The sequence below is a fragment of the Lacerta agilis genome, chromosome 1, assembly GCF_009819535.1.
Source record: "Lacerta agilis isolate rLacAgi1 chromosome 1, rLacAgi1.pri, whole genome shotgun sequence".
NCBI classification, from domain to species: Eukaryota; Metazoa; Chordata; class Lepidosauria; order Squamata; family Lacertidae; genus Lacerta; species Lacerta agilis.
The window spans coordinates 6025213-6097301 of record NC_046312.1 but is presented as its reverse complement, the minus strand read 5'-3'; the positions used below and the strand labels follow the sequence as shown (position 1 = coordinate 6097301).

Sequence of the window (72089 nt, the reverse complement as noted above, 5' to 3'; positions counted from 1 at the left end):
CCTGAAAGCAGAGATGAGCCACTGGCGGAGGAAGAGGGGGGAGGGGGAGCGCACCACCCTGGCAGCGTAATCCCAGTGGGGTACCATCACGGCTGCCCCTGCGCCTGTGCTGGGCATCCCGCCCCTGCGGGTGGTGCACCATGCCCCCGGTGCTGGAGCATGAAGCTCTGCCACTGAGGTGAGCACCGCACCCCATAGTCAAATTCGACTGGACTTATCTGTCCAGAGGTCCTTTACCTTTACCTTTACCTTATATAGCAATAATAATAATAATAATAATAATAATAATAATAATAATAATAGTTGTTGTTGTTGTTGTTGTTGTTGTTGTTGTTGTTATGGCCTACAGCACATAAAAAGTTGTAAAACATTAGACAATTGAAATCAATTTGCTTGCAAAAATTCTCCTTTGACAGCTATGAAGTTGACTATTGACCAGATACTCTGCAGAATATAAAAAAATTCCTTCCAGTAGCACCTTAGAGACCAAATAAGTTTGTTATTGGTGTGAGCTTTCGTGTGCATGCACACTTCTTCAGATACTTCTTCAGAGGTCATTTTTGAGTATTTTAGCTTTTGTATGTATTTAAAACAGCGTTGTATATTTTTCTTGATTTTATTGTTTTATCTTTTGCAAACTGCTTTGAGGTGTTATTCATTTTTTTTACAATCAAGCAGAGTATAAATTTTGTGAAATAAATAAATAAAATAAAATTTGAACCTGACTTTAGTACAGTATTCCATTTCCGCAGTTGATATTTGGCACGTGACACGCAGTGGGCGAGATCCAAAGTTAGTCCTGTGCAGAGCAGACCCATTAAAATCAATGGGCTTTCGTTACTTGCATCCATTGATGCTGATGGGTCTACTCTGAGTAGGACGTAGTTGGATCTCACCCAATGATTTCATATGTGACTGCATGCGCTAGTAGACTGACAGCGATATTTTATTTATTTATCAGTTGCTACCTCATGTGATTCCGTGCCTTGTGCCTGCCCAGCTCGAAATATCTGAGGTAAAAAAATATAAAATAGTAATCTGAGGTAAAAAAAAAAAAAATCAATTACCTGAGGTAAAAAAAAACAAAAACCAACATCTGAATGTGAGTTTCAAAATTTCACATTGCAATTGTGACCTGAGAAACTTGGGGGTGGGAGGTGGGGGTGGAATTCAAGTGTTTGTGTGAATTTCAAAGATTTATGAATATTCATTTCAGCCCCGGCTTCCATTACAAATGACATTTCCTCGTTCAGACATTGCCCCGGGTTAGCGGCACCATAAACAGCATTCCGATAAAGATAAAGAATTGTCTTTTTAAAAACACATTTGCACACGCAGAGAGAAAGAAACGGCTGTTGTGGGCAGTTCTTTGTTTTCCTCACCCGTTTTCCAAAATGTGACCGAGTCGCAAAAGTGTTTGCGCATTTTGCAAGCGACGCGACGAGGCTGCAAAACAATTGGTGGCTGTGGAATAAATACCTTTTTTTACAGTCTATCAAGGTCAACCTTTTTGCTTGATGTACTTAACTAACCATGTAAAATATTACATCAGCAAGCCTACGGGGCACTTAGAGATAGATCCCCATTTGCATAATGTCCTCTGTTCCCTCCTCTGTGGTCCTTAAGGGTGTTTAGAATAACGGGCTTGCAAGAACATACTTAATCCAATCTCATTTTAGCTTTTTGCTCTTTTAAGATTTCAAAAATTAATAAATCCCCCAGATATTCCAAATTACCATGCGCTTTTTATAAGCATAACTTTGTAACTTTAACCCATTTATGAACATACCCTCCAGGCATATGTACTAATGAATAAGAAATAACATTAGAAGTTTAAAAAAGATGGGCTCTCTTTATGAAGTAATGTAGGAAAATCCTGTTAGCTGGATCAAGTACAAAAGTGTGATTTCTTAAAAATAGAAAATCCTTCGCGAAATTACTTGTAATTACAATAACCAAAGGATAAAAAGTAAGAATAGTTGGAGTATTGTCATTATTTCACACACTTTGTGGGGTATTTTTGTGCGCGGAGGATGAAACACGTCACTGGAAAAAAAAAAAACCTGAGGTAAAAGTAATCTCTCAAGCAGAGCTGGCCCACAGTATTTCAGCGCCTGAGGTAGAAAATCCAAATGGCAACTTCTCTTCCAATAATTAACATGGAGCCCAAGCCACTTCCCTTAATGCCACCCTGAATCTGCCACTTAAGATGGCTCTCAAGTCTACAGGATTCCTCACAGCTCGCCTTTCTTGTTTAAATTTCTTACAGAATCAGAGGGAATTAAAATGCCTTGGGCTTTGGGGGCACAATGTGTGCTTAGCATTTAAGGAAATGTGCGGCAAATAAAACACACATCAGGACCACTTAGGGATATAGGATATTCTGAGTTCTAGGCAAAGAATTGACCCCGTGGGCCAAATCCTGGCCACATTAATCCTCCCTCCCCCCCCCCCGAATAATATCCTAGCAAAGGAACACCAGTGTCACAAACTGCAGACATCCTGACTCCTTCTTCATGGTTTATTGTTCCAGGTCAGGGTTTCCCAAACTGGGGTTTGGACTACAACCCCCATCATCCCTGACCACTGGTCCTGCTAGCTAGGGATGATGGGAGTTGTAGTCCAACAACAGCTGGAGGCCCATGTTTGGGACTAATAATAATAATAATAATAATTTATTATTTATACCCCGTCCATCTGGCTGGGCTTCCCCAGCCACTCTGGGCAGCTTCCAACAGAATGTTAAAATACAATAATCTATTAAACATTAAAAGCTTCCCTAAACAGGGAAACCCTGTTGCTCCCAGACTGTGGAACTCCCTTCCACAAGACACCTGCCCCACACTTTCCTATCACTGGCAGGCATAGATTTTGTATTTAAACAGGCCTTTGGCCACTAGCTATTGTGGCTGGGTCTTCTGAGGATGGGTGTTCTACTATTTGGGGAAGGGTGCTTTTAAATGGTTTTGAGCGTTTTAAGTGCTGTTCGCGATAGGGTTGGTTATTTGGGGGGGGATTCATATTGGCATTGACTGTGTGTGTTTTAGTTGTACCAACAATTCCTCTCACGGAGCTACAACTCCCGGAGTTAAATGAGAAGAGGTGTTGATTGTTAAACCACTCCGGGAATTGTAGCGCTGCAAGGAGGATGGGGAGGGGTCTCCTAACAACTCTCTGCCCCCTGAGCAAACTAAAACTCCCATGGATATTTGGGGGGAACCATGACTGTTTAAAATGGTATCGTAATGCTTTGCATTTATAGTGCGGATGGCGCCTCATAGAATCCTAGAGTTGGAAGAGACCCCCAAGGGCCATCCAGTCCAACCCCCTGCCAAGCAGGAAACACCATCAAAGCATTCCTGACAGATGGCTGTCAAGCCTCCGCTTAAAGACCTCCAAAGAAGGAGACTCCACCACACTCCTTGGCAGCAAATCCCACTGTCCAACAGCTTTTACTGTCAGGAAGTTCTTCCTAATGTTTAGGTGGAATCTTCTTTCTTGTAGTTTGAATCCATTGCCCCGTGTCCGCTTCTCTGGAGCAGCAGAAAACAACCTTTCACCCTCCTCTATATGACATCCTTTTATATATTTGAACATGGCTATCATATCACCCCTTAACCTTCTCTTCTCCAGGCTAAACATACCCAGCTCCCTAAGCCGTTCCTCATAAGGCATCGTTTCCAGGCCTTTGACCATTTTGGTTGCCCTCTTCTGGACACGTTCCAGCTTGTCACTATCCTTCTTGAACTGTGGTGCCCAGAACTGGACACAGTAGGAGAAAAGTTAGTATGTTCCTTCTTAACCACTTTTGGGGCTCTTTGGGTGAATGGATGGATGGATTCTCCTACTGTTAGGCCAAGGAGGGCATTGACCACAAGGATTTAAAAGTCACAATTTGACCACATGGTGCTTTCAAGAGGAAACAGAGAGGGTTCCATGTAGACCAGGCCTGCCCTTGGAACAGACATAAACCGGAGGAACCAAGACCAAAGATGGAAACCATTCATCAGCAAGACCCACCACAGCCAAACAGGGGGAAAGAGTCAGAGGTTCCAGACTAGGGATGTGTTCTGTGTGAGGTCTCCATGAGGCCAGTCTCTTTAAGGCAGACCTCGCCAACCTGGTGCCCACCCCCAGTTGTTTTGGGGGTTTTTTGGACCATAATTCCTATAATCACCAGCCAGTGCAGCCATGTTGGCCAGGGTTGATATGAGTTGTAGTCCAAAATACCTGATGGACAACACCAGGTTGGTTAGGTCTGTATTAGTGGAATCTCCGCAGGTGTCATAGAGATGGGGAGCTTTAAGATAAGGGGGCTTTGGGGAGGCTTAGATGCCATGTTCTTGGGGAAATGGGTGCCCCCTCAAAAGAAGGGTGGGGCACATTAAATCTGCATCTTTTATACACACACAGAGAAAGTGTGTTCTTAGTGTGGCTAATCCAGAACGACGCAGAATGAATGGGGCCTGGAATGGGCCTTGCACCACACCCTCCTTTAGGTTTTTGGAATATGGGATTTGCTCTTGTGCTTTTCACAGATATGAAATTAGGCCGACAGAAGTCTGGGTTCTGGCTCTTGCTCTGCGCTGCTGAACTTGCAGGGAGAGCTGGGAGCCAAAAGTTTTTGGAACAAGTTGCCTCCCTGCAGATGCTGCCATTCATTTGTGTGAGAAACAAGACCACTTACATCTAATTACGGTTTCTGCTCAAATTAACAGGACAGGAATGACAGCCCCGGAGCGGGGGGTGGAGGAACAGTCTCGGGATGAACTGGGAGACTTTTGCCCAACATGGATTAGGACATTAAGTTGGCTTTGAAGGACACCAACTCTTAGACGGGGCCTACTTTTCAAAATTAACGGAACGCTTAATTTGTGCCAAAGTGAAGGGCTTATCCAATATCCTGCAAAGCACACTCCCAAAAATACCCCCCACCACTTCGAGAAATTCCCCCCCCCCCGCAAATCCTTCAGAATGCCATATATGGTTCCCACAGGATAGGGTCAAAAGCTATCTACCTAAGGCCATTTGAATTACCAGGTCGAATTTCCCTATTTTCACCAGAGAAATGTTGGAGGGTATGGGACTGGTGAGAGTAAGGGTACATGTTCTGAATGCATTCCCTGCACATAGAAAACTAGTATGTCAGTCAAAAGGCTTCAGTCTAGTTTTCTCCTTGAAGTGCTACATTACTATATGCAGTGAGTGATCTGTTTGCTGGTTCTTCAAAAACATGATTCTTCCACCTGTAGGTGAAATAAGTCCAGTCCAGGAAAGGCATTATCTTTGGATTTTACTGAAGATGGAAGCCACCCCTTGGTGTTGGTGTTTGGTGACCTAACACAAGATTTTTTCCCTATTTTATTCTGCAGCCTTTACTATTTTACATCATTTCTCCTCCTCCTGCTGGTCAGGGAGAGGGGCACTGGGGCCACACCCTCTGGGCAGCAGCACTTTCTGGCTTCTGAGACGACACCTGGAATTGCTCTCACAAGTCATAAGTACTTTAAAAACTGAGATTCTTAGGAAGCTAGATATAGTGACCAAGACCTCCATTGTACAGCTATTCTGTGCTTCCACTGTACACATACAACTCTGGTTCTGCTTGATAAATTAATCTTCTTTCTCCCTTCCCTTCCATATTTTTCTTCATTCCTTCCATACAAACATAAGAAAGACTGTTTTCAGAAGTGGCCAAGCAGTTGCATTCAGGTATACTACCCCTGAACATGAAGGTTCCATAAAGCTATCATACCTGGTAACCATTAGTCTTATCATGAACCTGTCTAGGGGGAAGTGTCCTAATTCAATGCGGTTGCAGGCAGGTTCAACCCTCGGCATCTCCAGGCAGAGCTGAGTGGGAATGTCCCCTGCCTGAAACTCTGGCAAGCTGCTGCCAGCCGTGCAGGCAATACTAGGCTAGGTGGACCAATGGTCTGACTCAGAATAAGGCAGCTTCCTATGTTCCTAATCCTTAAAAACACACACACACACAAAAACAGCTAAGCTAGTGGCCATCAGTACAGCCTGCTCCTCTTGTAAGCTTGTTTCCAAGCTCCAAGCTTTGAAGAGAATCTGGAAGATGCCATGTTTTCCTCTGCTGGGAAAACCTTGAACACTCAATCTGTGAAATGAAGACAGCTACCAGCCTTGTGTCCAGCCTTGGACACCATTCTGTTCCCCCAACAGAGACCTCTCTCTAGCCAGCCATTAAGGTTACTGAAACTCAGTTCCAAGGATAAATTCCTGGCGCCACTCTGGCTCGTGTCGACAGGATGAGTTTATCTGGAGGGAATTTGCCATGGAATGTGCTGCAAAACAGATTTCTTATTTGAAGTCCAGCCCAAGTGCAGCAGCAATGGCAAGGAAAAGCTACCCAAATTTTGGACATCCACCCTTCGCTTGTTACCTTTTCAACTCATAATAAGATAATGTTTTTCCTTCTGCTGCTGCTCAAGAATTTTTACTATTTTATTTTTTGCGGAGTAACAATAAAAGACCGGTTTCTGTTCACAGTGAGTTTGCAATATGATAATCATCATCTGAATTCAATGTAGCAGTAAGTGGGTTATGCAAGGGTCACTTTATACGGGAAATCCCCCTTGGAAATTCACACTGAATTCCCAGCTAGTTTGACTTTATTCAGTAATAAATTACTGGACAGAGTCCAAAGAGTATGCGAGAGAGCATTTCCATTAGGACACACGCTATACAGAAAAATGTGGGATGTAATCCACTGGGAGCAGTCAAGTACAACATTCCTTGTTTTCCTAGAGTGGACATGCAAGGGAATGTTTGGTCCAACCAGTCAAAACTTCCTGTTCCTCCTGGCCTGGAACATCCTTCCTTTGCATGTGATAGAACGTGGGTGTGACCTTAACCTGTCCAGGTAACAAAAGGACAAGTCACGCAGCGCACCTCTCTCTTTTTTCCATCTTCCTTTCGTCGTGTGAACTGCAGGACTGCAGCCACTGGGATTATTCCCCCATATGGGGTAAACCTGTTTGTATATGTTTGAAATTTTAAGCCTTAAACCTGCCTTCAGGCACCACACTGTGCTCTGCTTGATCGTGAGTAAACTTTCTTTTTGTTACTTATGAATAAGACTGTGGTTTCTTTATTCTTTTAGGAGGAGGAATTCAAGGGAACTTACCAGGAACGTACAATTCAATCTGAGACAGACTGAATTGTATAGTAGTGACAGGCTCACACGAGCCTGCAACCAGCTATCTGCTGCAAAGGGGAATGTAAACTCTGCTAAGTAAAAGAACTTGCTAACGCAAGTTAGGAAGGAAATTAATAAACAATATATCCTCCCCTGCCACCCTGAACATTCCCACAAAAAACATACGTCATCTTAGCTGCTCATCCTCCACCCAACCACCTTCTGCCACTCCAGCACCCCACCATCTCTCACCAACCATGAAAATTATTATTATTATTATTATTATTATTATTATTATTATTATTATTATTTGTACCCCACCCATCTGGCTGGATTTCCCCAGCCACTCTGGGCGGCTTCCAACAGAAATCAAATACAAAAATATCACACATTAAAAACTTCCCTAAAAAGGGCTGCCTTCAGGTATTTTCTGAATGTCAAGTAGTTGTTTATTTCCTTGACCTGTGATGGGAGGGCATTCCACAGGGCGGGCGCCACTACCGAGAAGGCCCTCTGCCTGGTTCCCTGTAGCTTTGCTTCTTGCAGTGAGGGAACCGCCAGAAGACCCTCGGCGCTGGATCTCAGTGTCCGGGCTGAATGATGGGGGTGGAGACGCTCCTTCAGGTATACAGGACTAAGGCCGTTTAGGGCTTTAAAGGTCGGCACCAACACTTTGAATTGTGCTCGGAAACGCACTGGGAGCCAATGTAGATCTCTCAGGACCGGTGTTATGTGGTCCCGGTGGCCACTCCCAGTCACCAGTCTAGCTGCCGCATTCTGGATTAATTGCAGTTTCTGGGTCACCTACAAAGGTAGCCCCACATAGAGCGCATTGCAGTAGTCCAAGCGGGAGATAACTAGAGCATGCACCACTCTGGTGAGACAGTCCGCAGGCAGGTAGGGTCTCAGCCTGCGTACCAGATGGAGCTGGTAGACAGCTGCCCTGGACACAGAATTAACCTGCGCCTCCATGGACAGCTATGAGTCCAAAATGACTCCCAGGCTGCGCACCTGGTCCTTCAGGGGCACAGTTACCCCATTCAAGACCAGGAAATCCTCCACACCTGCCCTCCTCCTGTCCCCCAAAAACAGTACTTCTGTCTTGTCAGGATTCAACCTCAATCTGTTAGCTGCCATCCATCCTCCAACTGCCTCCAGGCACTCACACAGGACCTTCACGGCCTTCACTGGTTCTGATTTGAACCCATTTTTTTTTTACTGTATGTCTCAGAACCTACTTTGTACCTTATCTGAAATTGTCTTTCCCTTTAACATTCAGCCACTAGGTTCCTCCTCAACTGGTTCATGCCCATTTTGCGGTCAGGTCACCTTCTTGCATACGTGACACCAGTGAGCCCGTGCAATAAATTTTCCCCTCTCCCCATGCGCCCCTGCACATCCCCTAAACTCGGTCTGCGGTTTCTGCCAACGGTTCAGAGCAGATTTAGGGGGCGGAGGTGGAGGAGAGGAGAGGGGAAATCCCATTGCACAAGCAAACCTCATTCCATGCATGCAACAACTTAGCTGAATCCCGCTCAGTACTTGTTAGTTGCTTGCTACTCAAATGTGCTACAACACATTTAAAATAAACACATTATTCCATAAAACCGGGGGTGGGGGGAGACGACAAGTCCTGTAACAACCACAGGAAACTTGGGCAGCACACTAGTAACAAAACAACACCATTGAAAGCCTTGGGAGGGGAGAAAAGTCTTTATCTGGTGCCCAAAATATGTCAGTGAAGGCACCAGGCAAACCTCGCTGGGGAGCACATTTGACAGATGGAGAACCACAACTGAAACAGGCCACTCCTTTGCAACCATCTTCCTCAAGTGCCTTTGTCTGGCTGGGGTGTGTCCTTGAAGTATGATAATATGTCTTGCTCGTGTGAAAAACAAGAACGAAGAGATCTTTTGGAGGAAGTGAAGGATCATCCAGCTGGAATGTGGCCTGCTAAACAGAGAGAAGAGCCCCATCCATTGTGACGGATTGGCCCTAAGATGGAGGAGGTATGACAGCACAGCGCCGAAAGAGTTAAGCCACCTTCATTTTTGTCGGACAGTTCATCCTTTGGGGGCGGGGCGATCCCCGGTTTAAAAGGAGGGAACGGCCGTTTTGGCAGTTGAGAAGAGGGAGGGTGTGTGTGGAGACAGGGAAGAAGAGGGGTGTGGGGCCAGGAGAGTGGTGGTTAGGCTAGGATAGGATGAAGATTAGTCAGTTATACTGAAAGAGTTTATACTTTAGATGTAACTAAGCTTATGAACTATTGAAATACGTGAAGCACTATGTTTAAAATAAATAAAGACTTGTTTTTTCTGTTGAGCCAAGAGAAAAGAGGCATTTATTTGGTCCAGCGATATATGGATGCTCATGAGGAGGTGAACTCAGGGAAAAGACAAAACTGACCTGCAGGGTGAGAGTTTGTGTCTTGGAGTTTCACTCAGGAGGAGCAAAGGGGTAGAAACCTCGGTAAGGCTACACAGTGGCTAAAAGGGTTTAGCTAACTGACGCAGGGGGGGGGGGGTGTCTAATGAGAGAGAGCCCCAGAACTGATAGAGCTGAGAGGTATTCTCAACCCAGGAGCCTAGAGCTATATATATATATATATATACATATATATATATATATATATATATATATATATATATATATATATATAAACAGGCCACGACAGCTGGACAAGAGAACTCCGTTACTAAGTTATCCCTATTTATAATAAAAGGGGATCATCCTCACAGACGGACCTCAAGGATCGAGGTGGGGTGTATGGAAAAAAGTGACCCTGAACACCTCAGAGGTAATACACTTGGTAACAGAGGGGTAGATGGCAGGGAGGTTCGTCGCACCATCACCCAGCCCACTTTGGGCACTGGCCCCAACCCCCCCCCCCACCGTCATGCAGCCCCCAGAAGGCTATGTGGGGCCTCTGGATGAAAAAGGTTTTCCCCACATTTGCCAGAGGGGTAGAGGAGGAGGGTTGAAGGGAGGGCGAACAGGAAGTGTGTGATCAAGCTCACTTGCATGTCTGTACGTTTGTCTCACAGCCCTCGGATCTGTCTCCCATCTTTCAGGGAGAAGAGCAAGGGTCTAGCAAATGCATCCGACTCAGTAATGGCTGCAGACGTTCCCTACAGGCATCTGGTTCAGCACTGTGAGAGCAGGATGCTGGACCAGGTGGGTGATTGGCTTGATCCAGGAGGACTCTTCTTATCACCTCTGTTTCAAGTCTAGTACAAAAGAAACCCATTTTATCAGTTCCTGTCCAGCCTAGGCTGCCTCTGACTCTGGCAGCTTGAACTCCCCTCATGAGCTGTCCAAGGTGCTATTCACATCCTGTTCTGTGTTGCCTGGCCTGGCCTTATGCTACAAAAAAGAAGGTTTGGTTAAAAAGAAAATACAGGGTATTTAACTGTTATATTACACATGAGGAAAAACTAAAGTATTGTGTTTTAACTAGTCAGCTTCAATGTGTATTTTATTTATTTATTCATTCATTCATTCATTCATTTTTTAAAAAATAATGTATGTACTGCTCACCTATATAAAATATCAATGTGGTATAAGACAACATGTACAGATACAGTAAATGATAAAACCAACACAATATTCAGGCAGCGGTCCAGGTATGGAGAAGTAGCTCTGTGTGTCATTGATGTATTGACACCATGCTCCAGACCCCCAAATGGCCATTCCCACTGGCTTTGTATAGAGACTAAACAGCATTTGGAGACAAAGTGGTGCCCTTCGGAACTCCATAGCACAAGGGCCAGTGGCAGGTGGTGAAATTATTTTGTAGGGGAACAGTTAGGGCCAGAGGTGCCAGCTGGTGAGGGCAGTGTGTGTGTGTGTGTGTGTGTGTGTGTGTGTGTGTGTGGCTTCAGGGAATCCTATCCCTTCCACAGTGGCAGCCAAGAGGCAGATAAACAAGAAGAGTTCTTACCGAAGTAGTTTATTCAATATTCACAGAGAGAGACAAAGGAATGTGGTCTCGCTTAGACAATGGCGTTGCTCCAAGAAAAGTCCCACCCCCTTGGTCCCTCCTATTCTACGTCATCCATAATCAAAGGAATGTTTTGATGGTGTTTCCTGCTTGGCAGGGGGTTGGACTGGATGGCCCTTGTGGTCTCTTCCAACTCTATGATTCTATGATTCTATCCCTGCACTGGCTGATCAGTGACTTCTGCCTCTGAGCTTTCTGTTCTACTACTCTCAATGCATGCCTGGTCCTCGGAGAGGGGGGTCAGGAATGCTTTCCAAAGACACTGTGTCTGTCAACTCTCTCTCCCCTGGGTGCTTCCTCCTGCTGCTCTCCCAATATTTCCCAGCTTTTCCCCTCTGCAGCCTCTGAACTATGACCTTCTGCAAACCGCTGTTCTAAATCTACACTGTCCCCCTCTTCTCAGGAAGGTTCAGGAAGAAGGGGGCGGTCCCCACCATTCCTCCTCAGTCCAGTCCCTGACATCGGGTGATGTCATGATGTCCTGACATCATGCGTGTGAGCATCAGTCTCTCACACTGTGTGCCCTAAGGGATACATATAATCCTAGATATGGTCAACCAACAACCCCCATGCGTCTCAATCCCATGTAACAATGCAATAATGGCAATATTTAAGGTGTGAGGGGGTGCCTTCAACCTAATCCCACCCCCAAAGGAACAATTACCTTTGGTGCCTCCTCTTCAGGGTCAAAGCATTACTGTCAGTCCATGGTCAGCCACAGCAGCCCCCAACTGTTGCTGGACTACAACTCCCATTGTTATTTACCCCTGGTTCTGCTAGCTGTGGATGATGGGAGACGTTGTCCAATAACAGCTTGGGACCCATGTTTGTTCTAGGGGCTGGCAACCAGCTGGCCAGCTGCTCAGCCCCAGCTGAGATCAAGCTTGCTGCTGCAGCTTTAGCCTCCGGTGGTCTGACTGGAGTCTAGCGAGATGGCAGAACAAAGCAACAACAGCCTTGCTGGTGGATAAATGAGGCAGGCAGGGGGGGAAATGACTGGCAAATCTATGGCTTATATTCCTCTGTAGTGCAGCTGCATTTGGAATTCTGTGTGCTGCTCTGGTCGCCTCACCTCAAAAAGGATATTGCAGAGTTGGAAAAGGTTTGCCCAAATTACGGAGGGGACAGACCGACTCCCCTACAAAGAAAGTTTGCAACATTTGGGATGCTGGACTAGGTGGGCCATTGGCACTTCTTATGTTCTTACTGTCCCTACTCACTTGCAACCCCTACAGTGTCTTCAGCATCCAAATGTCACGGTTCTAGGTCAAGGATAGGCAAGCTGTGCCCTTCTAGATGTTGCTGGGTGACTGCAGCTCCCTTCGTTCCTGAGCATTGGCCATGCCGGCTGGGGTTGACGGGACTCGGAGAGCAACAGGCTCCTTGCCCTTGCTCTGCAGCAGGGTTTCCCAAGCTTGGGTCTCCAGCTGTTTTTTTTGGACTACAACTCCCATCATCCCTAGCCAGCAGGACCAGTGGTCAGGGATGATGGGGATTGTGGTCCAAAAAAAAAGCTGGAGACCCAAGTTTGGGAAACACTGCTCTATAGGCTGTGTTCAAGTATGCAACCATATTTTTTTTCCTCTGCCAGGACCAAGTATCTCTGTTCCATTGCTGCAACCACTGTGGCCTACAGTCTTTCCCCTCAAAGCCAAACAGGCCTTTAAAGGCTGCTGAGCATATGAGATAAGGAGGTTGAATCTCACCTGTACTATTAAAATGATATCACCGAACCCCTTCCCTTCCTCTGGTTTGGCATCTGTGCTAGGTAAACTAATGCAAAATAATATTTTCTTTTAAAAAATGCTTTTTCTTTCTTTGTGGGAACTCAGATCAAGCACCTGTGCCTTACAGAAGTACCGTGATGCCAATAAACAATTTATTTTTAATTGCCAGCAGAAATAAAGATGTGTGAGCTTTATGATTGGTGGTTCTCGATATTATCAGCACCAAGTCAGGGTTACTATAGCCATGGGTATTGCCTTTCTCTTCTCTCCGATTTGAATTTGTATAAATACCTACTTCCGTCCCCCCCAACCCCTCCCCAGATTGGCATTCTTCCACCCAGAAAGGGACATTTTAATTGTATGTGCATTTTGAAGGAGTTGTTAAATTGCACCCATGCCTATTCGCTTTTGTTTTTCCTTAATGGATCCGGCGATGGATACTCTGAATGGATACTAATCTGTAAGTATCCAGAAATTACCAGAGCAATGTAGCATCAATTGCACCAGGCCTCCATTTATTTGGAGTTGAATAATGCCACGCCAGAGATGCACATAACATCAAACTTGCTGGATTAGAGAGAAGGGGGACCTCGTGCTCTAAATCATGATTGTCAATCATTGCCCGGGATTAAGGGATATGCTTTAAAAAACCTAAAAAGGGAGAACTTCCTTTTAACTTCTGCCTACTGTGCATTTCTGGATTATCGTCGCCCAGAAAAATAGCCTTGCTTGAGTCAAGGCTGCCTCCCTTCTTCCGCGGGAAGGAAATGCATCTCTTTTGCCATCTGCCCAGCTCACTTTCAGCTGGATTCGGAGCCAGGGAAGGATGCAATGGAGAGGCTTCCTACATCTCGACCCGAAAGACTGAGCTGCCGTTCGATTGCACTATCCCGCCCCCCCCCCCCCACTTTCCCAGTGAACTGTGCCCGGCACATGAGCAGATTTTCTAGCTGTAGCAATTTCCAAAGCAAAGTGTTTCCCCTTCAGCAGTCTCAGCTGTGGGCTGTCGAGACAGAGGCTGCAAAACAAAGATTTGGGGAAAATATTTCTTGGGTTTCAGACCCTCCAAGTGTCCCTATTTTCCAGGAACGGTCCCGGACTGACAGAATCCATCCCGGTTACTGATCTGATCCCAGAATGCCCTGTTTTTCATAGAATCCTAGAGTTGGAAGAGACCCCAAGGGCCATCCAGTCCAACCCCCTGCCAAGCAGGAAACACCATCAAAGCATTCCTGACAGATGGCTGTCAAGCCTCCGCTTAAAGACCTCCAAAGAAGGAGACTCCACCACACTCCTTGGTAGCACCTTCCTTAGGGTGTCCCTATTTTCATCGGAGAAATGCTGGAGGGTATGGTAGGATGTCCCAGTTTTCAGCAGAGAAATGTTGGGCGGTATGGAATTATGTGACCCCCAAGTCAAGGACCCTTTAGAAGAAATCTGAAGGCAGCCCTGTATAGGGAAGTTGTTTTTTTAATGTTCAATGTTTTATTATGTTTTTATATATGTTGGAAGCTGCCCAGAGTGGCTGGGGCAACACAGTCTGATGGGCGGGGAATTAAATAATAAAATTATTGTTACTGTTATTAAATAGGACATCACTATTTTCATCAGAGGTATGTTGGAGGGCATGGGATTTAATTATTTACAGAAGTAACATACAATAACACAAGGACTGAGAGTGGTAATTGAGCCAGGGGTGCCCCTGTCTAAAAAAGGTTGGTGAGCTGTGGTTGCTATTCCTCCAAGAGCATAGTTAGTTGGTTGATTTATGAAACAAATCATGTAGTTGATTGGCAGAGCACCTGATTTTATTGCAGAAGACCCCTGGTTCAGTCCCCAGTGACATCTCCAGTAAGGGCTGGTTGGACTCAAATATAAGGCAGCTCAGTACAAAGCAGTTTTATCTGTTCTTATGTTTCCATTATGGAATTATGGTGCTGGAGGAGACTCTTGAGAGTTCCGTGGACTGCAAAAAGATCAAACTTATCCATCCTTAAAGAAATCAGCCCTGAGTGCTCACTGGAAGGACAGATCCTGAAGTTGAGGCTCCAGTACTTTGGCCACCTCAGGAGAAGAGAAGACTCCCTGGAAAAGACCCTGATGTTGGGAAAGATGGAGGGCACAAGGAGAAGGGGACAACAGAGGATGAGATGGTTGGACAGTGTTCTTGAAGCGACTGGCATGAGTTTGGCCAAACTGCGGGAGGCAGTGGAGGATAGGGGTGCCTGGCGTGCTCTGGTCCATGGGGTCTCGAAGAGTCGGACACGACTGAACGACTGAACAACAAATGTTTCCATATTTGAATCTCCTGGATACCGCCCTTAACCACAGCTCCCTTCTGCGGTATGGGGGTAATAACACACTGGTCTACCTTACAGGGTCGTTGTAAGAATTGCCCAGATAAATGCTTGTTGTTGTTTAATCGTTTAGGCATGCCCAACTCTTCGTGACCCCATGGACCAGAGCATTTTTCTTTTCTTTTCCCTAGTTAGTCACCACAGGTTCAGACCTCAATAGTGTATATGTGAAGTTAGGGATTTCTTCCTCTCCTCCCAAATGGAATCAGTTAACACTTCCTTACACAGAATGGGACTTGCCATTCTGCTGTCCATTCACCCAGTTTGAAGATGCTTTTGGAATTACTTGCATTCTTTTGTCTTTCCCACCCTGAATAATTTGGTATCATCAGCAAACTTAGCCACCTCTATACATATGCATGCATGAATGTGCTATATTCAGAAGTAAGCCCCAATGAATTCAGAGGCATTTATTCCCAGATAATAACGCATAAGATTGCAGGCTGAAGTTGCCGAAACAATGTCTACTCAGAAGTTTGTTGTTGTTGTTTAGTCATGTCTGACTCTTTGTGACCCCATGGACCAGAGCACGCCAGGCACTCCTGTCTTCCACTGCCTCCCACAGTTTGGCCAAACTCATGTTAGTAGCTTCGAGAACACTGTCCAACCATCTCATCCTCTGTCGTCCCCTTCTCCTTGTGCCCTCCATCTTTCCCAACATCAGGGTCTTTTCCAGGGAGTCTTCTCTTCTCATGAGGTGGCCAAAGTACTGGAGCCTCAGCTTCAGGATCTGTCCTTCCAGTGAGCACTCAGGGCCGATTTCCTTCAGAGTGGATAGGTTTGATCTTCTTGCAGTCCATGGGACCCTCAAGAGTCTCCTCCAGCACCAGAATTCAAAAGCATCAATTCTTCAGCAATCAGCCTTCTTTATGGTCCAGCTCTCACTTCCACACATCACTACTGGGAAAACCATAGCTTTAACTATACGGACCTTTGTCAGCAAGGTGATATCTCTGCCATTTAAGATGCTGTCTAAAACGCTACCTCCCACCCAATGAGGGGCTATGGAAGAAAGTGCATCCCTTTTAAGTCCCGGGTCTTGCTTATCTGCAGTTTGGCTGGCCAGAGAGGCAACTGTGCCTGAAAATTTCATCCACTTTTGCCAAAAGCAGGGAAAGGTATAACTGTTTTTCGAATCCCTGTTACGGTGAATGGGGAATATGGAACTTTGTTTTATACAAAGTGGCTCAGAGGACCTAAATTACAGATCAGAACCCCAATTACAGATCAAAGCGGAAGGAGAGGACAGAGTGACTCAGAAACAGATTGGATTTTTTAAAAAAATACTAAAACAAAAAACAGCAACAGATACAAGGCAAATCTTGGGGTCCATGCACCCTGGCATATGCAGCATATATTTTACAGTTTTTGCCACGCATTGCAGCTGTAAGCAAAAAAAAAAAAAAAGCTTTCCAGAATCTCCTCCTGCGCTGAAACAAAGGAGCCCCTATAAAAAAACAGAAACCCAGTTGCCTATCCTTTAAAACAAGAGGGAAAAGAAGGTAAGGGTACAAAGAAATGAAAAAAAAAATCTTATCAACACCTAACCTTTTAATCTGATTATTGCAACAACATGTTAATTTATTTATTTTATTTAGGGAGGGGGAGAAGTTTGGCAGTTTGTTAAATTGCTAACACCGTTGTGAATGGCAGACTCAACAGGTTGCTTCATTGAATGCCTGCAGCCGCTCCTGGCGGAGAAATTCCAAATTTGGACTTAATTAATATTCCTAGCCCTGGTTTCCATAGTTTCTTTTTAAACACGAGTAGCAGCAGAACCTTGGCAGCAACTTTGCCCATATTCTCAATAATAACACCCCTCTGGCTGTCAATATATATAAAAGGGGAAACATTTTTTGCATACCTAGAACAGCCTGTCTTTTAACCCTCCCCCCCTAAAATCTTTTGTTTCACCCCTGCTGCCTCACACACACACCCCCATGAAAAGAGAGGGGGGGCGCAAAGTTTTTTTGTAGGGTTTCATGATCACCATTTTTTTAAATAACACGTTTATTTATTTATGCTTTGCCCAGCTTAATCAGCTTAACTCTTTCCTGGCTTGTGTTATGCAAATGGATGCGCTCACACACAAATGTGTGTGTGTGTGTAGTGCTTTTTTTCTTTAAAAAATGTTTATTTTTCTTATTTTCCTACTCATATTGAAATACTGCCCCTCAATGAGGCCAAACCTAGATTCACAAAATGTTTTGGGGTATGTGTACCCCTGCTTCCCCCCAGAAAAAAAGATAGATAGATGATAGATGATAGATAGATAGATAGATAGATAGATAGATAGATAGATAGATAGATAGATGTTGTTGTTCAGTCATATCTGACTCTTCGTGACCCCATGGACCAGAGCACGCCAGGCACGCCTATCCTTCACTGCCTCCTGCAGTTTAGCCAAACTCATGCTAGTCGCTTCGAGAACACTGTCCAACCATCTCATCCTCTGTCGTCCCCTTCTCCTTGTGCCCTCCATCTTTCCCAACATAAGGGTCTTTTCCAGGGAGTCTTCTCTTCTCATGAGGTGGCCAAAGTACTGGAGCCTCAACTTCAGGATCTGTCCTTCCAGTGAGCACTCAGGGCTGATTTCTTTAAGGATGGATGAGTTTGATCTAATTGCAGTCCATGGGACTCTCAAGATAGATTGACAGATAGATAGATAGATAGATAGATAGATAGATGATAGATAGATATAGATAGATAGACAGACAGACACACACACACACTTGTGATTCGAGGACCCAACTCCCGCATTTAGAAATAAAACACAATGACACATAATTTTTGGTTAAATGGAGGTAAAAGGCCACAACTTTATTGGTTACAGCATGTGAGTGGTATTGGCTTAGGCATTGAGTTGAACACACTATAGTTGACTCCACCCGCAGAGCGTGGAGTAACTCAAGGGTTAACCGCCCAGGAGTTGGAGCCTGTTGATGCAAGATACAACTGGAAGCTCCACCCCTGAAGTCACCGGAGGTCGTGCCATGGCCCCTAGCCACCAACAGGGCATTGGACAGGATCCACGACCGCCAGATTCCTTTATGGAATACCCAAAATTTAGGAGGGTTAGGCGATGGCCCGAACCATGCCCTCCGATACCACACTAAACCCAATGCCTAACTGCTACCCGAGCCAAAGGGGCTCGCCGCCAAATACCCTCACAGCTGCAACCAATCCTGAAGACCCCTACGCCAGCCCTATTGGCTGACTGCTAGGGGCGCGGCGCGGCAGCGGGAAAGGTAAGGCTGGAGGCGAAATGCCCCCACAGCAATGCCGGAGCCGGCTCCCGCTCACAAGCCCTCCCCTCTGTGAGGAGGAGAGGCTTTCTCTCATATCTGAAACTGCATTGTTGTTTCAGAGAATGAACTTTTAAAAAAGTCATTGCAAATGGAATATTCAAGCCTAGTTTCAGCAAGCTACGTCCTTGCCATGCTGCAGATCCCATTACTAATGCCACTTTATAAAGTGGCTGGGTCTGGCAGCTGAAACTTCATTCCGCACAATGCCCCTAATTCAGTAGAGCTCTGGAGGATTCTGGGGAATTAACTGGCGCCTCCCTTTGCTATCACATAAGAAGAACTTGGATCGGGTCAAAGGCCCACCTAGTCCAGCATTCTGTTCTCACACTGCCCAACCAGGTGCCTCTGGGAAGCCAGAAAGCAGAACTTGAATGCAGCAGCACCTCTACCCGCTTGCGATTCATCACAGAATTGTAGAGTTGGAAGGGACTCCAGAGGTCATCCAGCCCAGCCCCCATGCAATGCAGAAATCTTTTTGCCCAACGTGGGACTCGAACCCCAGTTCCACCAACTGAGCTAGAGGCATTTTCTTTCTCTGGATATCAAATCCAAACTCTTCCCTTCTTCTTCTTCTTCTTCTTCTTCTTCTTCTTCTCACCCAAGTGCAGGATTGCTGTAACAAAAGATGAGAAATTTATAACATTCCCCTCTCCCTGTTTTCAGAGTTCATAACTAACGCTATGCTCCCCTGTTTTGTTTCCCTCCAGATGAGGGTCATTCGTTTTTTTTAGAGACGTGTGAATTTCAAAGTACGGCTGTGCTTCTTTTTCTTGTATTCCTGCCCCCAAAAAGTGCAAATTAGGTATATTCACCTTTAAACGTGAACATAAATGACTTTCTCCTCCGTTCCTATGCCCAGCCTTAGCTGGAGATTTCAGGAATCAAACCTGACATCAAACTCCATCTTCCATGTGACAACCTTTCAGATATCTGAAGATGGTTATCCGGTAACATACCACCTCAAACACAGGGTTGCCGTATGTCTGGAAAAACCCAAACATGTCCTCTTTTGGGGGCCGACATGCCCACCCAGGCGGATTTTTACCTTTTAAAGGAAATGTCCAGTTTTGGGAGGAATTGGGTGGCTTGGGCTTGGGCCTGGGCCCAGGATACTCCACATGCCACGGCCGCTGCCAGCCTGAGCAGAGGAAAGAGGCATGCTGGCATGGCGGCAATGGCCTCGTGCACCCACGCCCATCTGCCTCTTTCCCCAGCTCAGGCTGGTAGCAGCTCGGGCTGCCCTCTTTTTTAATATGGTAACCTTCCTCCAACAGTAAACAGAGCCATTGTGGCTAGTAGCCATTGATAGCCTTAACCCTCTAATAATAATGGTGATAAATCCTATCATCATCATAATCCTCATCAGGGACATGGGTGGCGCTGTGGGTTAAACCACAGAGCCTAGGGCTTGCCGATCAGAAGGTCGGCAGTTCGAATCCCCGCGATGGGGTGAGCTCCCGTTGCTCGGTCCCTGCTCCTGCCAACCTAGCAGTTCGAAAGCACGTCAAAGTGCAAGTAGATAAATAGGTACCGCTCCGGCAGGAAGGTAAACGGAGTTTCCGTGCGCTGCTCTGGTTCGCCAGAAGCGGCTTAGTCATGCTGGTCACATGACCTGGAAGCTGTACGCCGGCTCCCTCGGCCAATAAAGTGAGATGAGCGCCACAACCCCAGAGTCGTTCGCAACTGGACCTAATGGTCAGGGGTCCCTTTACCTTTAATCCTCATCACCCTCATTTTGCAACTTGTCCTAGCGCATCCAAACTCATGGCATCCTTGAGTCTGGCCCCTCTCACCTTGAGATTTCCCTCTTTCCTCTGCAGAGCAAAGAGAATAAGAATCAACCTTCAGCTCATGCCCTGAGCCTTGCCAATGCGAACCTACACAGAAAGAGGCCTCATTCTACAATGATTGCTAGAAGGAGCGAATCACACCTGGTTGCCTCCGGGCAATGAACAGGTGAGCAGGGTCTCCAGGTGGGACAGGCACACCTGTGCGGTCAACCCGTAATTGCTGCCAGCCGTGTGAACAGGCAGGTTGAGCTGGAGAGAATCAAAACCTGAGCAGGGGGAATCCGAGCCTGCCTCAAAAAATTGCCAGTCTCTTATTCAAAGTAGCCACCTGATGGCTTTAACCCTGTGATTTGATTCAACCTTATCCCGAGTGAAAAATAAAACAAACGGCATAATCATCATTCGGGATGGGCTGTGTCTTTTGCTGATAGTGCTATGTGCTGTTGTACATTTCTAAGAAATGTTTTCCCCCTTCCAGTGCTTTTTTTCTTTAAAAAAAAGTGTTTAGGGGCACTCTCATTTTCCTACTCATATTGAAATACTGCCCCTCAATGAGGCCAAACTTAGATTCACAAAATGTTCAGGGGTGTGCGTACCCCTGCGCCCCCCCCCCGAATAAGCACTGCCCGCTTCCAACTTTTAACCGAGGGCCCCCCCCCCATCATGTTATCTAAATTATAGCATTCGGCAGAAACAGCTCCCAAAGCTGCCCACTTTTCCCGTGGTTGTCTGCCTCGTATGGCAGGCCAGAGATACAAGCAGCAAGATGGCTTCCTCTCCGGAAGGCATCATTGCCTTGCTTCTTTGCTGCAGCCAGGGTCTCTGCAAGCTTTCCGATTCAAGGAACCCTTCGCACAGAGGCTTTTCTGCCAAGGAACTTCTGAATGCGGAAGAGGATTCGCAGGCGCACACTGGAAGCCACCAGCAATAGAGTGCCTTCGGGTCAGCGCCTTCCCACAGTGCATTGTGGGAAATCAAAATGGCAGCTTCCTTGAACCACTCGGAGCTAAAGGGGGACGGGCATCAGCCACGTGTCCTGCTGAGACCGCGGGGCCAGAACTGTGCAGTTAGCTTACAGTACAATAATCCGCAGACATGTATTTTGCGTTTACAGTCATACCTCGGGTTAGGTACGTTTCGGGTTACGAACTCTGGTAACCCGGAAGCGCAACCCGGAGCATGTGCAATGCGCGGATGCACAGAAACATTCTGCACAGTTCGCACATGTGCAAACCACTACTTCCAAGTTTTTCGCGAGCTTGTTCGGGTTGCGTACTTTACAGGTTACAAACTGTAACCCGGAACCAATTACGTACACAACCCAGGGTGCCACTGTAATGAGTCTTACCCCCAGGTAAGTGGCTAAAGGATAGCAGCCTAGGGTTACCATCTGGTGAAAACAAGAGCTAACAGCCATATCTCCGCAATCAGGACCAGCAGGACATAGTTGGCATCCCATAATAAGACTCTTGAGAGTCCCATGGGCTGCAAGAAGATCAAACCTATCCATTCTCAAAGAAATCAGCCCTGAGTGCTCACTAGAAGGACAGATCCTGAAGCTGAGGCTCCAGTACTTTGGCCACCTCATGAGAAGAGAAGACTCCCTAGAAAAGACCCTGATGTTGGGAAAGATGGAGGGCACAAGGAGAAGGGGACGACAGAGGATGAGATGGTTGGACAGTGTTCTCGAAGCTACTGACATGAGTTTGGCCAAACTGCGAGAGGCAGTGAAGGATAGGCGTGCCTGGCGTGCTCTGGTCCATGGGGTCACGAAGAGTCGGACACGACTGAACGACTGAACAACAACAACAACAACAACAACAACAATAAGCATGAGTTTGCCAGGGGAACAGAAATGCCCTTCCATGGCAGCCGTTTTGTGCAATGCCACTCCCCCTCCTCCCCAATACCGCCATTTTGGGACTCTCTCGAAATCTGATATGTGCTCACTGGTCCAAAAAGGTTGGCAAACCCTGGGGTCCGGGGTGGCATGGTTTTCCGAGCCTTGGTGGCTAGCACCAAAATAACTGTATTAAGTAGCGGGTGGGCATAGCAGATGACACAGAGATTTCTCCAACTAGCTCTTTATAAGTAAGCTGGAACTGCTCTACAAACAGCTCAGCCGGCCTGCTTTTATGGCAGCATTGTAATAACAGCAGCAGCCCAGGGTTTCCCGCCTAAATTAACTGATGTGGACCTGAGTGAAAACTATATACACTGTACCCCTGGTGGCCAGGGTGAGAACTTCAATACATACATAAGAAGCTTGTTAGCTAAAAACTGGAAGACAGAAGAGTTACCAACGATTGAAGAATGGCTGGTGAAAATGATGGACTATATGGAGCTCGCTGAGATGACCGGGAAACTTCGTGACCGGAGGGATGACGCGGTGGAAGAAGAGTGGAAGAAATTTAAATTATATTTTACAAATTATTGTATGATTGATAATTAGATATAACTTGGACGGAAGGCTAGACTGCAGACGTAGAGTAAGGTTAAGTGTTTAAGATAGATGAAATAGGAGTTAAGGTAATAGTTAAGATTAATTAATTAGGTAATCTTTATAGTAAATAAGATTTTGCAAGATGTTAAGAAATTACTAAAGAGGATAGACAAGGAACGCAGGAAGAGGAGACAGGAGGAAGTCAACATACAATGTGAAGGACAGTTATTAGGTATAAATATTGAGATTTTAGCTTTCGTTGTTGTTGTAAGTTTGTTTTTATTGTCGGTTTGTTTATATTGTGTTTATGTTTGATTATGTTGTAATCGTTTTTTGTTTTATAAAATTCAATAAATATATTTTTTTTTAAAAAAAAAAAAAGAGAGAGAGAGAGAGAGAGAACTTCAATACATAACGAACTGGTAGGGTCAGAGATCCACTGATCACAGGCTCAATAGTATTGCTACAGACCCCAAATCTCAATAGATTTCCACGAGGGCAGCTACTTACCAAGAGAGAGGAAATGTGTCACGAAGACTGGGCATTCTGATTTGCATAAAACTTTCAGGTGTTAATTCATATGTAGGGGGCAAATTTGGAAACAAATGCTACAATTTTAATAGAAGTGCAAAGCACAGGGAGAACCCAGTGAGACAGGCAGAGTGCAAGTAATAACATTATTATCATCTTGGTGGGGAAAGGCTGCAGCTGCAGCAGTTCAACCTCTGCGCCCCATCTTTAAAGTAGATACCTTCTTTTTTTCTCTTTTTTAATTAAAAATTTATAAGATTTTCCAGTTTAAAAAACCCAAAATAATACATGGTTAAACTCTCTATACTCCCCCCTCTCCCACCGAAGGGAGCAACAAATACAAAAAACCCCTCTCACAGAGGTAACAAAAATCATTTCACATTTAACCTCATATTTTCCAAATCATAACTTAGACCTGACCATCTTCCTGGGTCAGTTAATTAAATTCCCATCATTACTTCCTAAGTAGATACCTTCAACTAGAGGACTGCCCTCTGTAAAAAAAAAAAATAGGCCACACGGCCACCACAACTTCCACCCTGCCTGAACTTCAGGCAAACGCAGAAGCTAAACCTGCTCCATGTTTCCTTAAATTCAGGCGGAGGGGCCCATATTCGGGATATTGTTTATTCTTTCTTTTCCATAATAGAAAGTTAGAAAGCAGGTTAAGAAAGATAATTTGCCTCAGCTAAGCTAAGTCTTTAATTTTTGTCTCAATGGGGTTCTTATTTCATACTGGATGTAGCAGGTGGTAGCAATATCAGGCTGCCGTTCCTCTCTGGGTTGCTTCCTGCCCCCCCTTTTTTAGCACAGGATTGTTCCAAACACATTGCACTATCTTTTGCTCAATGAAGTCTTCAAGAATGGGCTACAGTAGGCTCTGGCGATTTGTGTTTGTATGGCTATAGTCTCTCTCTCTCTCTCTCTCTCTCACACACACACACACACACACACAGAGAGAGAGAGAGAGAGAGAGAGAGAGAGAGAGAGAGAGAGAGAGAGAAGGGGGGAGAGAGAGAGAGAAGGGGGGAGGAGAGGAGGAGGAGGAGGAGGAGGAGGAGGAGAAGACGAAGAAGAAGGAAGAGCAGAGAAGAAGAAGAAGAGAAGAAGAAGAAGACGAAGAAGAAGAATGAAGAAGAAGAGAAGAAGAGGAAGAAGAGGAGGAGGAGGAGGAGGAGGAGGAGGAGGAGGAGGAGGAGGAGGAAGAAGAAGAAGAAGAAGAAGAGAAGAAGAAGAAGAAGAAGAAGAAGAAGAAGAAGAAGAAGAAGAAGAAGAAGAAGAAGAAGAAGAAGAAGAAGAGGAGGAGGAGGAGGAGGAGGAGGAGGAGGAGGAGGAGGAGTTTGGATTTGATACCCCGCTTTATCACTACCTGAAGGAGTCTCAAAGCGGCTCACATTCTCCTTTCCCTTCCTCCTCCACAACAAACACTCTGTGAGGTGAGTGGGGCTGAGAGACTTCAGAGAAGTGTGACTAGCCCAAGGTCACCCAGCAGCTGCATGTGGAGGAGTGGAGACACGAACCTGGTTCCCCAGATTACAAGTCTACCGCTCTTAACCACTACACCACACTGGAGAGAGAGGGGGGGAGAGAGAGAGGGGGGAGAGAGAGAAAAAGCGCCTCATACGTAACATGTTGCAGTGGAGTGTTGCGGTATAATTGTTTCTGACAGATTTGGGTTTGGGTTTTTGTTTTTTTTTTAAAAAAAAAAATCTGCTGTACCTTTCTCACTATGTATGATAATAGCTCCCAGCCAAGGAACTAACTGGGAGAAAAGACAGGCTCACCAGGACAGGAAGGTGAAAAAGAAAAAGACAAGAAGGGAAAAGGGGGAAAAAAGAAAAAGGAGAAAGAGGGGGAGACCCCAAATTTCCACTTAATAAATACGATCAGTGCATGGCAGGCATGGGGAGCCTCTATATAACTCCCTTCATTCATGGATGCTGTGGTTCAGTAACATCTGGAAGGCTGAAGATTCCCCATACCTGTTTTAGGGGGGGTGCCACTTCCCACAGCATCTGCCGCCCGAGGCACTTGCTTCCCTTGCCGAATGGTAGGGTTGATCCTCCTCTTTCAGACAAGAGCATAATAATAATAATAATAATAATAATAATAATAATAATAATAATAATAATAATAATAATAATAATTTATTTATACCCTGCCCATCTGGCTGGGTTTCCCCAGCCACTCTGGGCAGCTTCCAACAAAAGATTAAAAATGCATCAAAACATCAGTCATTAAAAACGTCCCTAAACAGGGCTGCCTTCAGATGTCTTCTAAACGTCAGATAGTTGTTTATTTCTTTGGCATCTGATGGGAGGGCGTTCCACAGGGCAGGCGCCACTACCAAGTATGCCTGGCTCCCTGTAACTTCTCTCCTCTTCTTGCAGTGAGAGAACCGCCAGAAGTCCCCCAGAGCTGGACCTCAGTGTCCGTGCTGAACGATGGGGGTGGAGGTGCTCCTTCAGGTATACTGGCATTACAGTGGTACCTCGGGTTACAAACTTAATTCGTTCTGGAGGTCCGTTCTTAAGCTGAAACTGTTCTTATCCTGAGGCGCACGTTCGCTTAATGGGGCCTCCTGCTGCGCGCATGTGCCAGAGGTGCGCGATTTCAGTTCGCATCCTGGGGCAAAGTTTGCCACCAGGAGCAACTACTTCTGGGTTAGCGGAGCTCGTAACCCAGGCACCCCCCCCCCAAACGTGGCCCTCCAGCTGCTTTGGGACTACAACGCCCATCATCCCTGACCACCGGTCCTGTTAGTCAGGGATGATGGGAATTGTAGTCCCAAAACAGCTGGAGGGCTGAGTTTGAGGGTGCCTGTCGTAACCAGAAGCGTTCGTAACCAGAGGTCAAGGTAAAGGGACCCCTGACCATTAGGTCCAGTCACGGATGACTATGGGGTTGCGGCGCTCATCTCGCTTTACTGGCTGAGGGAGCCGGCGTACAGCTTCCGGGTCATGTGGCCAGCATGACAAAGCCGCTTCTGGCGAACCAGAGCAGCGCACGGAAACGCCGTTTACCTTCCCACCGGAGCGGTACCTATTTATCTACTTGCACTTTGATGTGCTTTCGAACTGCTAGGTGGGCAGGAGCAGGGACCGAGCAACGGGCGCTCACCCCGTCGCGGGGATTCGAACTGCCGACCTTCTGATCGGTAAACCCCAGGCTCTGTGGTTTAACCCACAGCGCCACCCGCATCCCCTAGGACTGTAGTTAAAAGAGTGCTTAGAGAACTGTTGTTTCAACCCAAACAGAGGAGGAGCATCATCTCCTTCCTTCCTCCCTGCCCTCCCTCCCTCCTTGTAGGAAAACTTCCACTCGTTAAATGTTTTTGAAAAGTTTGTCTTCGTCGTGCATTCTCTCCCCCCCCCCATTTGCTTTGTTTCTGCCCCCTCCCCTCGCTGGCCCCCCTCGGCAGAACACAGCAATATAAATACTGCTAACGCTGTGGAAATGAATTATTGACAATTTTAATACATGTTGCACAGTACATATTAATATAGAAAAATACATGTTATCAGCACTGTACTGTTGACTGTCTACTAATCCATTCCACCTGCTCAAATATTAGTGCAAATAATTATATATTTGTAATGCATCATTGCTGTCTAGTTGGAATCCATGCCGGCGGAATAAACGTCTCTTTGGAGACGCTGTTTGCCATCATGGGGACAATGCACCATATTCACACTCAAATTGACTTTGGATAGATAAGTAAGGAGATGGAGCAACCTTCAAAAAATCCACTTGTCTGAGACTTAGCTAGTTATTTTAATGAATTGTTTACAGTCAAATGAATGGTGCCACCACACACAAAAAAAGAGGGGGGAAATGTCACCTTTCATATGGACGGCCAAATGTGATGGCTTCTCTCAAAATACTCAACAGGGGCCTTGCAAATGACGACCAGGGCAAAAAGGGCAGCAATACATGCGCAGACCAGTCTGCTCACAGGCCAGAATGTTAGGTTTGCTGATCGCCGAAGAATTGATGCTTTTGAATTATGGTGCTGGAGGAGACTCTTGAGAGTCCCATGGACTGCAAGAAGATCAAACCTATCCATTCTTAAAGAATCAGCCCTGAGTGCTCACTAGAAGGACAGATCCTGAAGTTGAGGCTCCAGTACTTTGGCCACCTCATGAGAAGGGAAGACTCCCTGGAAAAGACCCTGATGTTGGGAAAGATGGAGGGCACAAGGAGAAGGGGACGACAGAGGACGAGATGGTTGGACAGTGTTCTCGAAGCTACTAACATGAGTTTGGCCAAACTGCGAGAGGCAGTGAAGGATAGGCGTGCCTGGCGTGCTCTGGTCCATGGGGTCACGAAGAGTCGGACACAGCTGAATGACTGAACAACAACAACAAAAGTGCTCTGCCTCTCTTTACTTTCTTTTTTTTTTAACAGACTTTTTGCAGTTTGGAAAGTGAGAGTGAAATGCCCTGAGCAGTGAATGAACGACTTATGGCAGGAGTCGGCAACCTAAGGCCCATGGGATGGGCCACAAGCGGCCCATGGGGGTTGTTAAGTTGTGGGTGGACACAGCAGACGACACAGTGATTTCCAAACAGTTCTTGTTTATTCTCAGGCTGGAACAGAAGTGAACTGAAGGGCTCAGCAACCTGCTTATATAGAACTCAGCTATCCTTCCAGTAGCACCTTAGAGAGCAACTAAGTTTGTTCTTGGCATGAGCTTTCGTATGCATGCACACTTCTTCAGATACACTGAAATAGAAGTCACCAGACCCTTATATATAGTGAGAGAGTGAGGAGGGGTATTACTGAGAAGGGTGGTGGGGATGGGGGATTGGCTGATGGGTGTGGAAAACCTGTTGACGACTGCAATTGGTCTTACACGAAAAGGTAAGGGGTGAGGTGGCTAAACAAGGCTGCCTTCAGATGTCTCCTAAAAGTCAGATAGTTGTTTACCGGTATTTCCTTGACATCTGCTGGGAGGGCGTTCCACATGGCAGGCACCACCACCGAGAAGGCCCTCTGCCTGGTTCCCTGTAACCTCACTTCTCGCAGGGAGGGAACCGCCAGAAGGCCCTCGGAGCTGGACCTCAGTGTCCGGGTGGAGATGCTCCTTCAGGTATCCTGGGCCGAGGCCCTTTACTGTTTAGTATTATATTCTAATGGATTGTTGAATATCGCTTTATTGCTAAAGTCATTGTGACTTTTTCTGTACTGAATCGGATCACTATTTAGATGTATGAACTTTGCTGCCTATTTCGTTGTTTCCTCGGCTTGTAAACCGCCTTGGTATAGTAATATAGGAAGGCGGGATACAAATTAAAAGAGAAATGAAATTTTTAAATGTTTAATGTTTTATTATGTTTTTATATATGTTGGAAGCCACCCGGAGTGGGTGGAGGAACCCGGGCAGATGGGTGGGGTACAAATAGTATTAATAATAATAATCATAATGGAATAGGACGTCCCTATTTTCATGGGAGAAATGTTGGAGGGTATGGTCTTTTTAATATTCTTACATTATGGGATGAGGCGGCTCCTTATGTTTGGTTGAAGCTTGAGCAATGCTGAAACTCGCAAAGCAATTTGTGTGCCCCTTCCCCACTCTGCATTCTGAGCTCACCCCAGGACTGTGGAAATTTGTATGTTTGTGTTTTCAGGGCTTCAAAAGAGCTTACCCAAGTGTTTCCGCTGCTCTTAAAATGTTACGGCTGCCTTCACCGTTTATGACTCCCCATCAGCTTGTTTCTAAGCATTTAAATATCTTTCTTTTCTACAATCCTCCTCCAGGTTCCCTTTTCACAATATGTATATACTTCTTCTTCTTCTCCCCCCCCCCCCCGCCTCCCAAGTTGCATGGATGGAGTTGTAACTACTCTGCCTTCCCCCCTTTCATTATCGTCACCCCTTCCGGCTCGAAAGCAAAACAGAATACAAAACACCAAGTTGTGTTAAAAAATTATAGGACTTGTAAATTGGGTGGGGAGGGGGGGGAAACACGTCTGTTATTTTCTGCCCTATTGGCAATTTCCTATTTTAACCAATTGGAGGGCGTATAATTACACCCGCCCCCCTCTCAAGACCCCGCTTGATTGCCGCTCATTAAACGCCAGCGTTAGAAGAGGGAGCCGTGGAAAGGCAGCACTCTTAACTCATTACCTGGAAATAAAAAAGGCATTTTTGAAATTTAGTTGTGGATAGTACTTAAAATTATATTGAGGTGCGACTGGAAAAATATTTTCCCAAATTGCACGCCGTAATAGCTATAATACTTTCAAACGCACAGGGAGTTTAAATTCCCCCCCTCCCCGGTGCAAATGTTGTTCTTCAAATTACTTTTTGTGTTTCGCTTGAGTGGGGAGGGGAGGGGCATGTTCCCCCAGCTAGCTCGCTTGGGCCCCACTGACGGGAAAATATAGACTGTACATGAAAACGCATTAAGCGCATAAGAAGGGCATGCTGGATCAATGGCCCGTCTCGTCCAGCGGCCTGTTCTTGCAGTTGCTGCCCACATGCCTGCGGGAAACCGGCAAGCAGGACATGAGCATGAGAGCACCCTCTCTCCTCCTGTGGCCTCCAGCAACTGGGATTCAGAAGCATGACCACATCTGACTGCGGAGGCAGCAGGTTAAGGAAGGCTAAGGAATAGCCTGCTTCTTGGAAGAAAAGCAATGACAAACCTAGACAGCATCTTAAAAAGCAGAGACATCACCTTGCCGACAAAGGTCCGTATAGTTAAAGCTATGGTTTTCCCAGTAGTAATGTATGGAAGTGAGAGCTGGACCATAAAGAAGGCTGATCGCCAAAGAATTGATGCTTTTTAATTCTGGTGCTGGAGGAGACTCTTGAGAGTCCCATGGACTGCAAGAAGATCAAACCTATCCATTCTCAAAGAAATCAGCCCTGAGTGCTCACTAGAAGGGCAGATCCTGAAGTTGAGGCTCCAGTACTTTGGCCACCTCATGAGAAGAGAAGACTCCCTGGAAAAGACCCTGATGTTGGGAAAGATGGAGGGCACAAGGAGAAGGGGACGACAGAGGATGAGATGGTTGGACAGTGTTCTCGAAGCGACTGGCATGAGTTTGGCCAAACTGCGAGAGGCAGTGAAGGATAGGCGTGTCTGGCGTGCTCTGGTCCATTGGGTCACGAAGAGTCGGACACGACTGAACGACTGAACAACAACAACAACAAGGAATAGCCAAAGGTGACCAGTTTGGTCACCTTGGTTCTGAGAATCTCAACTCTGGCATTTCCACCTTGACGTTAGCCGAAGTTTGCTTTGTAGAATTATTGGCCAGCTTGCTCCTTCCAGAGTCTCAGACAAAGATGTGCTCTTCCAAGCTCACCTTCCCAGCATGTTTGCACTTCTCAATGACATCTAGGTAAAAGGTAAAGGACCCCTAGACCAGGGGTCAGCAAACTTTTTCAGCCATGGGCCGGTCCACTGTCCATCAGACCTTGGGGGGGCGGGCGGGCGGTGACTATATTTTGAAAAAAATATATGAACGAATTCCTATGCCCCACAAATAACCCAGAGATGCATTTTAAATAAAAGCACACATTCTAGTCATGTAAAAACACCAGGCAGGCCCCACAAATAACCCAGAGATGCATTTTCAATAAAAGGACACATTCTACTCATGTAAAAACACGCTGATTCCCAGACCGTCCGCGGGCTGCATTTAGGCGGCGATTGGGCCATATCCGGCCCCCGGGCCTTACTTTGGGGACCCCTGCCCTAGACGGTTAAGTCCAGTCAAAGGCAACTATGGGGTTGCGGAGCTCATCTCGCTTTCAGGCCAAGGGAGCCGGCCTTTGTCCACAGACAGCTTTCCTGGTCATGTGGTCAGCAGGACTAAACTGCTTCTGGCGCAACAGGACACTGTGACGGAAGCCAGAGCGCATGGAAATGCCGTTTACCTTCCTGCTGCAGCAGTACCTATTTATCTACTTGCACTGGCGTGTTTTCGAACTGCTATGTTGGCAGGAGCTGGGACAGAGCAACGGGAGCTCACCCTATTTATCTATTTATCTACTTGCACTGGCGTGTTTTCGAACTGCTATGTTGGCAGGAGCTGGGACAGAGCAACGGGAGCTCACCCCGTCGCGGGGATTTGAACTGCCAACCTTCTGATCGGCAAGCCCAAGAGGCTCAGGGGTTTAGACCACAGCGCCACCCGCGTCCATTCAACGGCATCTACACTGGCTTGGTCATGACCACAGAGTGGAAGATGGGAGGATCCCCAAGAATGTGCTCTACGGAGAGCTGGCTTCCAGTGCCAGGCCTCTCCCCAGAGCAATGCTGAGCTACAAAGATGTCTGCAAAAAGACTGACATGGGAGAGACATGTTTTGTTGCAGCTGGGGCAGATGAAGGCTGGCAACATCAACCCTGCTGTGTAGGAATCTCTTGCAGACCACCGCAGTGGCTGGAGACTGTTAGGTTGTGCATCCATAGCAGTGACCAGAGGAGGAATGACCGCTGGGAGGAGCAGAGAGAAGAAACACCATGGTGTATCTGCAGCAGCACAACCAGACGCCTTCATCCGCCCCAGCTGCAACAAAACATGTCTCTCCCATATCAGTCTTTACAGCCACAGCAGGCGCTGCAACCTTCCAACCATTTGACTTCACCTCCAAAGGCGCATTCCTCCATTGTCTTCTGAGAAAGATGGATGCCAACCATTTGTTCTTTCCAGAGTGCAACGTATCACACCAAGTCAGACCGTTGCCTCTGAAGATGGTTCAGAAACTTCAGCTGCTGCAGAATTCAGCAGCCAGGTTGCTCACCAGAACAAGACGGTTTGAGCATATTACACCGAACCTGGTCCGACTGCACTGGCTAACAATTTGTTTCCGGACCAGGTTTTTTTGGGGGGGTGCAGTATTGGGTTGTTGTTCTTATTTTTATTAGGTGTTGGCTCAAGCAGAGTGGAGCTGAAGCCCAAGATACCTGGAGGGGGTTAGATTGGAGTAAACTGGTTTAAAAGGAGGCAGCGCACACGGGAAATGACCCCACGCCATCTTTGCAGGACCTGATGTGATCCCCCTCCAAGTTTCAGCACTGGGCACCGAACTGAGACTGCTCACAATAGCACCCCAAAATGGTACCGCAGCAAACGGCTTTGAAGAGTAGCCTGGTGGCAGCAAGTTCTGGCTTCTCTCAGTCTTGATCCTGGAAATCGTTGACTTTCCGCAGATGGAGATATTGAACAAAAACATGTGGATAGAACAGAACCCCAGAATGGAGAACTCTGGTGCAGCGATGGTTGTATGACTGAGTTTAAAGGAACCATCCACAACTTTCCTCCGTTAGTATTGATGTTCGTGGCCGAGTAAAGGGACATCTATAACAGCATTAGAACTTTATTTTTAAAAGTAAGTGTGTGTGTGTGTGTACAACCATAGGAAGTTTTGAAGTATTCTTCTGATGCGATATGCAGACATACGATGATGCCAAACGCTTCTTGCTTGCCATTCTGAAATCTTTCACAAATGGACTAAATCCCCTCTCTTTTTCCCCGCAGAATGATTTGTAATACTGGTGAGCAAAACAGGAACGCTGGCACTTAAGATTCAGAGGTATCAGAGAGGTATGTTTGGAATCCACATCACAGCTCGCAAAAAATGGCAGCTGTACAGCCAGTGCCTTCCTTCTCCGGTGTCCACGGAAAGCTTTGTGCCTCTGCCATGGCCAGCGAAGAGAGCAATGCAAGGGAACAAAGCAGGCATTTCCCCAGAATGCTTTGGGAAAGCTTGGCATGACTCTCCCTCGCTCCTTTATCACAATAATACTGAGCTCGTATGTATTCACATACCCCCCCCCCAAAAAAAACCTACAGCGCTATAAATCAGGCAGTACTTATTGGGCCTGGAGACATTCAAAAAGGTTTGCAGGAAGATCCTTGCGGCTTGAAGTGTTAAGTGCAGGCCTGAGAAAAAAAAAAGACCTTTTGTAAGATGCACAAAAAAATACAGGCCAGTGATCTCCATGGGGGCTGTTTGGTCCCAATAGGATGACGTGCGTCTTTGCCACGACCAACTGCCCTCATGTGCGTACGCTGTGACTCAAAATGTCTGGGAGAGATCATCAGGGGGTTTGGGCTGGGTGTTCATCAGTATGCGGATGATACCCAGCTCTATCTCTCTTTCAAATCAGAACCAGTGAAGGCCGTGAAGGTCCTGTGTGAGTGCCTGGAGGCGGTTGGAGGATGGATGGCGGCTAACAGATTGAGGTTGAATCCTGACAAGACAGAAGTACTGTTTTTGGGGGATAGGGGGCGGGTGGGTGTGGGGGACTCCCTGGTCCTGAATGGGGTAACTGTGCCCCTGAAGGACCAGGTGCGCAGCCTGGGAGTCATTTTGGACTCACAGCTGTCCATGGAGGCGCAGGTTCATTCTGTGTCCAGGGCGGCTGTCTACCAGCTCCATCTGGTACGCAGGCTGAGACCCTACCTGCCCGCAGACTGTCTCACCAGAGTGGTACATCCTCTAGTTATCTCCCGCTTGGACTACTGCAATGCGCTCTATGTGGGGCTACCTTTGAAGGTGACCCGGAAACTGCAATTAATCCAGAATGCGGCAGCTAGACTGGTGACTGGGAGGGGCTGCCGGGACCACATAACACCGGTCCTGAGAGATCTGCATTGGCTCCCAGTACATTTCCGAGCACAATTCAAAGTGTTGGTGCTGACCTTTAAAGCCCTAAACGGCCTCGGTCCTGTATACCTGAAGGAGCGTCTCCAGCCCCATCATTCAGCTCGGACACTGAGATCCAGCGCCGAGAGCCTTCTGGTGGTTCCCTCACTGCGAGAAGCAAAACTACAGGGAACCAGGCAGAGGGCCTTCTCGGTAGTGGCGTCCGCCCTGTGGAACACCCTCCCATCAGAGGTCAAAGAGATAAACAACTACCTGACATTTAGAAAATTCCTGAAGGCAGCCCTGTTTAGGGAAGTTTTTAAACTGTGATATTTTAAAATGTATTTTAATGTTTGGTGGAAGCCGCCCAGAGTGGCTGGGGAGACCCAGCCAGATGGGCGGGGTACAAATAATAAATTATTATTACCGGTATATTATTATTTGTATTTTACCCGGCCTCAAGGCATGCAGGAAATCACAGGTATGCCCTGTCCCAGCTGCCCTGTCCCTCATCTCATTTGCACTACAGAATGGAGATGGGATCTAGTTTTAAACCAGAGGGAGTGAGAGATGATCAAGAGATGCTCCTTGGCATACTAAATCTGCCTTGCTGCCAACTCTTTATAAAGATGCACATGTACCCCCAAATTAGGAAACTTCCCTAAAGTATTCCCAACAGATATTTTTTGTTTAAAGCAGAAACAGAACAGTTCCATACCACTTCTGAGAAAGGGAAGGAGTTAAAACTTTGCCTGTGAATGTATGGGTTATATTAAGCACATTGGATTTGGCTCAGAGTTTGTGTAAACATGATTCTAGAGTTAAGAAAATGAAGCTTGCATGTTGTCTTGCTACATTCTGAACATGGTCTTATGAATGGGGGAAAGAGGCCCTGTTAACATTTTAATGGGGCTTTTAGATCTCATCGGAACTAAGTCAAAGTGTAGTCAGGTGTATTCCGTTAGGAGCAATGTGGAAATTGTGAGGAGATACTACACAGATTTGAGTCAGTTACTGGAGGGTTCAGCTCCGCTCTCCATCTCTACACACTGCTAACATGTGTGTCATGATTCTTTTAGCACCAACGTAACAAGCACAAGTCATCTGTGCAAAGCTTTCCCCATCATGGCATCTGCAATGAAGGGAAAAGGTTCAGCGGCTGAACATCAGTGCATCAAGCCGCTGTCAAAGGTTCAGGAACTCTTCATGGGATGTAATTCATGGGTACAGTCAAATGCAACATTCCTTATTTCCCTAAAGTGGGTTGTTGATCTTTGGCTGCCATGCTGCTCTCCTGCAGCCATATTGTTATCTTAATGTAGTTTTGCTGTCTGCTGGCTCTCGGCCAGCAGCACACGAGTTCAGTCTCCATATGAGACAAACTCAGACTTTGTTATGTATTTATTAAGTAAAGCCTGCCTTTCAGGGATCAAACCGTGAACTGAAACGTGAGTAAACTTTTTGTTACTTGACTCAGAAAGACTCTTGTGTCTTTATTCTTTTGAGAGGGGTTAAAGGGGACACCAGGAAATAATCTTAATTAAGAGATTCAAGAAAATCTGCAAACTGGCTTCCAGCTATATTGAGGGGAATTTTCTCTGCTATATCACTTGCTAGTGTGAGTGAAGGAAGGATAATACTTATCCAAAATATCATTTCCTACTGTCTTTAACATTCCCACACCCTTCCAGGGGGGGAAAGAGGATGGGGCAACCTCATGAGCTGTCACCTGCCCCAGGTACACGAAGCCTCATCACTATGTTTTATGAGGATCATGCTGCAGAGATGTGCACAAGCCCATGAGCAGAAGGAAAAGAAGGCAGCAAGACGTGGGCCGCTGGTGGCTACTGGGACCAAAGAAAGGCATGTTCAGCTGAACAGAGATGCCTGACGTAGAACAAGAGCTCTGCCTCAGGAACATCATTTAACTCTGCAGGGGGAAGACGATTCCTGATGCTTTCCCAACTCTCTCAGAGCAGATCATCATGCAGTTTCCTCATGCAAAACTTTACATCTGTGGCGGGTGTCATTTTGAGAGAGCACAAAGCGGTTTTAAGGAACGCCCATCTACAAAAAGTGTCGATTCCCTCCCCTCCACAGGGTTAACCGTAAGGTGTTAGGTTGCAGCGTGGGCAAAGGAATCCACTTTGGGTGTTCTGAAATACAAGTCATTCTTTTTGAACCAGTGCTGAAAATGTATTTATTTGTTTTTATTTAATTAATTCATTCAGAAGACAGCAAGTCAGAAAAACTGGCCACGTGGTGTTCCGATGAACAGGCAATAGGAAGTGCTTTTGCAGAATCTTAATTTTTGGAGGCTGTTTATTTTACACGGAAGAAGAAAAGAGGACAAATGGAAAGGCCCAGTTTAAGTTACACCTGGACATTTTTCTACCGAGAGCTCTCTCTCTCTCCCCCCCTCCCCAATCCGGCCCCCATCCCACCCTCAGAAGAAGCCACCACTGTGTTCTCTAGCAAGCCAAGTCCCAGCAGATACTTGGGTTTTGCTTCTTCTGTGCTCTCAGCTGAAGTGGCGGCCAAGGCGAGCAGATCTGTAGTCAAGGCGGAGCTGTACAAAGGAATGGAGGATGTTCTTGTCCAGAATAGCAAGCTGCTCTCCTGAGCAGACCTGCTTCAAGTTATCCGGAGCTACGACAAGGAGGTTGCAAAGGGAGTGGAGCGTGTCAAAAAGCTGCAGTACCAGTGCAATCTGTAGCAATTGGGGGGGGGGGGCGGAAGCAAAGCAAGGTCAATTTAAATATCAAACGGTGCTTTTCAGATTCACCACAGGCCTAGAGATTATAGTGGTATCTCAGTTTTCAAACGCCTCCGTAGTTGAACGTTTCAGAACTCGAACACCAAAATCCTGGAAGTAAATGCCTTGGTTTTTGAATGTGCTTCAAAAGTCAAACAGGAAACGCAGCTTCCGTTTTGAGTTTTCCGTATTGAGGCTTCCATTTTGAGGCTTCCGCTTTCAGTTTTCGGTTTCTGAACGTTTCGGAACTCAAACGGACTTCTGGAATGGATTACATTCGAAAACCGAGGTACCACTGTATTAGCAAAACATTATTTGCATAATGCACCCCAACGCACAGACATTTTTCTCACCTTTGTTCATGAACGCAACAAACCTTGGAGACCGATAGTTTGAATATTCCCATTTTACAAACAGGTAAATCCTGTTTTAACATTAGGCCACCCAATCAAATACAAGGACAAGGTGCTGCATCTCAAATTGAATCGGTCGTGCCTATTGGCCACATACCTTGAACTCTTTGGCACATTTCCTGTATTCGGCCACATCGCAGATTGCCAACATGCCCCCCATGCAGCTGTAGGAATATTGTTGCAGGTGCTCATAGATGAGTCGGTGGAAGCGAACTCCAAACTCCGTCAGAACACCGTCCACGTTCTTGCCATCCATAGAATTCCTGATCTTTTCCACTTGCTTTCTGACATAGATGCAGACTTTGGCACAGGCCTGAAAAGTAAGCAGGAAAGTTAGGAGGAGAAAAAGGAAAGGGCTCTCTGTCAGGCTTGACAGCCACTCGGGGTGGACATTGTGTGTGGGGTGGGGTGGGGTTTCTGAATTGACGTCTGGAGAAAGGTGACACCTCACATATTGCGTTCATACAACATTTTTCAATTGAATAAAGAACGGATACCTCTCAGCTGCCCTCTTGGAAGAAAATGAGTTCCATACTTTTAGATGGCACTCCTGGGATGTGGAACTCCCAGTAACTGCAACAAAATACAGGTTGCATTCTTGTGCCCACTTATCTGAGAGTAAACCCCATTTAACTCAATTCACTCATAAGGAAATATGTCTAGAATGGCTTATCACTATATTACACTTGTTTAAAGTAAAAAAAATATTGGTGATGTGGCAATTATTTGAAGTGACTAATGTACAAGACGCGGGTGGTGCTGTGGTCTAAACCACAGAGCCTAGGGCATGCCGACCAGAAGGTCGGCGGTTCAGATGCCCATGATGGGGTGAGCTCCCGTTGTTCGGTCCAAGTTCCTGCCCACCTAGCAGTTCGAAAGCACATCAAGTGCAAGTAGATAAGCGGCTTAGTCATGCTGGCCACATGACCCGGAAGCTGTATGTGGACAAACGCCGGCTCCCTCGGCCAGTAAAGCGAGATGAGTGCCGCAACCACAGAGGTAAAAGGTAAAAGGTAAAGGGACCCCTGACCATCAGGTCCAGTCGTGTCCGACTCTGGGGTTGCGGCGCTCATGTCACTCTATAGGCCAAGGGAGCCAGCATTTGTCCGCAGACAGCTTCCGGGTCATGTGTCCAGCATGACAAAGCTGCTTCTGGCGAACCAGAGCACCGCACGGAAACGCCGTTTATCTTCCGGCTGGAGCGGTCCCTATTTATCTACTCGCACTTTGACGTGCTTTCGAACTGCTAGGTGGGCAGGAGCTAGGACCGAGCAACGTGGCAGGGATTCGAACGTGGCAGTGAATCCCTCACGCCGTGGCAGGGATTCGAACCGCCGACCTTCTGATCAGCAAGCCCTAGACTCTGTGGTTTAACCCACAGCGCCACCTGGGTCCCAGGGGTACCTTTACCTTTACCTAATGCACAAGAATCATACTTGAGATTTAATCATTTTTTCCAGTCTGTCTGACAAGTATTTCTGTGTAACCCAGAGGTTTGTTTGCATGCAGAGAGATGCTGATGCAACAAAAGGTTCACTATATCTGTTTCATACCTCTTATTTTAAAAAGCATTCAGATATCCCAGTGGAGGTAGCTGAAAGTAAATCCCACTGATGTTACTCAAATGGTAATATTAAGTAAACCGCAGTAGTGGTCTTGATGTGCACTCATCTCTCTCTCTCACACACACACTTCAGATAAATAAATAGAATAACAGAATTGTAGAATGGTAAGGGACACTAAGGGTCATCTAGTCCAACCCCCTGCAATGCAGGAATATCAACTGAAGCCTCCCAGACAGATGGCCATTCATCTCTGCTTAGTAACCTCCAAGGAAGGAGAGTCCACCGCCTCCCGAGGGAGACCATTCCACTGTCAAACAGCTCTCGTCACATAGTTCTTCCTGATGTCTAGTCAGAATCTCTCATAACTTGAATCCATGTGCTACAATTATCCCAATACTTTGGCTGCTACCAAAGTCAGTCGACGTTCTGGAGTTATACTGTCCTTATATTATGTTAACGCATGAGAAGGCCTTCAAATGCGGTCGCAAAAGGTGCACTGCTATTAAAACAAGCTCCCTGGCAATTTAGGCATCATTCATTTTGAGCATTTTGTGCAACATTTGGATTTCTTCTTACATTGCGGCTCTGTTGGTGGCAACCACAGAGATCTAGGAGCCTGAAGAGCACAGTGAGGAATGTATTCATTTTTACTCTATGCCTTTTGAACGTGGCACACTTCAGCTGGGGTGCTGGGAGCTACTCCGCAGGGTGGGAGGGTGGGTTTGGCTGCTGGTGCGGTATAAATGCTAAATCGCAGTAGTAAATACAGCGTGGCTTAGTACATAAGAGGATACAGCCTTATTGCAGGGGGCTGGGCTAAACTATCTGCAAGCCTCACCCTGCTCTATGCTTCCACATTCTTATGATTTCTATGCAGCACAACAGGACACCAATGACTAAAAACGCTGAGCATTTAGGAACCACTATTGTTCTCGCCCAGGCTGAAATCGCACAATGGAAATGCATCAGAATTCCTAGAAGAGTGAAGAAAATTTGACTATTAAGTGAGGCGCACGTGTGATAAAATGCATATGCTGAGCGCAGTCAGCAGGGAAGAACGCCAGCGGCAGTCCAATTACTTGCCGTGTCACTTGTCATTGACTAATCTATATATAGTTACTCACATTAGTGTACTGAATCAGAACATTGTTCTCATCTTCTGGTTTGAAATCGGTCTTCCTTTGTTCCGCCGCCAAGATGTGCTTCATCTGCCCAATCATGCAATTCAGCGTCCTTCAAAGTTAAAATACCAGGTGGCTGTTTTAAAGTTAGCATTTTGAGCCCCACAAAGCCCAAGCCAACAGGATCCCTTTCTCAAAGCATCCGCTAACTTGTGGGTGAAGTGTGCCGTCGCAGGCCTACTCCCCTGGGCTTCCAGAAATGGTGGGCCGCTAAACAGCAGCAGAGGCAATTTAAAACTTCACTATTAAAATTAGAGATGAATACGCACATTATTTATATAACACCATCTCAATACACGGCACTTCACAAAAAAAAGTAGCATGGCTGTCCCTTCCTCCAAGGGACTTGCAATCAGAACTAGACCAGGGGTCCCCAAACTAAGGCCTGCTGACCAGATAAGGCCCCGAGGGACTTGTTTATCTGGCCCGCGGTGACCCCTGCCGCCCGCTCTTACTGCCGCTGTGCTGCGCGGCTGCCCACTTCCAGGTCGGAGGAGCAGTGGAAATAGCTTGCGCACATGCACAAGCGTTATTTCCGGTGCACATCCAAGTCGAAGGAGGCCCGTGCACATGCGCACAAGCTATTTCCGGTGCTCCTCCGACCCAGAAGTGCACCGGAAATAGTGTGTGCACACGCGTATGGGTGCATGCTCCCCTGCCCTCCGCGCAATCGGCGCTGGAGACACTGGCCTGAGTGTAAGCGGTAAGTTTGCTGACCCCTGTACTAGACACTGGGATGGAGGGATGGCTAGAAACATGTCCACAATTCCCCCCACCGCTAAATTTTCATTATTTGCCAGAGTAATGAACTGTCCCAATCTACAAACAGCTGATGCAAAAGGGGAAACTGAGTGATGGTTCAGAAAGGTGATGAAACCTTCGCTTGCCTGTCAATGCCCATGTCCAGCTTCACCTCCATTTGTTCTGTGACGTCCTTTTTCTTCTGAAGACATTCGGAGAGCTTGGGAGAAGAGCTGTGATAAATGGAGGGAGGGGAAGTCGTTAGCTACCATTCTCTGCCACACGCACATCAACTCCAAGCACCCTCGATCCCAGGGCACTTGAATCTGCAAGGGTTTCCCAGTTCGTCCACCCTGTCATTTTCGCCTCTCGTGAAAGAGGCCTGCTAGTCGCAGTTATGTGTGGAACAAGCTACGTGAGAGGGAGAACCTGACCGTGCAGCTGTTGTGGGTGCAGTGTGGAGGCAAGTATGGAAAAGTATTACATATGCAGAAGAATATCCAAAGAGTCCAGCTGGATCAGATAAAAGGGAGCCCACCTAGTCTAGCCCCTCTTTCTTGCAGTGACCAACCAGGTGTCTATGGGAAGCCCAGCAGAAGACCCGAGGGCCACAGGCCTCTCCTATTGCTGTTCCCCAGTGACTGTCATTCAGAGTTAGCCCACAGATATCATGTCTAATAGTTACTGATACCTTTTTATCACTCATGTAATGCCATTCTTGGGCACCGTTATCCAGCAGAATACTGAAAATCTCAGTTTGCAAGTTAACTAACTTAATTTGGAAAAAATGCAAATGAAGGTGTAAGGTTCGCGTGAAGGTGCTTCACGAGTAACGGAGCAGGAGCCCAAACAGTCTTATTGCAGTTTTATTGTGCAAACTATTTACAGTGCAGAGCTACAAAAAGCATGTCTATCTCAGTCGCTGGCAGAATCCGGGAGTGGCCCCTTCCGGCTTCTCCCCCAGCATAATAACTTCAGCACCCCAAGTCTCCTCCTACCTTCCCTGCGTTTCACTCCTCTGCACAACTGGGGTGCTGGAAATTGCGTCAGGGCTCTCTGTATGCTAACAGACCCTCCGTTCCTCTCAGTGGACCAGGTGGCAGTTCCCCGACAGAAGGTTTTTAAACCTCCAGAGGATTACATGGAAACATGTGATCTCTCAGAAGTCAGTCTGGGGGCTTTCAGTAGGTCAGGGTGCAAGAAATCCCACAGTGTCTGCCTCTGTGTCCTCCTTCAGAAGTCCCAGAACCCTCTATTTCTTTTCTTCAAACCCATTTCCAATGCTTCCTTCTTCAGCCTCTGCCAAGCAACTTAAATATGTGCGATAAATCAGGCCTTGCGTGTAAATGGGCATGATAACCACATGGCAAAAACATGGAGATTATTAATGGAAAATCTAGGCTGCAGAAAGAGCAACCAAACTACTGACTCCTACTGCATCTTTTCCCTGCTGGAGATTGTGGACTGCTTGTTCTGGAGCTTTTATGTGGCCCCAGACAGATGATTCTGGCATAACACTTTTTGCCTCTATGAAGGAACATTTATGAGTCAGAATGCAAACACTACATGCTTCTTGGCTTGAAGACACAACAGGTAACCTACCTGACCAATGGCATCAGATGATCATTGAACTGCTTGTCAAAGAGGTGAAAAATGGTATTAGCCTGGTTCACGACATCCAGGAAGTAAAGATTTGCAGTCTTGGCATCTGGAGAAGGAATTCCTAGAGGCCAGCAAATAATGAAACCGGTAAAAACTTTTGAATGAGTCTAAGGAAACAATCCACCCAACAAGCACCAGGAATCCTGAGAACCAGTTAGCAGAATCGCCAGCGATAACAAGGACACTGACTTTAAGCTGGATGAAGGTTAAGTGTTTGATATTTTCATTTCTTTAAAAGCTGAAAATGAGACTAGTCCGATCTATTTCATCAGCGTTGCTCCTAAATTATATACATATCAGCAATTCTAAGAATGGTGTTTACATTACATTTTGTTTGTTTGCTTACGATGTTTGGTTTGGAGCCTAAACCGCTAGGGCAAGTTACATCACAATGCTGCAGCCTCAGATTAATGAACTTTTAAGTCGTTTCCAAAAATGTATAGTTTCAAAGAAGGGTCACATATTTTAGCTACGTTACAGTGCAATATTTAATGGGAATAAAGGCAGTGTTGCACCTACCAGCCAACCCAATTTCCAGAGCATAATCAATGTGCTCGATGCATAAGAACTCCACGAGCAAAGAGAAAATTCTGAAGGCGTTTTTCGGCAGATCTGACGGGTCAGAAAGCTTTAAAAGTGGAAAGTGCTTGTTAGGACCTTTCTGGCACAGAGATGTGAAGAATTATATGCAAAGTATTTTAAACACAGACAACTCTGCACGGATTCATGCAAAGACCAACCAAAACTACTTAATTACGAAGAGTTGGAGCAACTTGCAAGTGACAAGTTTTTGTTAGCCATCCTAAGGACTAGGGCTGGGCGATATCTGGTTTTCAACATCCTGATATCTCACCAGCTAAACCTGCCTGTGTCTGAAATATGGATGGAGCTATACAGAGCCACAGACTGACTTCACGGTTTTTCCCGCATCGTGATTTTTGCCAGCGCCTGATCTTGTGATTTGCTGCCCCCTGCAGGAGGCAGGGAGAGCTGAGCCAGCAGAGTTAACAGGAGCTGCGGGAATCGAGAGAAGCATTGGCCGGCTCCACGTCTCTTCCCACACTGATTTTTGCATAGCGTACACACATATCATGATTTGCGATATACTGCCAGGTCAAAAATTATGGTATCACGATATGGACCTCAAACCCTTTTGGGCGATATATCGCCCAACCCTACTAAGGACCCCTACCTTTATTTCCTGAAAAGGAAGTTCTGAAAAAGAAGGGTTGGCGTACTGAGGGCCACTCCCTTCTAAGCAACATGCCAATTGTGGATGGGGCCAGTAGCAAGCAGAGCAATGAATGGAAAACGTTGCCCTTGTATAGTGCAATAGGTTTTTTGCACATGTCTCTCTCTATTCCCCTTTCAGACAAGCAAGAGGCGTGATCAGAGTTCGAGGACACATTCCAGTCAGATAAAAACGCTGAAGGAAGGTGTGTAGAAAGTCTGGGTGAGGGGAGGGCTCCATGGGCCAGATAGAGAGATGCCTGGGAGGCTGCATTCTGCCCTGGGCCCAGGGTTCCCCACTCCTGTGCATCCGCCTTGTGGGCCCCTTGCAGCTCCTTGCATCTTTCACAAAACAACCCTTCCTACTGCTCCTCTTGCTCTTCTTGCCCTCTCTCCAGACTCCAGTGCTATCGTCCCCGTCCCCCCCCCCCCAACAACTTCTGAAAATGCTACTGGAAGCTGGGTGAAAAGGAGGAGAGCAACCAAACACGGAAGTGAGCTTGGCAATCTGGACTGAAGGCACATCTATTATACCATGGGAAGGTGGGGCGGGAAAAACACTATCGTACTGCAAAAGGGAATCCAGAAGAGGAAACTACGGTCTTGCAGCTCCCGTCAATTTCACTCTAGTCCCAACAGCAAAACTGTATTAATAAATATACTTAGAGATGCCTGAAAGTCAAGAGCGAGGGTTGAAACAAAACAAACAAACAAAATTCCTTCCAGTAGCAACTTAGAGACCAACTAAATTTGTTCTTGGTATGAGCTTTTGTGTGCATATCTGAAGAAGTGTGCATGCACGCGAAAGCTCATACCAAGAACAAACTTAGTTGGTCTCTAAGGTGCTACTGGAAGAAATTTTTTTATTTTTTATTTTGTTTCGACTACGGCAGACCAACACGGCTACCTACCTGTAAAGAGAGAGGGTGTTATTGAATCTCTGCTGGAACAGCATTCTGAAGCATGTCACCAGCAGCATTAAATTTATTATTATTATTATTAATTATTATTATTGTTATTTATTACATTTAAATACCACCCAATACCCATAGGTAAATGCCCAGCTACTAGCTGAAGCCCCTCCAGATTATCTCAGGGACTGAGCTGGGATATAGGGGCTCAGGAAGAAACACTTATCTCATGCATCTATATGCCACTTTCCTACTGAAAAAGGTTTTCAAAAATAGCATAAGAACTAAGATAATTTTTTTAAAAAAAACTATCAGGAGGTTTAAAAACAGCAAACACACTCAGAAAACGTTTGTGTGCACACAGCAACACCCACAGTGTATTCTGATAAACCATTAGATAGCGTAAAATAATTCTATTAATAAGTGTACACACCCTGTGGCACCTTTCAAAGGCTTGCTTAGTTTCTTGCAAAAGGTTAACCACCACATCCTGGGACAGGAAAGTTTCGCCGTGGGTGTCAATACTGGGGCCCAATGGCAGGTTTGTCCGCTGCCGTATTCGCTCTTTGAATTCTTGAATGCTAGAAAGAGACGCACCAAGCAGGAACCATTTATCCAAAGTGAAGTCTGGTTATGCAAACCGGGGTTAACTCATCGGCCACATGAAGAACAATGCTAGACATTTTAAATACAGAATGCAAATTCCTCGGATTTTTGAAGGAAAAACAACCAATGCCACAACATCAATACGAAAGAATTGGAGACAGGCAACTCATATGAAGAAAGTTAAAACTGGTATAGCAGAGCAAAGCCTGCCTGTGGGATGCAGAACCATTTATTTTGCCCTGCTATCATCTCTGGCACAAGAGGTTTTGCAGTGTTTCAAAACCAGCAAAGCCCGTTGGACCAGGAATAATAATAGGGCAAAAGGTATGCATGTGTCCACCACAGGGAATGCCTTCTCCCACACGCTGCCTCCAACACTATGGTTACCAGACGTCCCCGTTTCCTGGGGACAGTCCCTGGATTTACATATCTGTCCCTGGACAAAATCCGTCGCCGGAATGTCCCCGGATTTCATTTAACGTCCCCGGATTTAGATTTTAAGTGTTGTAGATTTATTAGTAGGGAATGAATGTTGCGTGATTGGTCCAACGGCACAAGACACAACATATGTGGACTTCCAGCAAGGCAAAATGGCGGGCGCCATGGCAGCGAGAAGCTCCTGAAGCCAGCCAGAGCCAACTGCGCTACCAGGCTGGCTCCGGGCTGCTGAGACTGCCACTGCCGAGGGGGAACTGGGGATGCCCAGTGCATCAACTGGGGAAACCACTGACCCCCCACGACCCAAATCAAGCTGGGAGCGAGAGCGCCTGGCCACCCAGCCGGCTGCCCAGCAGCACTCCGGGGCTAGTAAAAACCCCAGAGCTGACGTACGGAGGAGGAGGAGAGGAGAGGGAGAAGGGAGAGAGAGAAAGAGGAAGGAGAAAAAAGAGGGGAGCCCCGACCTTGCCACGCCGCCACTGCCACTTAGAAAAGGTAGGAGAGCACCGGGAGGGCAAGGACACATGGCTGAGCCCAGGCCCGACCTGAGCCTACTCCACGGCGGCTAGCGCTCCAAGAAAGCAGGCCGGGACCCAGAGGAAGGCCACGCGACAGAGAAGACCACAGAAGAGGAGGTATTACTTTTAAATAAATAAACATTTTTAAAAATAGCTTTTTTTCTCTTTTCAAAAAAAAAGTGTGGCCGGATTCTTTGAAAAAAACCTGGTAACCTTATCCAACACTCTCTTAAAAGCTACTGCTTATGCCAAGTTAGCACAGCCAGGAAACAGAGAGGTGGTCTTGGTGGTTATTAGCTACAGCAAGGAAACAACTTTCTGCTGGAGGATCACTATGGGCTGGACAAAATCCTTCTAGCATCCACATGCAACGCATATATTGTAAACCTATGGGGGTATACATGGTATACAGCTGGCAATTTCTCCTGCTAACCTAGCAGTTTGAAAGCACACCAGTGCGAGTAGATAAATAGGTACCGCTGTGGCAGGAAGGTAAACTGTGTTGCCGTGTGCTCTGGTTTCCGTCACGGTGTTACGTTTATTTCACACAACAAACATCCCTGCAAAGTTTTTAGCTTGGTTTTGTGACTGCATTATTAAGACATGCAAGCAACCACTGCAGCAGATAGCAAACAAAATTATAAATGTGTGCATACCAGTATCTTAAACAAAAGACTTGTCCTTAATGTGGATTTGAGAATACTGCAAACTTAAAATCAACAAAGGAAGAAGCACAGTAAACAAGACTGGAAGCCAAACCTTACCCTCCACTTCCAATGGCTCTCTTCTGGTGGTTTTTCGACTCATAATAGCGCTGCAAAATCATGGAGCTCCTGCTTCTCAAATAACCAATTTCCACCTCGATGTAATTCTCCAAGTAGGAAACGAAGATGGATTTGATAAGCTTAGACAAGAAAGTCTGCTTATCAGTGCCCAAGTTAAACTCCATCAATTTGCTTGAAAGATTAGTAGTCCTTTATGTTAAGGAAGGGAGAGAGGGGAGGGAGCAAGAAGGAAAGAAGGAATGCATTAGCAGGAGGTAACATTCAGGTATAAAGTATTTGCAGTGTTCACTAAGGGATTGGAGTGAGGGGTCTGGGCACAGCAAACGCTACAGCACTGCCAAAGCTAAGCAAGTGTGGACCTGGTCAGTTCACTGGACTGGAGACTGCTGGACATGCCCTGCTTTTAAGAACAGTATGTAAGTTTAACACGCCATTTTATTACAGATTCAGGTAGGTAGCCGTGTTGATCTGACACAGTCGAATTAAATTTTAAAAAATTCCAGTAGCGCCTTAGAGACCAACTAAGTCTTGGTATGAGCTTTCGTGTGCATGCACACTTCTTCAGATACTGAAGAAGTCACCAGACCCTTACATATAGTGAGAGGGTAGGAGATGGGTGATTGGCTCAATGGGTATGGTAAACCTGTTGACGACTGTTAATGACTTGTCTCATTACATATGCTAAAGCTATTTTTGGTCATCTGCATACGATCCTTTGCTTTTTCCTGTAGGCCTAATTGCAGTCGTTAACAGGTTTACCATACCCAAACCATGGAGCCTAGGGCTTGCCGATCAGAAGGTCGATCAGAAGGTCGGCAGTCCCCACGACGGGGTGTGCTCTGTTCCTGCTCCTGCCAACCGAGCAGTTGGAAAGCACATCAAAGTGCAAGTAGATAAATAGGTACCACTTCGGCAGGAAGGTAAACAGCGTTTCCGTGCGCTGCTCTGGTTCACCAGAAGCAGCTTTGTCATGCTGGCCACATGCCCCGGAAGCTGTACACCGGCTCCCTCGGTCAGTAAAGCAAGATGAGTGCCGCAACCCCAGAGTCGTCCGCGACTGGACCTAATGGTCAGGGGTCCCTTTACCTTTACCTAAGGTGCTACTGGGCAATTTTTTTACTTTTTAAATTCATTTTATTACAGTTCCGTTTGAGAATGTCAACCCCAACCCTTCCCGGATGATTTTCACTTTACTGGAAGAGGGACAGCTTACTTAGTCTACTAACTTGGCTCTTCATAACCTGTTATCATAGAATCATAGAAATGTAGAGTTGGAAGAAACTCCAATGGTCATCTTGCCCAACCTCCTGCAATGCAGGAAATAGTGCTACTCTCCCTGTTTATTCAGCGTGAAGGCATCCACCTTCACACAATGCAACCCCCCATCCCAGTCACCCTTCTGCCACTCCTCCTGCACCACCAATCAAAGCTCCTGCTGCCCTGAGTACAAATAGTACTGAATATATACTTGGATCAAATATTCACCTGGGGCCACCAGTAACAGTCACTGTTCTTTGACGCGTTTCTTGTGATGCCAGAAAGCCCTGGCTATAGGCCCTCTCTGAACACCACAGAAGCAGAAGCCTGCTCCCCGGTCCTGAATTTCTCCTTTCGTATTACAGCAAATTTAGGCATGGGTGCACATGTAGGAAGGCACAGAGGTCAGCAGGCACACATTATAAGCACACACTGTTTTTTAAAAAGAAGAAAGAGCCCTCAGTTCTGGAAGGAAATAGCATCTATGGACAGAATATCCACAAAGTGCTGGAGAAGGACAAATAAATGAAGAGTGGCAGGGAGGGGGAAACCGGCACAACTTGCCCGTGCCCACTTTTAAAATTTGTGACATACAGCACCAACCTTGTATACAGTTCATAGAGGCTCTGAAGATACTGCTCTGCGTCAGACTTCTTGTGCTCTTCCAGCTGATCTTTTATATAACTCTGTGAAATGAAGACCGGCACTGCTAGTTCTCAATCTTTCTTAGAGGGGCATGCAACCTGAACGCATCCATGTATAATAATCCAGTCTTGAGAAACTTCCCATCCAAGTCAATGGATAATGATAATGATAATAATAATGTATTATTTATACCCCACCCATCTGACTGGGTTTCCCCAGGCACTCTGGATGGCTTCCAGCAAATTATTAAAATACAACGGAAGTTCTCAAAAAAGCAAAGTTTCCAGCATAATCAACGGCAACATTACACTGCCTCCATTTACCCCTCTGTCATTTCGAAACACCACACACTGCCATTTCTGCATTGTTCAGATCTTGCCTTTTCACTGTAACCTAACTACCACTATTCTGGCTCTTTTTCAATATGTTGGAGAGAGTGGGAGTGGAGATGTGGCTATCCCGATCCCCTTTCTATCATTTCCCCTTGAGCCACCCACCTCCCCATTATAGAATGGGTGCCAAAGTACTTGGATGCGGTATTAAGCATAGATATACACAATGCCAGCACAGGCACCAGGGGCCCGGCCTGCTCACATATTGTTCCTCCATCCCTTCACCACACTCAGGGATGCAGTCAGGTGGAAAATCCCTGGTCCCAGAGGGGAAACAACACAGTTCATAAAGAGCGGAGGATGGGCAACAGGCAAGGGACAGAAGGAGCCGCTCTGTGGAATATGATGCACACTTGGCTGTTGCTTGAGGTGCCATCCCATTCTCAGCAGCAAAACGTCCCACAATCCTTTCCTTTTTCATGCCCATAAAGATTCTGTGTGGTTGGCTATTACTATTTTCAGTGCACATAGGGGAATCTGAGGCCATGTTTTTGTGACTTGCCCATTAAGGCCCATAACACCAACCTCATAACACGGGTCCTAGGAGACCAGCATTGGCTCCCAGTACGTTTCCAAGCACAATTCATAGTGTTGGTCCTGACCTTTAAAGCTCTAAACGGCCTCGGCCCAGTATACCTGAAGGAGCGTCTCCACCCCCATCGTTCTGCCCGGACACTGAGGTCCAGCTCCAAGGGCCTTCTGGCGGTTCCCTCACTGTGAGAAGTGAAGTTGCAGGGAACCAGGCAGAGGGCCTTCTCGGTAGTGGCGCCTGCCCTGTGGAACGCCCTCCCATCGGATGTCAGGGAAATAAGCAACTATCTTACTTTTAAAAGACATCTGAAGGCAGCCCTGTTTAGGGAAGTTTTTTTTTTTTTTTTTTTATAAGAATTTATTGGCATTTTTCCAAACAACATATACCCTCACCCACACCCACAAATACAAAACAAATATGACAAATACAAACGGTATCAAGATTCTTATAGCATCTTTCTAAAAAGAAAAATTTCTTTTTCCATATCTTGACCATTGACTTCCCCTGCCTTTTCACCTTCGATTTTATATCCTTAATCTATTTTATAACCATTTCTCCTGAAAAAAAAAAAAAAAAAAAAAAATTGGTTCAATTATATATTTACATCAAATTATCTTTTCAACACCTTACTAGTAAATACATCACCATAATAATACCTCATCCTAGTTCTTCTTAATTCAATCTTATCAATTTCTTAACTTAATCTAAGTCTTAATCTTGCTCCTCGCATCAAATCTAATTCTTCTATCCTTAAGATTACTGCTAATAACATAAAAACTTGAAATATCTCCTTTCATATACAAATAAAAATATAACAGAATATTGTTGACAGTATTCACCCTCCACTTTCGATTTGCCGTGTTAGACTACTTTAAATTTTGTTTAAGACTTCACCCCACACCCCCTCTGTCCATTATTCTTCTCCTGGTGGCATCGGCACTGAACATCCGTGTAACTTCTCTCTCCCAACGTCCACAGATCCAGGCACAGTCCATGTCTCTTCTTGCCACGAGTTCAGAGGTGTCCATCTCATCATCTCCCTGCTTCTTCGGTTCTTTGTAACGTTCCTTTTCTTCTTGTAAATACCTTAATTCTCTGTCCCTGGCCCCCGAGCTCACACCCCGGGGACTGGATATAACAAATCTTAACGTCGCCTTGGGGCTGCCACCCCCAAAAAGCGAATTTCTTCTCCGAAGTTGCTCACTCAGTTCTCTCCATCTTTCCATCCACTCTCTCAGCTCATTAGCAAGACATTCTTCATAAGTGTCAAAAGTTTTAAAAGCCTCCTCTGTGGGCAATTGGTTCCCTTTCAGATCCCCACACAAGACTTTGACTTTTCTATAAACAAGTTCCACCTTCAAGGCAGTGAGTCTCTGTTCATCTGTTAGTCCAGAGTTCAATACCAGTTCAAGGACAAAACCCAGCATACTGGCAGAGGAGGAGGAAGTGGGTGTTGTATTTCTGCTCTCCTCTTTGTTCAACGCCATTTTTCTGTGCTGAAGCGCAAACACCGCAACTTTAAATGGAGATATTTTCCTCTAGTTAACTGCCCGAAAAAAGAGTTTGCCAGTCTCATGTGTCAATTTTAGCTACATTGAAACCAGTTCTGTAGCAGTAAACCCTCATTTGGTTACATTCTTCGGCTCGAAGGGAGGGAGGCAGGCTACCTTTCCCCTTCCCCCCGGATCGTTCCAAAAGCGCGATTTTTAATCCAAATCTTTACTCACGACCACCGGGTTTTTAGCTCCATTCTTCGCAGGTAGAACTTGGACGCTCACCGCGGGCTTTGTCGCCGCGTTTGCATCCCGGTTGGGGCATGTCCCCTGAAGCCCGGCTCCGGTTGTCCCTTCACCCCCACTCCCCCTTTACAGGGGGGGCAGGGGAAGGGTTCGGAGCCTCCGCGGGCACAGCCGGGGAGCCCAGGGTGCGGGACGCTCTTCCCGCACCCCAAACGGAGCCGCGCGCTGCGGTAGCGCGGCTCCTAACCCCCGGGATGGACAAGGCGCCTCGGAACCGAGGCAGCCTTCGACCACCCGGCGATGGCGTCGCCGCCGGAAGTCCTGTTTAGGGAAGTTTTTAATGTTTAATGCTGCATTGTGTTTTTAATATCCAATTGGGAGCCGCCCAGAGTGGCTGAGGAAACCCAGCCAGATGGGTGGGGTATAAATAACAAATTATATATTATTATAATGATTAGAACCAAGCTGTGGAGTTCAAAGCCTTGTACCACAAAAAGATTCTCCCACACATGACTGCTATAGCATTGGGGGAGCAAGCACAGCACAGAGCCATAACTACACAGCACATATCAAACAATGCATTCTTGCCCCAAAACACTTCAAGGTTTGTAGTAATTAAGGTTGCTACAGATAACCATTCTGAAAATGAATATACTACTACTACTACTACTACTACTACTAATAATAATAATAATAATAATAATTTATTATTTGTACCCCAGCCACTGTGGGCAGCTTCCAACAGAATGTTAAAATACAATAATCTATTAAACATTAAAAGCTTCCCTTTCAGATGTCTCCTAAAAGTCTGGTAGTTGGTTTCCTCTTTTGACATCTGGTGGGAGGGTCTTCCACAGGGTGGGTGCCACTACTGAGAAGGCCCTCTGCCTAGTTCCCTGTAACTTGGCTTCTCGTAGCGAGGGAACCGCCAGAAGGCCCTCAGCACTGGACCTCAGTGTCCAGGGAGAACGATGGGGCTGGAGAGGCTCCTTCAGGTATACAGGACCGAGGCCGTTTAGGGCATTAAAGGTCAGCACCAATACTTTGAATTGTGCTTGGAAACGTACTGGGAGCCAATGTAGGTCTTTCAAGACCGGTGTTATGTGGTCTCGGCGGCCACTCCCAGCCACCAGTCTAGCTGCCGCATTCTGGATTAGTCGTAGTTTCTGGGTCACCTTCAAAGATAGCCCCATGTAGAGTGCATTGCAGCAATCCAAGCGAGAGATAGCTAAAGCATGCACCACTCTGGCGAGACAGTCCGCGGGCAGGTAGGGTCTCAGCCTGAGTACCAGATGGAGCTGGTAGATGGCTGTCCTGGACACAGAATTACTACACAAAGAACACAATGAAACAACAGTAACTTGTTTGTATTTGAAGAATACTTATAATGCGCCTTTAAAAATTCGAGTCACCTGAAGCCTGATTTCGAAGATGTTCTGGATGAGTTTGGCCATTACAGTCTCAGGGCTACTAAATATATCGCCAACCTGCTTGTTGACATTCTGGCAGAGGACAGTAGTATCTTCAAATATATCGTTCCTCAAGTAGGCACCCTGAGTTAGGAGAGAGTTGCCACCATTAAAATATCCACAGTTGCAAAACAACGATTTAGATCCTCCGCAAGCAAAAACTTACCTCTTGGCACTGTTTTATATACACATCGACACAGTGGGAATAGCCCTATTGGAAACAAAAGGGGGAATTGAAATTTAGGCACATTGCGACTACCGTTAATGACTGTTTCACATCCTGTTTTGAGAAGGGCACTGGGAGAGGAACTCTCTTCCTCCCAGCTCTCTTTCTTTGCTTGGCCCCTGGGGAGCTCTACTCTGCCAGCAACAGGCTACCGGGAGTACAAAATAACCAGGAGAACAGATGGGTCTGCTGGAAGGACCATTGGTCTCTCCCCAAAAAGTGGCACTTCACTGCACATGCTAATGGCAATTTAATCTGACAAACTCGACAGCCTGTGCTGGCCCCGGGGGTGCCCGGCCCTGAGGACTCTGGGTGGGAAAACCAGAAACTCACCCAGGGCCCAGCGGGGCATGGTCAGCAATTCAACAGGGGGTCAGTCTGGCAAAAAGCAAGGCAGGAAGCAGGGCAAGGTCCAGGTATGAGGACACAGGCAGGCACACACTAGCAACTGTGTTGCTCACACAACTTGGGGCTGGGGCTGGCTGGCTTTTATCTGCCCCGAGGCATAGGGCGGCCCCGATCCTCTGGTGACTCGCCTCTCCTTCTGGCCTGGAGGCGAGCACTCCTCCTGCAGGAACTTAGTTCCCTTTGCCTCTCTGCCCTGAGCCTCTGCAGCTCAGGGGCATAGCTGTCAACCCTCCCTGCTGTTTCCCAATGCTATAATAAGGGAATTTCCCGCAAAAAAAGGGGAAAGGTTGACAGCTATGCTCAGGAGAGGCTGGTCCGGACCCAGGAGCAACCTCAGCTTCTTCTGACGGGGCTGGGAGTGGAGCCCCTGCAGGCAATGGGTCCTCCATCCCATCAGGAGCCAGAGCAGACTCAGCAGATGCCTGCACCTGAGGATCCAGCACAGGTGAGGACCCTTCAGACTCAGGCCCTGGCCCTGGCTCTGCTGGTTCTGGAGGCAAGGAATCCAGTGCAGGCTGGAATCTCTCAGGTTCAGCATCCGAGTCTGAATCCCAGGCCACCACACAGCCTCTCAGGCACATTATTTGCTTAACAAAATTGGAAGCAACAGACCTGGCACTACCCATTCAGAGTGGGGCCTTTAATACAAAATATTGGAGGCTCCAAACTTGCCTTGAGACAGGCAAGAGAGGAATTAACACATGCCTTGAGATATATGTGCCCATTCTGCTTCCAACCAGGTGTAGTCGTGGCCACCCACTGGAGCTCATGCAGGTGATCATACAAAGAACTTCCAAAATATACACAGTTTTGAGCCCTGGAAAGTTTCTAGAGGAAAAGAAGCCTGCAGTTGTGGGGTGGTTGTTGACCATTCCTTTCTATAGGTCCCAGTGGTCTGAACTTGCACACGTAAGTTTGACTCAAATAACGGAGTTGTCTGCCAACTGTAGAAATCACAACGAAGCGGCAGAGGCTCTTAGAAACGGCCGGTGCACATTTGCGTGTGTACGTAAAGAAACAAGGAAGGAGTGTAGTTTTCAAGGAGAGGCTGCTGGAAGAGAAGCTAAGAAAATAAAATGGCCCGTGCTTTCAAAGGGAGAGTAGGAAGGGAGAGCCTTGTGACGTGTCTTGCAATGGACATTCCCTGCTACACATAAACTTGAGTGCAACTGCCATCCATGCAGGTAAACGGTACAAAAGTCAAACATGCAGGGGGCAAAACAAACTGCTTTTTCCAATGGCAAAATGTTCCATGTGCTGGGAATCACTTTGCTGTAGCCACATCATCTGGATGGATTAAGTAATAGCTGCAATCTGGAAGGCCCTGTTTTGAGCCAAATCATTCGGATACTTATTCTTCAAAACCCTTGCTGACTGGCTGAGGCTGCAGCACTATGCATGCTAGTTAGAAGTAAGTCTTCCTGAGTTCAATGGGGCTTACTCCCAGGTAAGTGTGCACAGGTTTCAAACCTTAGAAAGAGACTCTCGCCTCTTACCTTAAAGTGAAGCAGGACTGCAGCTACTTCTCTCATCCTGTAGATTTGCCCCCTTCTTTGTGCACTGGTAAACTCCTGGATCAGTTGGCACTCCAAATCGTGATACTTGCCTGAATTCAAGGGGAAAGGAGGTGGGAGTATAAAATAACATCCCACAAGTTAGTGAAAAGGGAGAAAAAGGACATTTCCAAGTCAATTTAAGAAATTCAGGGCAGCACAGAGGGGAACTTACTTGCTATTTTGGATTTTACTTCTGAAAACCTATTGACAAAATAACATTAAAATTAAAGGCTTGCACTTCAACCTTCTAGCAAAGAGCTAGCTTCACACATCACATTTTTACATTAATTTATGATTTCTACACCACCTTCCCAAGTTTCAGGGTGGTACGCAGCAGAATGTTAAAATATTATCAGAGAATCTCATATACAATATATTAAAATACTGTACATATCGAAACATCAACTTACAAGAAGAAAATGCAATGGACAAATTAGGGCACAGTTACAGTTGTAATTATTTTTAGGTGCAGCCCTCAAAATGTTTTCGCAGGAAATCAATATAGCGCTATGGCAATTGTCCTGTCAGCACAAGATTTTCAGCTGCAGAGACAGAATTATCCCCCCTCTCCTCCCCTCATGTGGGCAGAAGTCCTTATGTGGGCTTCTGCTAGTAGAACTAGTCAGTTGTGTCTACTGATAAATGACTCTGATAGGACAAAACATGTGCTACACATGTACGCTCTCTCAGAAGGTGGAAATGAATGCCCCTCCATGTCAAGCTCTGCTTCAGGGGCTCTGCCCCTTTTCGGGCCCACAGGCAGATTTGGAAACTGGAGAAACTTGTCACTGACATCACATCTGCTCTGCAACCTTGTGATGGTACAGCTAGAAGATGCACAAGGCAAACTCTCAACAGGTGCAGAAAAGAATTTATAAGCTAAGCCAGGGGTTGGCAACTTAAGGCCCATGGGCCACATGCGGCCCATGGGGGTCATTTAACCGGCCCCTGAGCCGCCCCCGAACCGCCCACTCGGCTAGTCGTGGCTAAACCAGCGCAGCGCGGTGTGGGGACTCACTTCTGCAGCAGTGGAAATCGCATCTGCACATGCGCAGACGCCGGAAATTGGGGGCACGCGTGATCCGGCCCAATGGGTCTACTCTGAGTAAGACTTAGCTGAATACTTAATGTGGTGCAGTGAAGAGAGGGATGAAGATGCAGGAGAACTGGGTTCTCCACTCAGCCATGATAGTCACTGGGTTACCATTGGACCAGTTACCATTTTCTCTGCATCATCATCTTACAGGGTTCCTAAGAGAATAAAATGGGAGTGGACGGGCGGGAGAAAGAGACCATGTATGTCGCTCTGAGCTCCCTGGAGGAAGGGTAGGATAAAAACTTGATTCAAGAGCACAGTACTTGGGTAAAGTCTGCCTCCTACTGGCTGCACAGTTACCCGGGAGTAAATCCCTTTGAACATAATGGCATGTAATTCTGAGTAAACAGGCATAGGATTGCACTGTAAATCATCTGCCATGTTGTCATCTACCCGCAGAAGTGAAAAATGTTGTTAAATAGATGGCAGGCTATAATTAAAGTATTTTTAAATGATTTTTTTTTCAATTGAAATGTACTGTTTTGATTTCAGCTCATGACTACTCCCCCACCCCACTTCTCCCCCTTTAAAATGCTAGCAAGAGTCAGTTGAAAATCACAAAGACCATTTTACAGCTGTCAGTCATACTTCACCTGTCAAAAGGTAACTCCTGTGCTATCAGGTGCAGTTTCTGGATAATATCAGCTGCCTCTTCAATCTATTAGGAGAAGACATACAATTTACCACAAGAGATAAACCATGCAAGCAGATCACTTGCTCCCTCAAACCAAAATCATTTCCTAATGCCCTTCTTAATGTACGGAAGTGATATCCATCACTTATTTTTGAAAATTCCCACAATCAATCCAATGAGTAGCCTGGATCCTTCCCCCCCTTCACTCCCCCACTCCAATATTCTGAATCCTCTTCCTAAAATGACTTGCTAAGAGTTTATTTCAAGCTTTAGTTTCTTGCCTTTATTCATGAAACTTGCAATCATCTCCTTTATGGAAATGGACCAGAATAATAATTTTGGGGACTTTCCTCTAGTTCTTAAATCTGTTGCTCCTTTTGGGCTGCTGCCGGGACAGGCTAAAGTGGAGTATAATGGTTCTCTGATAAGTCAGGAGATAAATTATTCTGCAGCCATTGCAGACAGACCTTGGGTGATGCTATCCTTTCCTCAGTATGCCTTCTCCCAATCTAAAGTGAGAGCCAGTCTGATACAGTTTACTATACAAAATTGAGTGATGTGGTCCAATGGACCCACTCGGTAGAAGGTGACTTCCTATGTTCCTCACTGGCTGAGCATGGGCCAGTCAACTCACCCTGCCTAACCTACCACACAGGTTTGTCGTGAAGATAAAATATGGGAGGAGGAAGAACACTGTAAGCCACCCTGGGCTCCATGGAAGAAGAACGTGATTCAAATGTCCAAATGCTTAATCTTTGATAAGGAGAAGTTCTCAAAATAAGAGTAACCCCAGAGCTCCAATTTTTAAAAGCAAAGAGCTAACCCTGGGCCTGTATGAAGGAAACATTCAGCTCAGGCTTAACCAAAAACTCCAGCGCTAAAAACATACTATGTATATAAAATAGTTTATGCAAAATTCTAGTCTCTGTGGCGCAGAGCAAGATGGCCTTGCCTGACAAGGTGAAGCCCGTGATTCATCTCTTCATGATTGCTTGTCATGACAGGCAAGGGTAGCTGAGCAGGTTTTATCACTCAGGCTAGTAAACTTCAGTGAGATTTCTAAAGCTGCACTAAAAATAGGCAAAAATTACGGTTCTGAAAACTGCTTAGTAGGCAATCAAAACCCTTTGAAGTATAAAGTGGCCCTGCGAACACAGAGACGATTGGAGATTTGGTTGTGGACAAAAACCCAAAGGGCATCCTGTGGGAAGTGATGAAAACGTATTGCCAAGATCTCAGAAGGGCTTGATCTCGCAACGCTGGGAAACAGCTGGGAAGATGAGGCAGGAGAGCCATTCTCCCTTGTCTGCGCTTTGGAATTTTGCCCCCAATCCAGCTGTACTTTGCCAGGTCTCGGAGCAAGAGCATCAGGCAGAGGTACATTAAGACAGTGTTTTTCAACCACTGTTCCGCGGCACACTTGCCTGGTGTGCCGTGGGAAAAATTGAAAAATTACTTTATATATAGTCAATATAGGCACAGAGTTAATTTTTTTAAACATTTTTTAACATTTTCTAATGGTGGTGTGCCTCGTGATTTTTTTCATGAAACAAGTGTGCCTTTGCCCAAAAAAGGTTGAAAAACACTGCATTAAGAAAATCGGGTGAAGCACACAAAACTCACATACCCACCCATTCAAACATGTAAGTAGAGGGGAAGAGATCAGTGCAGTTCTATTGAGTTCTGAGGATGCTGTGGGAGCAGTACAAACAGATCACACTGTAGGTGCATTGTAAGCAAAAGAAATTAGTAAATTATATAGCTACGGATAGAAAGGGATTTCTGGATTATATAATCAAAGAGCACCTGCTAGCATAGGCAACCTCCTAGGGCAGTCTTCCCCAGCCTGGTGCTCTCCAGATGCACTGGCTGATGGGACTTGAAGGCAGTATCATAATCTATTACAAGGGTGGAAACCTGTGACTCTCCAGATGTTGCTGGACTACATCTCCAATCACCCCTGACCACTGGAGCCAATGTAGTCCAGCTGTAGTCCAGCAACATCTAGAAGGCACCAGGTTCTCCAACCCTGGTCCACCGGGAGGAAGGCCCTCCACTATGGAATACTCTCTCTCTCAAGGACCTTACCAGTCTTCTATCAGTGTTTTATAGATTACGTATAGAACCTGTACCCCCTGGGGTTGTTTTCTAGCAGTTTTCCCCCACTTTTGCAACCTACACTTATTCATACCTCCTCACAGGCAGATTTAGGGGAGTGTAACCAGTTTGATCACACTGGGCATGGAGCCTTCGGGATGCTGCAGGGGGCACCACAACTATAATGTAGAATGGAAGGCAAGAGGCGCTGAATTTTGGCATCACACAGCGCACTGCTGAAATTTGCGACCCCAAGGTCCACCACTGACCTCCCTCTTGTGCATGCATCAGACTGTTCTAGCTACTGAAGGACCAGCAAACCGAGAAGCAAGTTTGTTTATATATATGTTTACACACACACACACACACACACACACACATAATGTAAAGGCAGGGGGTTGCTATATTTACTGATGGGGAAAAGGCTTTTGACTGCATGGAATGGGAACATGACTTTCATGGATTAAAAGCTGCTAGCACTGGAACATTTATCAACTGGTTTATCAACTGCCCTCTTCCACATATGTACAGTCATAAATGCTAATTTACTTGTGAGACTAGACAAGGTGGCCCCTTGTCCTCACTTCTGCTGAAATTCAGAGCTCCTTGCTGTTATGATAAGAAACCATTCTAAAGATCAAAGGTTTAGAAATCAGCAGGAAAGAATTTAAAGTGTGCACATATGCTGACAGCATTGCTGTTATTTCTTACTCAACCAGAACAGTCATTAAAAGATAACACCAATCAAGTAAAAAAATGAACAACAGAAGGTCTGGGGTATCATGCTTACATTTAACTAAAAGAGGAAGGTGGTAACATGCTGGAAATAACTCATTTCAGGTTTTAGAAAGAGCAAAAACCTGGTGTTTTATAGGAACAACTATGGAAGCTTGAAAATAAAAATAAAATCATATTTAGATTAACTCAACTCTGTTGAAACTTGTTTTGGATGGGAGGATAACAAGAACTATGATGAACATTAATTTCCCAACCTTGTTATGATTAAAAACTAATTAAAAGCCCCTTAGAACTTAGGAAAAACATATTTCTAGTTTCCTTATAGAGCATTTGGGATAAGTTTAGGTAACAGCTATCTCCAAATCTGTCCACTGACACATAATCTACATTTCAATGAATTTGGGAGTACAGGATACTTTAAAAAGTGAGAATGTTTTGGAATAAATAAGTACATGAACCCAAATAGAAAAGTATGAACTGCATGAGAACATACAATCAGATTAAGGAAGCAGTAGGAGAAAATAAGCCACCTTTGTTTGAATTATTTCATATCAGGAACTTCTTAATTGAAAATATAAGATGCTGAAAGACCTTGCATAACATAAAAGAAGGATATAAAAAAGACACTCAAGTACTGTTACAGATATATAAATTGTTAATACAAAAGGACAATAAAAAGTAATCTATGTATTAAAATGAAAGGAAAAGTTGGTGATAATGCTGGAGGAAAAGACTTGGGAAATATACATGGAAGAGAGTAACTCTGTATGTTTGGCCCTTAAAGAAAATTGCTACAAAAGGTTAGCTCAATGGTATTTGATGTTTGTACCGAGAAACTGGCATAAGAGTGGTTTGCAAACCAGGGTATCAAACTAGAATCTGATTGAATATCATGGAAAACTGTGGTTTGACAAAACCTCAGTTATCTGTCCCTAAGCCAGGGATGTGAGGGGAGGAGTAAGTGCTCAGGCACAAAGCTCATTCTTGAACCAGCAAAAAATAGTTTATCAAAAAAGGTGGCAACACTTGAACCAGGCCACAGTAAAGATATCAAAGTAACATCCTGGTGCAAAACAGTGAAGTCAGATTTGCAGAAAGACACACACATACTTATCTTCAAAATTTATTTTAACAACACACCTCAGTTTTCTCTGTATGTCCCCAGGAAGAGGAGGAGGAGTACATTAACCATTCTGTAGAGCCAAAAGACGCATCCTGATAATACTTATTGCTACAAAGAGGGATTACCCAAGAGACATATAACAGGGGAATGTTCATTCTCAAGTGAGAAGAATTAGGGCAAGAGTTTCAGAAGAAGGAGAGGAGGAGGAAGAAAACACAAGAGATTTCCAAGGTATTCTAAAAAGTTACTCTCTCAGCATTCTTCCAAGTCGCTTATGATTTTTGCAAAATGAAAAAGTGACAGCATTGCCACATTGAGAACGGCTGAATCTGCAGGCAAATGAAGTTAATCTGTACTCCAGAACAATGGCGCTTGGACAAGTCGCTCGCTAGGGAGTCAGAGCGTGGAAAAGTTGCAGCAAGGGGTTGTAATTAGGGCAACTCAGCTTATGGCTTGCAACTTCTTTCAATTCTGCTGACAGGCCTTACCTTTTCAGGGTTGGTGAAAACGTCAGACTTCAGCTCTCCATCTAGAAACTCATTAAAGTATTTCATCAGTTTGTGAGCCTCCACTAGCCGTTGCCGTGGTGTGTTTACCCCCTCCAGCAGGTCGCCAAGGTGACAGACTTTAGTTGCCACGTAGCTGACATGCTCATCCAGCTCTTGGAAGTGTTGGAAGGCAACCTGGGAGAAGCGGGCAGACAAAGTAATAGCGGTTGTGTTTACTGTAATTAAGGAAAGTCAAGCTATTCAATAACATTCTAAAGAGCAAAAGCACAGAAGCCAATAAAGCGAAAGGCTCAGTACTCGTCCCCTCTCCAGTAAAACAGAGAAGCATCCACAAAAATCAAGTTGACGAAAGTGCATCAAGTTGCATTAACTGAGCTAATTCCATTGGTATCCAGTGTGGATCTTAACAAAGATTCAGTATGGTTAGTGACTGACTGTCTGCCTTGTTGCTCACACAGACTGGTTCCAACCATTTGGTGAAGTATCCGGAATAATTCATATTATTCCATTTAAGATTAAATTTGTGTTATATAGAAGCAGCTATATCTGGCTAAATCACACACATTATTGAGTGCTAGAATTTGGAGTTCCCCATTTGCAGATTGCTGCATAACCAGCAGGACTAGGTAATGGCTGCTAATGCACTCAAAGCAACTGGAGAAAAGTTGCTTGTATATAAGTACACTTAGATAGATATTAAGGTAAGCTGAGTTGCCATTCTCTCACCTCCCATTCCTCACCAATGGTGGCTGGCGAGAGGCAAGAGATTGATCCCACTACCATTGTAACTATCTGTCCAGAACAGTGAAGATGCCCTCTTTTGCCTAGTTGCCAATTTTTGTTATTGAAAAATGTCAAATATATCTGCTTTAGTTAATTTCCATTTGTAACACTGATCTTTAAAGGGTATTATATCTATCTGTTTACTAATGTTTTATAATGTGAAATATCCTTGTATATCTGTAACTGATTCTTATGCTCAATGTTTATTCTGATGCTAAAGAAGTTAGTAGTGTTTTGTAGAATATGGAAATTTTCTAGAATTTTTTGCATTTGCTTTTTCAGTTTTAAGATGTCTCAAACTGCATTGTAAACCGCTTAAGAGATTTTATTAAATATAAATGCTATATAAATTGTCCAAATAAATGAAACGATATGTCTTGAACACACACCTTCCCTTACAATAAATAACAGATACCACCCCTTCAAATTTTGTTTGCAGTTAGGTGTGTGGGAAGGCAGTGGCAATTGCAGAGAGACTGTTAGTGTGTGCCTCTACCGTTCCTAGATTGGACATTCAAAGGACAAAAATTACATCAAAACCTGATGTATAAGCTTAATCTAGCACAAGTTCTCACATGCAAAATAAACTGAAATGACGAGAGTACTGCAAGAATGTGGACTGAGCCCTGACTTACCTGGTTGCTTTTCTGCAACTCTTGAACCTTCTTGGCAAATTCCTTGGCTTCTCTCTGGACTTGCTGCTCTAACTTTTCCACTCTTCTCTGGATTCTTTCATCTAGCAACTTGAGTTCATTGATATGATTCACAAATTCTTCTTGTAATCTGAAAGGTTTTTTATAAAGGGTTTGAGAAAGCAGATTGCGGTATCGTGATAACATTGTGTGATTGGTGTTACCAAATAGTTCTGAAGGCACTGGTGAAGGCATGTCAGTACTAAGACTGAAATGCTTTAAAACACACACACACACACACACACAACCTAACTTCTACAGCATATCTTCATTTTATTATAAGCATTTTTGTCCTACCCTTCCCCTGTATCCCAAAAACTGCAGTCCCTAGTCTGACTGAAGTCTTCTTGCAGGATCCTAATTTGTCCCATAAAGTGATACTTTCACAGCAAACATCTGGCCCTGAATTAGTTTAGATAAGGAAAACCATACAAGTTTACCCCATTAAAAAAAAACAAATCTAGGCTTCACATAACTGTTCATCCCCACACCGTAAGTCTAGCAAGTACACAGACCAGGAACAACCTTGAGACACCTAAAGACCTTTCATGCAAACATGTGGGTGCACAGTTGTATAAAACAGGAATCCGAAACTGGGCAAAAGACACACGGAGTCCCAAGTCCCAGTCCCAGTTAAAGGATTTCAAAAGGATTTAGGAAGGCCTCTGGGCCTAGTGAAGAACTAGGTTCAAGGTCCAAAGCCATTAAAGCCTGGCAGCTTTTATGCCCAGCTACGCACCTGAAAAAGCTACTCTGCCAACCTTAAAAATAGCGAAAACAAACTCTAGAGGAATTGGGAAAATAAGACAGCCGTGAGAAAATCGATCTGCTTATTAAAATGGATTAAAAGAATGTTGTGAAATTGCACTTAACCTTATCAAAATGCCCCTATTCACTCCACTGCACCCACACCTAGCAATTATGTCATATTGAATTCTATACTAAACTAGCAACTTTCAAGAATTGGTCAAGTATAGCAGTTTAGGGATTAATCCTCCCAAGTTCCTTAACCATGCTCTTAATGTTACTTGTGGAAGCCAAAATGGCCATGTCAATAAGCTACGTAAGACCAGTTCCTTCTCCAATCTGGGCTTTCAGAAGAAAACTTCTCCCTTTCTTACCCCGTTTAATTCTTTCTTTCTACGTTATACTTCCTCAACCCCCTTTCTACCCACGACACGCTATTCTGAAAACCACCTAAGGAGCTTGCGTGGGGGGCATGGAGGAGGGGGTGTCATAGCGATCCAGCGGCTTTCGCAGCTGGTGTTTATTGGGGACTTATATGATTCGCAGAGTGCTTGCCCTTTGTTAAGGGATGGTTAAAAGTCTTCATTGTCCGGCTGGATTATGCAACTGAATTTTACCTTTTGGGATCAAAAGCTTCCACGCTACTTCGGGAACCTCCTCCGGGAGTCCTCCATGCCAGGCGTTCAATGTACTCATCTGCCACAAAGGGCTCCTAACCACACAAGAAAAGAACCACTTTTTTTACAGCAAGCCACAGCAGGAAGTACAAGATACATATTGTTTACACCTCGCTGAGTGAAAGCGGCTAAAAGCTTTTTTTCTGCAGTGAATGCCTTACAAACCATAGATAATAGGGCCAGTGGCACTTTACACATTTGTGCACGTAATCTAAAAATTAGGCATTTTGAATATAGTGAACATCTCGTTCGGCGCTTGCAAAACTGGCCCGCTATAAGCAGCGGCTCCCAGCCTTTTACACTCCAGGACCTGTCATTCACTTCAAAGCCCAATCAGGATCTAGGCCCAGTGCATTCAAGAGTGTGCTCACTCAGTGGTGACGCCAGCGATTTGTACACAGGGACCTTCCAATCCATCGGCTCAGAGAGAGGCTGGATTAGACAAGGAAAGTCGCAAGCTGTTCCCTTAAGTTCGTCAGCCTCCGCTATCAACTTCCCACACTCTAATCATGTCGTTCTGCCATGCAGCTCCTTATGGGTGGAGAGGCCGTATCTCGGTTGTAGAGGAACACACTCTGAATGCGCAAAGGGCCAGGTTCAGTGACACCATTTCCATTTACAAAGATCTCAGGTAGCAGGAAGCCTCTTTCCTTGCCCGTTCCTTCACTGCTGTGAGTCTCACCTGCCACCCCACATTATTCATTTATCTGTCCCAAACCCTGAGCACATTCCTATCTTCATGTGGATTGTAGATTTCATAGGAAGACTGTGTCCCTTCTGTATGGCACCAGGAACACACTCTGTTTACTTTTAGAGGGTTTTTACATTTACAAAATTAATAATAATAATAATAATAAAAAAAAAAAGTTTCTAATCCACCCTTCACCATAAGGTCCAAGGGCAGGTTACAGCAATTCAAAAGTCAGTATTAAAAAAAGCTTAAAATAAATTACACAGAGTTGTAGAAGCTCATCAAGAATAGATCTTGTGCTTATGGGTTTTTTTTAAAAAAAAATTAATTGCAATATATTTTTTCAAAAAAGGAATAAAATGGAAAAAAGAAAAAAAATGTAATCTTACGTCTTTGAGCTAATTTAAAAAACTAGATTACTGGAAAGTGATAGGAGGTTTTAAAAACATGATATTGAGGGCAATAGCAATAAGCCATCTTTTTCCAAATTCAGTGCTCAGAGGCCACAAGCAGTTTTTTATTCCAGGCATTTTTAATATCAGTGCCAAGCGTTAGCACCTTGAAAAACAATACCTGACTAGATAGACAAGTTATTCCACACCTACAGTGCACCAAAGTTATACCACAAGTTTGTTCTGTTTAGTGGCAAAGCCAAGCTTCTTCTTTGATTTAACTTGTCTTTTTAGCATTCCATTGCTACATTTGTTTGTAATGCAATTGTTCCATGAGGCATAGAGATTTAAAAAAAGAAATGGTAGACATGGTCACCACAGAGTTTTAAATCACAAGTTCAGAAACCCATTATGAATTTCGTATCTGATTCAAAGGGACAATATAGATCATAAGAATGAGACCACTGTGAAATTTGGTATGGACATTTGCAAACATTTCCAGAGGAGTAACCATGTTAGGCTCTTGCAGCAAAAACAATATTTTATGTTATTAAAATATTAGTTTTTATGTAGCACCATAAAAACTACGTCATAAAAAATTGTTAGTCTCTAATGAGCCACAAGGCTCTTTGATCACATTTACAAAACTTTTTTCTGTTTATAGTTCAAGTACTTGTTGGACCACTGTTTTAAAAAACCTGCTAGATCAGACAACAGGCCTACCTAGTCCTGTATCCTGTTTCCCAACCAGACGCCCACAAGCAAAGTGTTGCAATGTGCCTCTTGAACAATGTGTATTCCCTAAGTGGCATCTGCACCCAAACTGCGGCCCTCCAGATGTTTTTGCCTACAACTCCCACGATCCCTAGCTAACAGGACCAGTGGTCAAGGATGATGGGAATTGTAGTCCAAAACATCTGGAGAGCCGAAGTTTGGGGATGCCTGCCATAGAGTCTTTCACCAGGCAAGTGTGATGTGCAGTTCCCTCCTCTACAGAGATTGTCTGATCACTACTATTAATACTCTACTAACCTATGGTGAGTCTGACCAAACTGCGGGAGGCAGTGGAAGACAGGAGTGCCTGGCGTGCTCTGGTCCGTGGGGTCACGAAGAGTCGGACACGACTAAATGACTAAACAACAACAACTAACCTATGGACTGGACTCCAGCAATGTGTTGTTATATGGGACTGCCTCTGAAGACTTCTTGGAAACCTCAGTTAACACAGAGTGCAGCTGCCACGCTGCTAGCTGGGAACAGCTTTAGGGAAGGTAGCTCAGCAGGTCTCTTAAACAGACAACACTAGCTGTCAGTCCATTTCAGCATGAGCCTTTGTTCATCTTCTGAGACCCTCCTCTTGGTCCTTGTGCTATGTGACGTTAGGCAGGTGATGATTGGGGAGAGAGTGCTCTTGGCTGTGAAGCTCTGTCAATAGAATGCCCGCCCCAGAGAACTTGCCTGGAGCCAACCTTGATGTATTTTCAGCAGCAGGCAAATGCCTTTTTGTTTTCCTAGGGGCAATCCGGCATGTTTTATATCCGTCAGTTTTAGTTTTATGGATTTACTGATTTCACTGGTTCCTGGCTACTGCTTCTAGGATCTGAACAGATTTAACATAGTGTTTTATTGTTTGCATAGCATGCCACCCTGGGAGACATGCACCATAATCGTATGTGAGTCGACAAAGCAAAATGGTTGCTCCCAGACCTGGGTTTATTGTGAGATTGGTGCTCCTCAAGTGTGCAAGCTCACAGTGTCCAAACAACATTGTTAGCATAAAAGCCAGCCTGTACTTCCCTCCACCACCACCCCAAATTAAGCCAGATTTACCCTTTCTGAAGAAAACCCAACATGCTAAAAAAAATAAATCCTGTTGCCAGCAACCCATCTGCAATATCCAAATATTAAGTCCCCATCCGGAAGTACCCAAAGCCTTACTGAGTGCCCAGGACTTATTCCCAGGTAAGTATGCATAGACTTATGGCCTTACACTGAAGGGATGTCTATATGTTTCATAAACATTCTGGGTGGGGTAGAACACAAACGAAGCACAGTGAAGTGGGAAGCAGGCTATCAATTGACAGTCAATGTGCTGGCCGAGGTCCACTGTGATCATGAACTACTTTTTAAAATGGATGGAAACATAGCACAAAATGAATCATCATGTTGCCCAAACTGAACACTACCTGGAACAAAATAAAAAATTCCTTCCAGTAGCACACCTGGAACATTCACAACATAATGCAGAGGAGGAATGTTTATTCCAATGGAGGGTCAATTTCTTCTGTACACCTGCCTACTGTGAGAACATTCCACACTGCCCACTTTTCCTGTAATCTAACAACAATACATACTGCATTGCTAGCTAATGGGGCTGCCTGCAAAACTGGAAGACTCTGTATGGCCTACACTTAATTGTAAAGCCAGTAGCCTAATCATGCCAAGTTCTTAAAAACTTTTGGCAAGTGACATATTGTCTACCACAGTAGTACATTTACAGTGCAACCCTAACCATTACTCCGAAATTAAGCCCAACTGAATTCAAGAGACATACTCTCCAGCTAAGTATGCAGAGCGCCACAGACCTAGAGATCCTACAAATATTTGTTTGTTTGTTTGTTTTGTTTTGTTTTGACTAGAGATCCAAGGTTCACATTCTCTGGAAACCTCTTTGTATTTAAGGATGGCTGATAGATCTGCACAGATGAAATCATCTGTTTCCCCCCTCTCTTCCACTAAGCACAGAGGTCATGTTACACTATGATGAGTGCATGCCAGTGTTACATTATGTCTGGGTGACTCAAACTGTCTGGCAGGCCAGTCCCTAGGCATTTATTTGAACTGCCATTTGAACCATCACACAATGAATGTAATCTTCCTTTCACCGCTGCTACTCCTGGTGATTATGCTTCCTTAGCATGCCTCCCATTTACAGATAAATATTGCAGCGTTCACAGCATCATAGAATTGTAGAGTTGGAAGGGACCCCAAGGGTCATCTATTCCAACCCTCTGCTATGCAGGAATCAATTCAGAGGAAACCACAGAGGAAGTGGAAGGAAATGGAGGCAGGGTAAAACAAGGAATGAGTTCAAGGTTCTTTTGGTTGCATGTGCTTAGGCCAAGTTACAGGCAAAGTTACAGTCAGGCTCTGGAATTGGGGGTTGTTCCAAAGGCAAAACACACACACACCGTGCATCTTCACACTTGTTCACAATGAAAACCACCTCGCAGGTTCTGGTACAAACTGAAACACAGGGATATAAATTTAACAGACCAGCTGAGGCTATTTAACGTGCCTTGCTTTTATCGTATATATTATCTTTAAGTTGGAAGATGCTTGGGGCCACTTCATGGGCTGAAAGGTGTTTAAATAAATAAATAAATAAATAAATATGGCAGCTACTTGTAGCCTGTAAACATAAACACACACACACGTCCGTTTGCAGGGTATTTCAAAGAAAAGTGTCTGGCCTAAGGTGCGAATGGTCACTTCGTTTAGCCAGTCTCTTTCCTAGCAGGGCTCCTGAACTTGAACAGCTACAGAAGTGAAGGAAATGCAGCAAATGAAATTCCATCTCCATGCCAGCTGCACTTCTGCCTGAAATGCAGCTGTTATGGGCCCAAGGGGAAGACGTGCCAAGAAAAGAAAGAGTGGCAACCATAGACCATCTCTTAATACAAATCGGTATATGACTTCTTCGGCAGCTTAGGGCTGCAAGGAATACTCAAGGCCAGAGCAGTGGGCACATGGGGAGCTGCACCACCAGCGCCCACCTGCCTGCCTTCTTACTTACAAGCACTGGCTTTCAGCCTCCTCCTCCTCCTTAGTCTGCTGCCTTTGGAGAACTCATCGGGAAAGAGGATGGAGATGAAACTGGAATTTGTTGGTTCTTTCTGACCCTGGCCTCCTTGCTTTCTGCCCTTTCAGTCCCAATAGGTTCCAGTCAGCACCGGACCAGGGATTAGTTCAATGCCCTGATTACCTCAATATTGGAGGAAAGTGGGCTAAGACATCATTTATCAAACAAACTCTTAAAACCTCCCCCCCCCCCAATAAAAATAACCTTCGAAGTTCTACTACAGTATTTTGGGGGGAACAGCAGCAATGCCACCAGTTTGGGGGTGGGTGGGAATTGCCTATTACTGTATTATTATTATTATTATTATTATTATTATTATTATTATTATCATCATCATCATCATTATTGCCCTGAATTCGTCTCTCTGGCTAAACTTCATCATCTTTGCAGACACAACCCAATGAAGCATCTCACCCACCCTACTACACCTCCAAAACAGTGTCTCCCCAATTTCCACCCACTGTTCGCAAACTCTCGCTCCCCATCTCATTCGCCCTGAGCCACACATGAGGCTTCCCAATTTGTTATTATTATTTACCGGTAATCCTAGAAAAGCATCAACAGCTGCACAACAAGCAAATAACCCAGCAGGAGAATCTTTTGCCTGTCTCGGGGAGGGGGGCTCATTTTTCCATTTTACGTGGCTGTCAAAGGTGTGAGGGGAAAGTCTAGGTACTAGACACTCCCCCCCATCCTTTCTCCTCTAAGACCAACCTTAAAGGTAAAGGGACCCCTGAGCATCAGGTCCAGTCGTGTCCGACTCTGGGGTTATGGCGTTCATCTCGCTCTATAGGCCGAGGGAGCCGGCATTTTTCCGCAGACAGCTTCCAGGTCATGTGGCCAGCATGACAAAGCCGCTTCTGGCTGGAGCGGTACCTATTTATCTACTTGCACTTTGACGTGCTTTCGAACTGCTAGGTGGGCAGGAGCTGGGACCGAGCAACAGGAGCTCACCCCGTGGCGGGGATTCGAACCGCCGACCTTCTGATCAGCAAGCCCTAGGCTCTGTGGTTTAACCCACAGCACCATCTGAGTCCCACAAGACCAACCTTATGCCTCCCTATTTCTGACCTAACAGACACAAGATGCTACTCCACTACATTGCTGACAGCTGCCCCTCCCCATCTTTCCCTGCAAAACACACACCCATTTTGCTCTCCTCAAACCCTCACTGCCCCACTGACAGCTCCCTTCCACCACCACTTGCCTTTCCTTCCCTCTCCCCTTTAGTGACACGACTCCCCCCTCCACAAAATCAGCTCAACCTAAACCCTCTTCCTCCCTCAGCAGACATAGAAAAAGGCAAGTTTATAGACAAAGGAGCATCCCATCTGCACCCCTTTTGCCGCCTGAGGCTGGGACTTTGCCCACCCATCTTCCTCTCCCCTTTGCTCCCCTCATCTCCATGTATGAACTTAATAGGGCTTTGCTTATTTTTTGCTTGCTATTATTATTGTTGTTGTCGTTCGGTATTATTTGCTTGCTATTCTTGCTATGCTGTTAATATTGTTTTATAGATTATAAATACTTGTTAATAGATTATAGATCATACGATTTGTTAATCATATGACTTTTGCTTTAATTCTGGTGTTTAGCTTATTTCTCTTGCTTTGTCAACAGCGTTTTTGCAGGTTGCGACTGCTTCTCCGGTGATTTGTTAACTATTCTATATGATTTATGACGGTCTACGCTGCTATCACTCATTGTCCGTATGCTGCTCTGGGACTCGTGTGAACAAAAAGCAGTATAATAATAATAATAATTTATTATTTGTACCCCGCCCATCTGGCTGGGTCTCCCCAGCCACTCTGGGCAGCTTCCATCAAATATTAAAATACATTTAAAATAGAAAATGCAATAACTAAATCAATCAAACCACCCCTTGTCACTCTGCTTGCCTTCAATACTTCACTCCCCGGAGGGACAAGACCACCCCACCCCACCCCCCAAAGAAACAATCTGCCTATTTCCTCACCTCATAGAAAACAGTCCCTCCCTAGGGGGTGCCCCATTGCAGGAGAGGGGGTATCACCCCACATGGTATCATCCCAAATAAGGAGAGGGGGTGCCACCCCACATGAGAAGAGGGATACCCCCACATGATGAGAGGAGGTATCCCCCACATGATAGGGGGTGCCACCCCACATAAGAGGGATATCCCCCCACATGAGAAGAGGGATATCCCCCACATGAGAGGGGGTGCCCCCCACATGAGAAGGATAACCCCCATGATGAGAAGAGCTATCCCCCACATGATAGGTGGTGCCACCCCACATAAGAGGGATATCCCCCCACATGAGAGGGGGTACCACCCCACATGAGGAAAGGGGGTGCCCCCACATGAGAAGGATACCCCCCATGATGAGAGGAGCTATCACCCACATGATAGGGGGTGCCACCCCACATGAGGAGAGGGATATCCCCCCACATGAGGAGAGGGGGTGCCACCCCACACGAGGGCTTTCCCCCCATGAGAGGGCAACATCTCCCCCCTCCCCATGAGGAGGGGAGGGGAGCGGGCAACGCCCCACATGCCCCATTCTCTCTCCCCCCCCACACACATTTTGCCTCAGTGACAGCTCCCTCTCTCCCGCCCGCCCGGCCCAGGTCGCCTCCCTTACCCCCGGCGGGGCGCGCCCCCCAACCCCTCACCTCGAAGAGCTCGGGCGTGACAGCCGCCATGGTGCCCGTCCCTGCTCCGTCGCCGTCCCTCAGCCGCCCCCGGAGGCCCGCAGCCCTCCGCCCGGACCAGGCCTCCTCCATGGCCTCTCTCGGCGGAGGCGGAGGCGGCGGCCGAGTCCCGAGCCCTCCTCCTCCCGCTGCTGCTGCTGCTGCTGCTCCTCCTCCGCCGGAAACCGTCCCTCACCAGGCCGCGGCTGGGCCCTTCCCCGGCTCGGGGCCTGCGAGGCAGCTCCGCCCAGGCAGAGGCGCCCCAGTCAGCTGCTGCTGCTACTGCTCTGTCGCCGCCGCCGCCGCCGGCTAGGCCCCAAAGCCGCGCCTCGGAGGAAGCGGGAAGGCCCGGCGGAGGAAGGCGGCCTGAGGGGGCAGAGAAGGCGGAGGCCGCTCCTGAGGAGAGGGGCGAGGGGAG

At 45.9% G+C, this 72089-nt stretch overlaps 1 protein-coding gene across 1 annotated transcript; it reads right to left on the bottom strand.

Annotated features, from left to right (window-relative positions):
- Nucleotides 1-36117: 36117 nt before the first annotated feature.
- On the bottom strand, nucleotides 36118-71764 carry EXOC5 (exocyst complex component 5). The gene is made up of 18 exons (XM_033168618.1): nucleotides 71654-71764; nucleotides 63997-64091; nucleotides 62576-62723; nucleotides 61137-61331; nucleotides 56650-56714; nucleotides 55133-55161; nucleotides 54901-55010; nucleotides 52937-52981; nucleotides 52714-52854; nucleotides 48597-48679; nucleotides 46716-46925; nucleotides 44823-44970; nucleotides 42768-42876; nucleotides 42189-42309; nucleotides 40733-40819; nucleotides 39789-39897; nucleotides 37197-37412; nucleotides 36118-36641 (listed from the first exon to the last, which is right to left on the bottom strand). The coding sequence occupies exons 1-18, from the start codon at nucleotides 71762-71764 to the stop codon at nucleotides 36453-36455; spliced, it is 2211 nt and encodes a 736-aa protein (XP_033024509.1). The 3' UTR covers nucleotides 36118-36452.
- Nucleotides 71765-72089: the final 325 nt, after the last annotated feature.

Excerpts from the sequence above, each read along its gene's own strand:
- EXOC5 (XM_033168618.1), bottom strand. The coding sequence starts at position 71,764 with ATGGAGGAGGCCTGGTCCGGGCGGAGGGCTGCGGGCCTCCGGGGGCGG. Across the intron at positions 40,820-42,188 it reads CATCTGATGCCATTGGTCAG|CTCTTCTCCCAAGCTCTCCG; the intron begins GTAGGTTACCTG and ends CATTTATCACAG. Across the intron at positions 39,898-40,732 it reads CTGGACATGGGCATTGACAG|GACGCTGAATTGCATGATTG; the intron begins GCAAGCGAAGGT and ends TTAACTTTGAAG.